Raw genomic sequence first — 72,089 nt, forward strand, 5'->3', positions numbered from 1 at the left:
ATTTGCCGGCTGGGCGGACCGTAATGGTTTTAAACTAAACCCACGCAAAAGTACTTGTGTTGTGTTCCCCCGCAAGCGCTGGATTAAGGTGCTCCCTGAGATTACCCTTCATCGTGCATCCATTCCTGTATAAAAGGAGCTTAAGTTTTTAATTGTCATATTTCATGAAAAGCTTACGTTCGTCACACACATCAAACAACTTAAACATAAATGCCTTAAAACACTAAACATTCTCAAGGTCCTCTCCAACCCATCCTTTGGTGCAGACAAACAACTCCTTCTGCCCCTCCTTACCGCTTTAGTGGGGTCTCAGTTCGATTAGGGATGTGTTGTCTATGGGTCGCCCACGAAAACAGCTCTAAAACTCTCGACCCAGTGCTGCACTTGGGGCTTCCCCTCTCGTGTGGTGCTTCTATTACAAGCCCTATCCAAAGCCTGTATGTGGTATACGAAAGATGGTGCCTAGAGCACCAGCGAACATCTGTTGATCTGTTTTGTGCTTGTAAACTATTAATAATCGACAACCATCCTAATAAACCAGTTTTTATACACACATTCACAACACAGCTGTTTTTGTATCGCCCATCTATTTGTGTGCCTTTCTCACTTAAGGTTACAAGGGAAGCTTCTGAACTGTCAATCACTTTTTTGGACAAGTTCAGAACATCTCCCATTGACTCTATAGACGGTATTTATTCAAAAGTTTAGCGGGCAATTTTCTTCGCTTGGCCACACTGAATGTCGCCATGTCTGTGGCCACTGTGCTAGCGCATGCCGCGTCTGCCGCGTTTCAACCGCGTCAAGAGATGGATTATTAATCGCATTCACATTATGTGGTGGCGCTCTACCTGCCATCGATAACTTCGCATCACCGGAGGATGAAACCGCGGCAGCGAACGGCCGGTGCGGCGCGCAAAAGTCTGACACTGCAGTTGGCTGCCGCCGTGGATGCCGACGCAAGTGCACCCGCACCATATCCACGACTTTGTTGGTAAGTTCCTTCTCATACATGGTTGATTACAAAAGCCGAAAAATTTCTTTGGAGAGCTGTTTCACGCGTATGCCGATTTAGCGATGGTAGCGAATGCGAGGCCGCTTCCCGAGCCGTGCTGTAACCCGAGCGCTGACGCCCTTTGAACAAGCGCCCTTTGAACAAATCCCTCGAGTTTGGCTTCTGTACGGCAACATTTTCTGCATATATCTTCGGGCGATCGCTTTTCCGCGAGCATACGCATGACTTATCGCGACGCAGTCGCGCGCATACGTGGGCTCTAACGTTTTTACCGCTCTACCTACTCGTGCATGCCCCCATGTGCCAACAAATGGGAATGAAAACTTAGTCAGGCAGCAATGCGCCACCATCAGCTTCGCAGTCACCAATCGCGGTCGCACGCTGGATGCCTTGTCGGTTGTTCGTACGAGGGATGAAAAACAGGCGCGCTCTTGTGACACTGACAATCACTGACATCACTGAGATTTTCTTCAGACTCCAATTCGAGAGAAAATCTGCTGTTGCAGTGACCAACCCGTTCCGCTGGTGCCGTGTAGATTCAATGCGCAAGTCTTGACGCGGAAAAATTACTAGGACCCAGATTTCTGAAGTGTAGTGGACGCGCATTTCACGGCGCGCTGAAGGTGCGTTTCTTACGCTCGCTCGGGCGGCGGTTCGTGTTACCGGACCCGCCGGATGTGTGACGCGTGAGCTATCGTGTTCCACGCCTGAGCCGCCGCGCCATCAGGGACCGGGGGGGTATATTTCTCTTCGCTTAATAAAGGCACTTGAGTTGCAGCAACCGGTCGGTGTGGTACGCTTTCATCGTCGCTCGTCAGCCGACGAGGCATGGTGTCAGAAGTGGGATAAAGTTAGCGACACATCGATCAATTATTATTAGCAATCAGTCGAAGGTGCGTAGCCTGCAAAATACGCTATGGCGGATGGAGATCCTTCTATCCAGTTCAGCGGCGCCGGGCTTTAACCGCCACCGAAATTCGATTTTGGGAACCCAAGATCTTGGAAAGATTGGGTCTATCAGTTCGACGAATATTGCTATGCATCTGGGCTCTGCCAAGCGCCGGGAGAAGTACCGGTCAGAACGCTTCTTTACGACATGGGCTCCCAAGACGCCCGCCGCGTTCTCGACACTCTAGAATTGTCCAGCGAAGACTGGAGCTTGCTAGAAGAAGTTCACCGATCACTTCATCCACCCGGTCAACGAGGTCTACGAAAGTGTCCGCTTCGACCGTCGAACCCAGGGCGAAGGCGAGACCGTAGACGAGTTCTACACTGCGCTGCGTACACTTGTCAAAAAGTGGAACTACGCCTCAGCGGAAGTGGAAGAACGACTCGTTCAAGACAGGTTCGTCGTGGGTCTTCGGGACTCTAACCTTGTGGACAAACTGTGCCGAACACAAAAGCTTTCCCTTGAAGAAACAAGACTACAGGCTCGCATCAACGCAGATGCCGTGAAAGCCCGTGCAGCAGTGTTCCAAAAAGAGCCGACTGCTGCTCACGTTGTGGCCGAGGCCAAAGTTCAAAAGCGCTTCCAAAAGCCGCGACATGGCTCTGATTCTCAAGGCAGCTCCGGCAAGCGTGTTACGAAGTCCAACACAAGCGACGCTACCACGAGCTGCAGATACTGCGGTCGACCAACACATCCTCGAGCAGATTGCCCAGCTAGGCAAGCCAAGTGCAAAGGGTGTAATCGGATAGAACACTTCGAAGCAGTCTGCGAAAAGAAAAGCAAGAAGAACATGGGAGCTCTCACACTTCACTCCGTAGCAGCCATCACCAGAGCCAAATTCGTAAAAGTGGCCGTCAACGGACTACGCTAACTTCAAGGTTGACTCGGGTGCGGAGGTGACAGTGGTACCGGACTCGTTTCCAGGCATACCAAAACAGCTGCAGAAGCCAGAAGGTGAGCTTACGGGCCCAGGAAATTACTCCCTCACCATTCTCGAAACATTCCAAGCGAAACTGAGCTGGAAAGGCAGGTCTACAGTTCAAACAGTGTATGTTGTGCCTTCGCAAGACCCGCCGCTTTTTGGATTCCCTGCGATACGGGCTCTCGGAGTTATACGGTTCGTGGACAGTGTAACGGATTCTACCGTCACTTTGAAGGACAGTCGATGGCTTGGGCGATCTGCAAGACGAATACGTGATACGCCTCCAACCAGGCGCCAAACCGTTCTCACTCAGCGTGCCGAGAAGAGTACCGATTCCACTTCACAAACCAGTTCGAGAGGAGCTCACCAAGCTCGAATCCCAGGGAGTCATCCAACGGGTGGACCGTCCCACACCATGGTGTTCCGGTATGGTGGCTGTTCCAAAAGCAGGAGGAGGCTACCGAATATGCGTTGACATCACCCGACCCAACGAAGTCGTGCTTCAGGAGCGTCACATACTACCCTCAGTCGAGAACATCCTGGGACGCCTTGTATCAGCAAAAATATTCTCTAAGCTCGATGCTACCGCTAGATTTCACCAGTGAAGCTTTCAGAAGAAAGTCAAGAACTCGCTACGTTCATAACACCAATGGGAAGATTCTGTTTCCAAACGCTACCTTTTGGAATCTGCTCAGCGCCAGAATATTTTGAACGACAGATGAGCAGAATTCTGGAAGGCCTCGAAGTAGTTGTGAGCATGATTGACGACATTCTTGTCTTCGGAGCACCGCCGCAAAAGCATGACCAACGTCTCAAGCAGGTGTTACAGCGCTTGGAAGAAGTGGGAATCAAGCTGAACCGCAAGAAATGCCTGTTCTCTGCAAACCAAGTCAAGTTTCTTGGAGTCGTGGTTATCGCACAAGGAATAAGTCCCGATTCAGAAAATGTCGAGGCCTGGGCCAAGCTACCAACCCCATCGGATGTCAGCGGTGTCCGAAGACTGCTGGAAATGGCGAACCATGTGGGCCGCTTCATTCCTCATCTTTCCGACATCACAGCACCGATCAAGGGATTGCTTCAAAAGAGAAACTCATAGCTTCGGGGACCGTGCTAGCAAGCTGCTTTCGACAAGCTCAAAAGCTTGCTCAGTTCAGAGGTCTGCATGGCTAAATATGACCCATTGTACCCCACGGTTGTGTCAGCTGACGCAAGCTCATACGGTCTCGGAGCCGTATTGCTTCAAGATCAACCATCGGGAGAACGACGAGCGGTTGCTTACGCCTCACGATCCCTAACGGACACTGAAAGCCGCTACAGTCCAACAGAAAAAGAAGCTTTGGTAGTGACGTGGGCTGCCGAGAGGTTCGACCAGTTTCTGAGGGGCATCGCATTTCAAGTCGAAACGGATCATCGTCCTTTAGTCACGCTCCTGGGATCAGCAGAACTCGACATGATTCCTCCCAGAATCCAGCGCTTGCGAATTCGTCTTATGCGCTATCAGTTCACTGTTCTCTACGTCCCTGGCAAGCTAATTGCCACGCCAGCTGTCAAGGGCTCCTATTCAGGGACACGTTCCTGAGCGAATTCAATGGCAGACAGACTCCATTGAGTTATGCATCGGGGAAGTCGTTAAAGCAGCTGCCAACCTCATGTCCTCCCGCATGGATGCCTTACGCAAGCACCAAGCGGAAAACGGCATCTGTTCTGGGCTTCTCCGCTTCTGTTGGAAAGGATGGCCAAAAAACGTCTCAAAGGTTCCAGTCCATCTAGGGGAGTACTGGAAGGAAAGAGGCAACATCACAGTGTGCGATGGCTTCTTGCTCAAAGATCGCCGCATCATTATTCTAAGCCTGATGCGCCGTGAGGTGCTTCAGCAAATCCACGAAGGCCACCAGGGCATTGGACGGTGCAAGGCAAGGGCAAGGGACGCAGTTTGGTGGCCTAGCCTTAACGGCAAAATTGAGCAGCTCGTAACATCGTGTGAGAAATGCTCTCAGACGAGAGTTCAGCGTTCGGAGCCACTAATCGCAACACCGACTCCAAATCGGCCATGGCAGCGTGTAGGCGCCGACTTGTTAGAACTTGGCGGAACTCACTACATAATCGTGGTGGACTACTACTCTCGTTTTCCGGAAGTAATCAGCTTGTCGTCGACCACCTCCACAGCTGTCATTGCGGCTGTCAAGAGCGCGTTCGCGCGACATGGAATACCTGATGTGTTCGTGTCCGACAACGGCCCGCAATTTTTGTCACGGGTGTTCGCCGAGTTCGCGCAGACCTACGGATTTTATCACATCACGAGCAGCCCGGGCTACCCACAGTCAAACGGCGAGGCAGAACACATAGAGCGGACCATGACGGATCTTATCACAAAATCCAAGGACCCACGCATGGCGCTTCTGGTGTACCGCGATACACCACGAGTGAGCGGATACAGCCCGTCGCAGCTCCTAATTGGCCGACGTCTGCAAACGACAGTGCCGAAGATGCCAGACACCCTGCAACCAGAGTGGCCGCCACACGACGAAGTCGCAGCTAAGGATAAAGCTAACCGAACAAAACAAAGTCAAGACGTCAACCGTCGTCACGCCGCCCACCAACTCCGCCCACTCGCTGACGGGGAGTATGTGTGGGTGCAGGATATGTCATGCGCAGCAAAGGTGCTCAGCCCAGCAAGAAGACCACGCTCATATGTGGTGGAAACACCGACAGGCATCATTTAGCGCAACCGTCGGCATTTGGTGCCGTTCAACGGTGCAGGCATGCCTGATGGCCTTGCATCTGACAGTTATTCAAGCACAGACGAAACACCAGCAGTGACGGTCGAAAGCTCCGCGGATCAAACCCGCCGGATGTGTGACGCGTGAGCTATTGTGTTCCACGCCTGCGCCGCCGCGCAATCGGGGACCGGGGGGGTTTATTTCTCTTCGCCTAATAAAGGCACTTGAGTTCCAGCAACCGGTCGGTGTGGTCGCTTTCATCGTCGCTCGTCAGCCGACGAGACAGGAAGTACCTTAATTTGAGGAATGAAAAAAGAAATTGGGCGTTTTAATTAGAGAACAAAGCGGAGTAACGCTAGTTCCATCTTTGGCTCGTTCCTTTTAACTGCGCTATTTTTACTGTGCACCTTAAAACACCCGGTTATTCCTCCCTCCCCCTCTGTGCTTTTACTACATAGCTGCATTTATTACATGGAATGGCGAGTGGATTTTTAAGCAATGCCTTGGGCACAGATGGTATCTAGCAGGTTATTTCATGCACCATTCTTTTTTTAAGCAACCAACCTTCCCAACCGGCAAGCAGACTATTCATATGCTTGCAGGCTCGGTTTTCACCATCCTTGCGTCTGCACATATGTATGTTTGTTAAACGTTGCCTGCATACCTTCTAGTCCAGACTTCATATTTAAAAAGCGGCAACTGGCCACAGTTGCCGCTTTTCTAATGGAGGCGAAAAGCAGAAATGCCCATGTTCGAGATTTTGCACACGTTAAAACATCCCCAAGTGGTCAAAATTAACCTTAGTCCCTCACTACGGTGTGCCTAATAACCTGTGTAGTGTCAGTGTGTTAAACCTCATAGTCAATCAAAGTGTTCGTACAAACCTTCTACAAAGCAAGCACAAGCCGTTTTCAATTTTATGTGGTCACTGCTGAACTGACTGTTGTAAGACTGTGCATCGCAGCATGTTTAAGTTCACATGTTACTACTCACTCTTGCAGGTCTGAAGCATGAGATCAACCACTGGCTCTCAACAGCGACTCCCCCAGTCCGGCGAAGTCAAGAAAAAGCCATCCAGCCACCACTAGGCACACAAGGCTGCAGAAAAATCTTGGCATAGCGTATGCATGTTTCTGGCCTATTTTTGCTTCTCTTAAGAAGGTAAGGTTTATGCAGCCTGTGTTGCTTTTCAGTTTCAGTTGTACAACTTTTTGTGATGTTGATTATGCATTTTCGTGTTGAAACGTATAAAAATGTGCAGTGCCAAAGGGACACTGCACCTCCAAGGCAAACTTCATTTTAGATTTTTTTATCCTTCAACTCCGTAAATGCTGGCATCATTACAGGAGTACTTGTCGAACGTTTTGATGTGTGGGTGTTTGCGTCTGTTACGAATGCAAGATGGTGTGCCACTGTCCTTTAAAGGGGCTGGACCTACCCCACTTCTGATAGTGATGAAAAGCATGTCATAGTCTTCACATAAGCCATATGATGGCCAATTCTTTAAATACGTGTGAACATCCACTGCCTGAGTACTCTTTACGTCCCAACTTTCAGCCTCTCATCAGTGCTAGTAAACATCCTACGCGAGGCTGACCCCTTTGCTAAGCTGCACAGAAAAAAGGTCAACCCAACAGCTCAGCCATTATCAGCAGCTGACAATCCTTGTGAATCCTTAGGTGCTGTCAAGTGCACAAATAACTCCGCCATATGCTCACCTTTGTAAGAGAGAAACGAGCCAAGACTGCCCCAGCAACACATCAGTGATGGCCTCCCAGATGGCCGATAGGATTCTCCAGGTACAGCGCGAAGGGGTTTTGAACCCCCTCCACCAAACATTTTACTATGCTGCACATAAGCAAGTGCTAGCATTCATTTTGGCAAGGCTCCTTCCATTCTCAAGTATTTCTGGCTGCACCAATAGTTGATGGACTGTGAAGAATGAGCACCCTGGAAAGAACTAAAGGAGGTGTTTTAGGTGTGCATTTGGAGGTTGTCAGGTGACACACTGTTAAGTCGAGTTGATACGTGCAGCATACCACGGTAGCAATGCACCAAGCATGTGTGATCCTGCATTCAAAGCCAGTGCACTGCAGGCGTATTAGTAACTGCACTTGCATTGGGTCAAATTAAACTACGCAGCTGTTGAGAAAAACAATGGGGTGTACTCACGGGAGCAAAACTCTAGATTGATGCAAACAGCAGCTGAAAAGCATTACATGCTGCCGCATGAATAAGTGCCTCCTGCCAAGAAGACACTGTCTGTACGGCCTAGTTTAACAGTACGATGTTCATGTCGTGCTTGTTGCTTTGGCTACATGCGGCTTCGGCCTTGTTGAAGCGTTTTAGCGATTAGCGGTCAGTAATGCATTGAACGTTTTTTTTCTTGACCTCTGATTGGGAGCTTAAGTACGCGACAGGCTTCATTAAAATCAAGTCTTAGCTCTTCGGGATTTACACTCTATGCGCAGATTGTGACTATTCGTGAAGGACGAGGACAATAGAAAGGAGCAGTAAAAAATTCTTTAGGGCCTCATCTTGGGAGAGTGACCATTTGGGCTCCTTTCCTTGGTTGCAGCAAAACCAAGGGAATGCGAGCTGTGGACCGGCGACCAAGGGCAACTCCACCCGGAGCTGCGATTGTGTGCGCTGGACGTTGCGTCGTCGGTTGTCAAGCACTGACGGCCAAAACCATCGAGGACAGGCGGCCATATCCATGCCAACAGAATCAACCTAAACAACAAGGTGAGCAGGGCAGCTACGGTCTCCCACGGCAAACACACTCAGAGACACATGGTCCCCCAGAGTCAATACACTCACGGCAGACATTCCGATTCATGCTCAGAAATTAACAAAATCCATCACATCTTTGAGTCCATTATCGTTGGAAAAAAAAAGTTCTAAAAGCAGACCTAACTGAACTTAAGGGAGTCGACACCACTGTCAACCCCGCCTCTTCCAAAACGTCAGACCAGCATCTCAGGCCATCGTTGACTCCAGCCACAGCAGGTTACCGACCTTGGGGTCCCCAGAAATTGGGTCCGCAGATACAATGGACAATTCTCCATCTGGCTCTACTCAGTTAAAACACTGGGACAAGAAAATTGGCCTTGGCAAACCCCCTTGCTTCGGGGTCGGATAATTATAACGTTATGGAAGGTGTGCTTCAAACTTTTGGAGAACAGATCATGGAAACCCTCGTGCGACATTCAAAGCCATGTTAGCGCAATTTGAGGATAAGATTGGTGCTGAAATCACCGGTCTCAACATTTGCATCAGAGGTTCTTTGAGGACGCTGCGTGAAGGGGAATGGGCCCCATAAAATCGACTGCACGTGCGTCTGGCCTCCGTCAGCGGACAGTTCCAAAGTGCTCACCAATCGTCTAAAGGCACATTCCCACTGGCGACTTGGCACATTGCGTGACGTCGCAAGTGATGAGCCAGGCATTGCTTTTTCTCGCTTTGCGAGGGAGGACAAGATCGCTCTAGGACTGAATCCCCTCGTTGCGCTTCGGCAATGCAAAACTGGATAGCCAATCATGGCTAAGGAGTCAGCTGACGTAGCTGCAAAGGAAAGATTTGTTTACATCCAGCAATGCAAACAATGGTGAGCCGCTGCTGCCGCACAGGGCTGACTGTGCCTCTCGGGTCAGGGGTCAGGCAGGCAAGAAATTTTTCATGCGCTTCAGTTCTTTGGTCAGTGACTTCAGGGTATGCGTGTACTAATCAACAAACAGCGTAGAACTCATCAGTGTGGAAAGCCTTTTCAAATGGCAAACACGGTGTAGAACTTGGAGCATTCGGAGGCGTCAAAACTTCTGCGTCTGTGAAAAAAAGTGAAATTGAAAGTGAAAAAAGTGAGTATTGTTGCATCGAATTAATTACTAAATGCAAAACATGCCTGACCGGCACGTTTCTCCTAAACGTATGGAGCCCTTCTCGCAACACCTCCAAATTGACCAAGCTTTTTTAGAAAACTCTTGAAATTTTCCATTTCGACACATTACTCATTGTCGGTGATTTTAATGCACATCACACTAAGTGGGGATTGCAAGCATGAAACCATTAAAAAGCGAAAACCTTTGGCTTGATGCCTAACAACAAGGCCTCACCCTTACCACTGACCATACGCATCCCACTTGCACCGGAAGTAGTGTGAGCAGTGATGAGCAGCAGTGTGAGCAGCCTTGCCTCACTTTTACAGAACACACGTGAAGGAAGACCACTTTACGCAACACATAAGATAATCTCTGCAGCGACCACCCGGCAACATCAAACGAAGGTCTGGTAGGCCCGCTTATCCTCATTTACTGAGATGCATTTTAAGGGCTCTGAGTGGTGCAGCGGGATTCCTCACACTCGGTGATTGGTCCACATATCTGAGAAATAACTAACATCAAGGCAAAGGCGGATCAACTGGGCCGAGATGCTGAGCAGGTAACTAATTATACATTTGAAGCAGGGAACCAATGCCAGGTTGACTTGCAGCTTCCCCACATGTGGGAGGCCAAGAGTGGTTTGAACAGCACCTCCAGAAGAACAAAGTCAGTTGCAACGTATTTTGTCGCCTGAATTGGCTTGACCAACACATTAAAGAATACTCAGTTATTGCGACAAAACTGGCATGCAGCTTGCGATTACAGCGTGAGAAGCAACTACCCAATACACGAAACGTCGTCTGATGCTTAATGGATCTCGGTAAGAGCCAAGCCATACATCGATGCAACCTAATTTGGAATTCTATTATGAGAACAGGAGCAGTGGCGTCGTGCAGTGAGGAGTAGGGGACAGAACACCTGGGGGCACGCGGGAGCAGGGCCACTGCACCTGCCATGAATGCGGCACGCACCCGGAGAGCAGGTGAGAGAGGAAAAAAACGACGAGGGGAAAACACGGTCCCGAATGGCTGTCGTGGCTTGTGTCGCCGAGATGGGCATACATGATAGCATTTATCAGGTTAAATAAGGGCGATCCGGCTACATTACTTGCAGTAGCAGCAATATGAGGCCTGTCTGCAAGATTGGCGAGTGAGGAAAAGGTGGTATCACTACGAGGGCGTCTCAAATACGACAAAAACCACTAACAGAGGCTATTTTGCTCATATGCACCGTCTCTCGGGGTGAAGTAGAGGTTAAACTGCCGGCTACTTGTTCTTGTAGTCGCTCGTGCGAATCTCCCCGGTGCCGTTCGTTTTTTGTTTCTCTCTCTCGCTCTCTCTCACTTCAGCCTTTAGCGTTTTTGAGAACTGAGAACGAATATTTCAGTAGACGAAATACCCCCGCCCCACGCAGAATCGTTAAATGATGTACAACCAAAGTGGGAAGCTTCTTCACTGGGTCTGTTTACTGAACAGCACCGCTGATTCTGGGCATGGAGTTCAGTGAGAGTAAAGCCCCTCCTACGGGCATGGCCGTGGCGGAGGGGCTTTAATTTAGAGCAGCCCAGCGGCGGCGCGGCGGCGCGCGCCATGTCGTCGCTCCATGTACCGTAATTACCCGATTCTAACGCGCACCCTTTTTCCAGAAAAATAGGCCGAAAAATCACATGCGCGTTAGAATCGGATTCGAAACCGAAACAGCGGAAATTTCGTCCCACCCATCCCCATCACCATGTCAAGATGGCGCTAAAGCTTTTAGCAACGATTTTTCGGACGCAGGAAGCATATGCGCCTAGACTTTTCTCTCGGCGTTCACACAAATAGTCAAATTGTTCCACTTGCGCGCTTGATGACAGCAATGGCAACAGCGGCTCTCACGCGTTCAAAACGAGCGGTCGGCTGAAGCGTGCGGCTCTGGAGAAGCTCGCGGGATGGGCGTGCGAGGCGTGGGCCACGATCCCATCGACCACGGTTGAATGTTCGTTCACAAGTGTGGCATTGCGAAGGCTCTTGGCGGCACCGAGGACGAGATGTTCTGGTCAGCGGAAAGCGACGAGGAGTGAGATGAGCGAGATTACTTTGGGGAATAAATCGCCCATTTCTCCCGCATTCGTTTGTCTGGGTTATAATGTTCCGTGCGCGTTACAAACGGAGGTGCAAGTTTTTTGGTTTTTTTTGTCAGGAAAATTGGGTGCGCGTTAGAATCGGGGGCGCGTAAGAATTGGATAAGTACGGTAGCTCAAAGATTTCCCGCTTCGCGAACTTTGTCGTGAAAGTTCGCTCCACGTATTCCAGCCTTTAGGCATCCCAGCAATCTCGGCGGAAAAGCATGTGTGAGCAAAGCCGGGCAAAGCACGTGTGGCGGTGCGAAGCATTCGCACGCTCGTAGGGCTCGCTGCCCATTCCACAAAGTTGCAAATGCACGATGGATACCGCCGCGCTCCCCGATACAAGGGAGCAAAAAACGCGCACACACATACACACACACACAAAAAGGGGAGGATATGACGTTAAAGGTCATGTGACTTCCTTCATATCGTACTGTGCTCACTCCGACTTTTCAAGCGGGAGCAGATCGAACTGCTCCCAACTGCTCTCAGAGCACCGAAAGTGGTCTCGCACTACCACTGGATGACAGAGCTCCTACTTCTGTTCGACCACTGAAACACGCCTGCTCAGGAGAGAGCACTTTCAGAGTGCTTTTGAGTGCTCTTGCTCTCCCAATTGAATTCGCCATAAGTGTAATCCCTATCAGTTTGGTAGCATGAATAAAGAACTACTGAAGGTTATTCAGGACCTTCATATTGCAAGCTGTGCTGCCAAGGTACTGCCCCCCTACTGAAGCCGGAATAATGCCGTCCTCAACATTACTTCGGGCAACGTACGCGGCTGCCTTTACGGCCCTTTGCACTAAACAAAATGTGCTTTTAGGCAAAACGACATCAGGAACAAATGCTTGTAATCTAGGTTATGACTTTTTGGAAGCCCTCACTCATTAGCTCAATATATGTTGCGATAGAGGCCACATTCCGAAACAGTGGAAAAGAGCCAAAAATATTTTAATCTCTAAACCTGAAAAAAAAGCTTACGATTGAAATTCTCCAGCCATTATCTCTCATTCTATGCATGGCAAAAGTTCTTGAACATGGAGGGAAACTCTCTTTCTGCATACCATGATCAGTTTCAGACGTACACTTTCTACAAAGGTTAAGGCAGCATGAGCTTTAGCTAACAGCCAAACAAGGAGTCGCATTTTAAGCACATTGGACATTAACCTTCCTTGCAGCACGAGTTTACAAGTAGCTATTCCGAGAACGCTGAGATTGCACCCTCATTCCCCCTCTTCTCATGAAACGCACCCCAATTATAACGACGAGCGACGATAGGCCAGGGCGCAAGCTCTGCGCAAATGCTAAGCTAAATGTGAGGACGTGGTTTGCAGGGACGCTGCCAAGTATTTTCGTCTCGACATAATATTACTTGCTGTAGTCAATAACCAGGAAAACTCCATTGCCTCTGGCCCGATTCATACCCCAGTGGTGTATGAAGCAGCAGCCATTGCACTGGCAATGGTGGCCTTCACAAAAATCAGAACAGTAACAAAATTCAGGGAAGCTTGCGCTCACGTGCAAGACTTGATCATTGACGGACACAAAGTTGAGTTTTATTGTCGTTGTGGAGCCGTGGTTGACGTCGGCGGGATGGCATTTCATTACCTTACGTTAAGCGACGCCAGCGTGAGCTCGTCGTTTTGGCCGACGTTTTCTTGTGCCGCCCTGTAAGCATGACTTATCGTCTCTAGCAGATGCTTTGCACGCCGAGCCTGTCGAAGCACACCGGCCTCTTCCTTTCCTCGGCCATGCCAACTATCTGTGGCCTATCCACCATCCGCGACAAACTATGCACACGTATCAAGGCACGCGAGCATGAATGGTGTGCATTTTCGTAGTATTTTAAAAGCTGCGGACACCATACAGAAATGATTTGCTCTACATCATCGCTGTTAATTAAAACCTCCAGGTCTGCAATCCTAAATTTCTCCCGAGGGCAGATCTCCGAAGAGGTGTCCGTACCTCTAACTTTTGGCTTCGACCCCGAAAAACGAACCGGCAAGTTACATCTAATCTGGACCGCTGCCCTCTTTGGCATGGCCAGGAGTGAATCCGCACACAACGCCGCTTGCGGCTTCACCGACCTAGCGCACGTCAATTTGGACGGTGGCTTCATCTCACCGTCGGGCAGGAACAGAGTAGTGTCCTATACGGATATCCCCAACCACTGTCGGCTGACCTGAGCCTGTATCCCTCCCGGGAATCTGTGGTTTGGAGACACCTCCAGACAAATTCGTGTCGGAGCTTAATTGTCTACAGCTACTGTTACCCAGGACAGGTAACAGTAGCTGTCCCCCCCACCTTCCCTGCAGAGATCCACAGGTGCCAGGAAGGAGCAGGCCTACACACATGCTATGTCAGCGTCCTCACACCGCCACACCAAGTTGCAGTGTTAATAGCAGTGGGAGACCGTACTGCACAGCCCCTACTCGTGGAGAGTAGAACAAGGGTAGGAGCAGTAAGCACCCTTGAACTATCATCACATCTGTCTCTGGCCCTCCAACACCTTTCACCGTATGAATTGTTCCAATTTTTACTGCCCCATTTGCTCAATTCTTAGTTCCCACCCCATTTTATTACAAGGTGTATTGAATGTTAAATACTCCAAATCTTTGTGCATCAACCGTAAGTGCATCTATCGCAAGTGCAAGGGGCATGAATAAAAGGAGATGCTTAGAATAAAAAAAAATTTAGCATGTTTTAGCTATGATGGGCATGTAAATTGCTTTTCTTTGATGCTGTGTGCCAGATACTAAGTTCCCTTCTATGTACACAATGGCGAGTTTTTCCCAGCAGAGTCCTGGGTATCGCGTTTACAATAGTGAAAATTCACTATCTGCTACTTATTTTTTTTTGTAGGTCTTAAGGCAAAGCCTGAAAAGCTGTTAGTAGGCAACAGGTTAGTGGGCAACAACAGAAAAAGTTTATTCAGCACACAGTATGTCATTTGTGTAGTCACTGCTTAAAATTATATTTGCATTTTCCTCGTGTTAAAAAAATCAGAGCAACTGGACAGTATCATACACAGAAAAGTGTTGAAACAGTTCAAAGAAATAGGAATTTAAAGGCATTACAGAGAAAGGTAATAGTTTTCTGGTAAATACACAAAGTAATGCCACACTCTTAAACTAAAAAGATAATTGAGATTGATGTGATTTCCCTAACATAGCACGTTAATAACAACTGAACAAGACGACGAGCTGCAGGCTTACAAAATTGCTTCACCGATGCAGTTGTTGGAGTCAGAAAAGAAATCTGTAAATACAGGATGTGTTGAGGACAAATGACCATCAATACCAGACGTGCCCAGTAAGTGCAGTCTTCTGCTGAATGGCAAACACGCAAAAAAAAATGACTTGATACACTTAATTTACAACTAAAATCAAACTTCAAAAAATCTGAGTTTAATCAGATTGCAAGGTAAAACTGACAGGAATAAATTCCTTGGCAAGTTGCAGTATTGCAAAATGGTTTTACCAATGCTGCAAATATAATCCGTCGCAGTGGCGCAGTGGCTAAGGCGTTGCGCTGCAAAGCACGAGGTGCAGTCACTTTCATTTCCGAAGGTTGGGTGGTCGGACCAGCAATAAGCGCCTTACCGAGTCTTGCGGCATCTTAAATAACCTTGTACCAGGTGACACAGTGTTGGCTGACAGAGGATTCACAATAGGTGATGCTGTTGGCATCCACTTAGCCAAGCTAGACATGCCGGCTTTCACTAGGGGGAAATCGCAGTTATCGGCTTGGGACATCGAAAAAACTCGAAAATTGGCTAATGTCCGCATTCATGTAGAACGGGTAATTGGGCTACTTAGAGGACGATACCAAATCCTGTCAAGCACTATTCCAATTGATCTCGTGACTGTGAAGCACAACGAGAGGCTCACCCAGCTAGACAAAATTGTAGCTGGCTGCGCAGCTCTAGCAAATCTGAGCCAGTCAGTTGTGCCATTCGAATAGGCATTTTCCAGCAAGCCGTATGCATCAGTTTGGCTGAGACAACAATGTCTAGCAGTTTCCCTTATTGTGTGGGAAATAGGTAAGTGAGGCACGCCGTAGTGGAAGGCTCCGGAATAATTTCCGCCACCTGGGGCAAGGGGGGGATCTTTAACGTGCGCCGAAATCTCGCAGACATGGGCGTTTTTGCTTTTCGCATCTGTCAGAAAAGTGGCAGGGAATCGAACCTGCAATGTCCTTGGGCCCTGCAGCACAACACCTTAGCCACACAGAAGAGGATGGAATGGGAATGGCCGCAATGAAATGCCAATACTGGGCAACAGTGTAAACATCAGCAGGCATCCAATGCCACTGGATAGAAGGCGAATATGACCATTAAGACAGCCAGGATGCAACGCATGGTTAGTGTGGTGTGTAACGGGTGTGCAAAAAATGTTGTGTGGTGGGCATCTGAGATCGCCGCAAACCATGTGTATTTATTTGAAGTATGATTTAAGGACTACCCAGCGATGGGCATAACAGCAAAATACACAGGCTACTGTACCAGGTAGTGCAATTCCTGATGATTGACTTATTGATGCAATTTTTTGTTTCGCTGTAGTAACTAAATGCACAGATGTTTTGGTTTTTATTGTGTGATTTGCAGTTATGTTCTGCCATGAAGATTTTATCCCTGGTCATCTATATGAATGCACTCTTCTGTTCAAACAGAAGATTATGAGTCTTTTACTCCTGTACACATGAAAAGCTGTTTCCTGGGTTGTTGACCGACGATTTACCTCATTTCTTGGCGGTGAAAGTTTTGATGTGCCGTAATGTGTAAAATAAGCCCTCTGAATTTTCCATAATGTGAAATGCTATTCCACGCAGTGAATGGCAGCACCCATTGTGAGCCTAAAGCAATGGGAGTCTTCGCTCATGATTTTGATTACAATGGTTTAGGTAGGTTATTTTTTGTCAGTTAGACCACTGTCCATTTTATACTGCTGCTGCTGCTCTAGTAAACGTTCTTCAGCTTAGTTCTGTGTCTTCACAAAAAATACAGGGTGTTTGTAATGCTGCCCAATGTCAGTATTTCTTTCCCTTTTTTGTCCAAACTGACATTGATGATTGTCGTCGTAGTATGCAAGTTTTAAAGAGTCGTTAATGTTTCGTGCAAAAAAAATTGGCATCTTAGTTAGTGACATGAGGGGTCTCAACTCACATCAGTGAGCAAGCAAGCCACAGTCAAGAAGTTCAGTCCCACATTGGAAAGTGGCAATGCAAGAAAGGCAGCGGGGAGGGGGGTGTAACAAATTGTCACCTAATGCTGCCATTCAAACGAAACAAGTCCTTTCCCACTCATTGTAAATATGCTTGGTCATTTCTGTATGGAATTTGGTGTCCCCATTCGAGAAACATATCAGTACTGATCTCCAGGATAACTAAAATCTAGGCACTGATATTTGTTTTACGGTGATCATTTATACATCAAAAGGTAAAAAAAAAGCAAAACGTCTGCAGGCCACATGTGGCCCGGGTGTTTCACACCCTTGCTTTAGATTAACTGTGCACAATAGGGCATGGCTATGTGTATCAATCGTAACACAAAGAATATAAGGTTACAAGTGGAAGCACCAACACACAAAAACCGAATGGAATGGGAAAAAACGGTGTTTCCGTGTTCTAGATGCGGAGTGTCTTATGCTCGGGTGTATGTCACTTGTTGACCGGTGGCGACTGTCCGCACACCATCCGTGCATGCGCTCCTCTCCTCCTTTCCAAACAGCGGCGTACTCTCGTCCCCTCTCCTACCGTCTGCGCGCGCTCCTCCTCCGTTCGCTTCAGCTCTCTCGCGCGCATGCGCGGCTCTCTCTCTCGTAGTCTCTTCTCCTACAGCTGTGAATATAAAGGGGAGCGCGCAGAGCGCGCGTTCAGTGCTGCGCTTGCTTCGCATGACTCCGTGCTTCTTCAGATGAAGTAGGATGGAAGCAACAGTCCCGTCAGCGGGTGCGCTGACGCAATTAAACATAACGGAAACGCAAACGAAACCCCCATGACACTCCGCATCCTACTCATGGTTGCCTTCGGGAAGATGGGTGTAATTTTTTTTGTACCCCAGCAAGGCTCCTCGTCTCTTTTGAGCTCCAAGTAGTAGTGCAGAAGGGACAACAAAAGCGAATCGGCAGACTGCATCGGTGCTCCTGTGACCTACTGCAAACTATCACTAATATTTATCTGATGGGTAATTACATTGTGAACTGTTGGTTGGGTGGTGTTTTATTGATGTGTAATAAAATGTTTCTTGATAGACATGTTCTCATCATGCCATTTTTAATAGTGTCCCAAGCTGCTGTTAGCAGTTACCCTAGGTGTAAGTAAGACAAGTTAACTTAACAAGCCTTGCTGCTGATGCCCGGAAACACCAATGTTAAGCTTTGGTGGTGCACAAAGAACATGGGTTGGTAAGCTAGTTGGTATTGCATAATGAAAAGTGGGTCTTACAAAGCAATATGAACGAAGGCAGGACAAAGCACTGAACTGTGACTGATTGTTTATTAAAGGAATAAACATACCAATGCGATTACAACCAATGAAAAGGCTAAAAGCACACCGAAACCAACAAGTCATCTCGCCCCTTCCCTGCTACATAGCGAGGTTTTGATACTCGATTTCTTTTTTTGGGAGTGCAACTGAAGGGTCTCTAATGCACACATTATTAAACATTCAATTTCAAGTACGCCTATCAATTCATGTGTGAACTTTTCCTTTTCTAAGCAATGAACACACTTCCCAAAACGTGGAACACAAGCGTAACTTTTCGCAGTGTGACAAAATGTTGCCCGATAATGAAATGAAGTCCTTGTGCTCACTGTACAGATCACCATTTCATAACAGTTGAATTAGCCAAAATGAAGGCGATAGCCATGAGTTATCGTTTCCTGGCCAGAAATCACGTCTTGCAAAAAATATTCTAGCACATAAAGAGTATGACCAAAATGTTTTTTAATTATTCTAGCACATGAAAAGCATGACCAAAATGTGTTTCTTTTTTTTCATTTTCAACAGTCATTGTAAATTCAAATAGCAGTAGCTGGAAAGGCACCTAAATGCACATAAAAGGGCACCAGTCAACCTCGCTATTTATTTCTGAATGTGTCTGCAGATCAGTTTCAAAGTGTGGTAAACACCATCACTGTATTTAAACCTGCTGCTGCCACGGATGCCGCAAAAAACGGCACTCTTGAGGCTTGCCCGCAGGACGCACACCAGCTCTGTGAGGGCGCCGTATTTCTTTTATAGTAGCTGCATACGCCTGCAATGAAAGAGAAAGGAAAAAACGGGCTAAAGTTCGGGGTGAAGCAGAAAGGCACAATTACTTCCATTATGTGCTCAATTAGTTTTTCTAAACCAAGCAGGAGCTACAAGTTTTGTACGGAGACTGAAATGGCAGTTCTGCTGCCCCTAAAACACATAATAGTAAGATTCGCTGAGCGCTGTTGGCGCAAAACAACAGCTTAAGACGACATTCGTTTCCGGACGGCGTGATCGAACAGCAATTTCTTTAAAAGATATATCGGCCTCAAAAGTACGCAGGATAGAAGTACCCGAGGTTTTGACCTTTAACTGATGCTCGCCGGTTTCCTCACTCCACCCAAGGACAATCGAAACACAGGGCTTCATGCCCTGCGCTGAGACTGACAGAAGTAAATTGATCGCTGCATGCGATCCAATCACCGCACGGGAAAAAACAAAAAGAAAACACATTGCTGCTTATGTTCCAGTTATTATCAAAAAAGCAGCCATAAAAACGGCTTCCCTAAAGATGGCACGGGCGACACATTGGCACTGGGTTTCTCGTGCGCTAAATGTTTCACAATTAGCAAAACAACTCACCTGTGACATTAGAGCGCGGCGGCTGGCCATCAGCTGATCTGCGGCGGCGACTTGATACGCGTCTGGCGATAGGTAGATCGCACTGTACTCAACAGTACTTAGCGTCGAGTTATTACTTTGCGTTCAGTGGGCATCAGTTTGGAAATGATGCAGTTCATTCTGACAAACGACGAATGCGCTAACGATGCAACCTTTGCGCCCCGACCGACTCGCACTCGCTCGTAGGTGTGCGCAGAGGCTGGGGTTGAATTGCAGATAAGGTTGTCACACTCATTAGCGGAAGCATGAATTTTCGCGTAACCAACGCTATTGCAGTGCAACAGACTATCAACCCACTCGCACACGCCTTGTACGAAAACACAAGCTCATATCGCGGACCGCGACCTGCCTGGCCGCCATGAAGGCACGGAGGAGAAGAGGAGGGCCTGATCTGCGGGCCGTGCGCACAACGTCGCCTAGCAACAGACGCTTGGCCACAGATATGGCGGCGCACGCATGGTTGCCTGTATGTATATGAATACGCTCTATAGCGCACTGGCATTTTCGCCCTGTATCTTGTGACTAGTCGTTTACACAATTACAGAAAAACAGGGTACTCCAAATCGCGATTTCGCAACATTTTCAGTATTTCCAGCAAAGACACCATGCTGCAAATATTTTATTGATGCATCAAAAACTTTATCGCGGTGTCTTGTGCTGCGCACAGACCCAACTTTAGCATAGTGCACAAGATTTAAGATTGTGCGGACATTCCTATCAAACAAATTCAAATGATCTTCCAAAACGACACACAATGGTACTGGCCGCAAACTTTAAACGTGATATTATTGCAATATTGACAATGATGCATGGCAATAATGACAATAGCCAGTGCTTAAAAAATTATTGCGATGAGAAAAAGGTTACCCTCTTCTGAAAAATAATTTTAAAAATTTTAAGGAGACATACACAGTTAAAACAGGCTGTTTATCTATCTGTTATCTTGCGGTATATTTCATAGAGGTAAATTTATTTATATCAAGTCATGTGTTTTGACAAAGAGAGCATTCTTTTCTCTGCAATGATGTAAACAAGTTACTAGAAAGAGACTTTTGGCCTTAACCAGTCAAGAGGAGACCCACTTTTTTGAATCTATTGCTTTTGTGCGGGGTGCACGCATCCACAGAATGAGAGCCTAATACAAAATTGAACTGAGCAACACCCATGGCTTCGTTTTCGGTGCTATGCAACGTGCATTCGGTGTCATGCCAATTTCAGCCATCATTCCCTTCAATCTGAACGCAGACAGCCTTGTTTGTAGCAGTGCACTTTACTGAGTGATCGCTTTGAAAAATCGCAATCCTTTTAGTGTAGTGTATACCGCTATGTGCCTCGGCTAAGAGAGACCTAAAGCGTACCACTCCAGTACAGGTGTGACTAAGGATGAGAAGTACAATATCGCAATTACTTAAAAAGAAGTACCCACAAAAAAAAGAAAACATAACTGTTGCAAAGTCAACCTGGAGTGGTCGACCGCGCGTATTGGCGATCGGTTGCGTGCAACAAACCGTTATGCCAACGTACCAGTATGATCCTACTTCGCTCAACAAAAAGCCCGAAAACGGCAAAAACACTAGGGCTTATCGATTTGCAGACTCGAATTCACTGCGGATATTTCACGGGAGTCGGAGGATTCCCCGAAGCCACAGGAAAATCGAATACCCGACTCCTTTCAGAGAATCTGCGGTGTCCGGGACGGGAATTCGAACAGCCCTACAGTTCCTACTCCCGCACGCAATGTCCGTGGTCAAAAGGAAAATCTACGTACCCTCAAAATCAGTCACTGTGAAAAAACATTACGGCTAATGGGCGACGCAAACGTCTTACACGAAACGAAACAGCCCTATCCTGTGTAAATACACACGTAAAGTGCGAAAACTTTACTAGTCACTTAGCCTAAACCACAGGCAGCATATCTGCGTCGAAACAATATTCCAATGTCTTCAAACCAACCACAACAAAGCCACTCGACAAGCGTGTGCAACTCCAACAACTCGGCAGCCAGGAGGAAGGGCATAGAGTTTCTTAGTCGGTATACTAGAGAGGAAACTGCGCCTCGTAAGCCATGTCGTCGTAGGGGTTCATGGGAATACCCCCTTTTGGGCTTGGCCTTCGCATGACGATTGGATTTCTCAGTGGTTTACAGGATTTGCTTTCTTCACTATGCATTAACACGTTTATGAGCTACACGGAAGCCGAAATCGTCGCTGTTCTGTGATAGCCGTGTTCGGAGAAACAGCAGGCAGTGCGTTATCGCACCTGACGTTGCTCATGCCGTAGTCGAAGGACGCATGACTGAGTAGGTAAGATGCCGCCGCGGCATTTGTAGCCGACGAAAATAAGAAACAAAACGTACTTCGTCGAAGACCACATACGATCACGGGGTTACGACAGATACGGGCGCTTCTAGGCGTCCTATCCTATCATCGTGCATGACCGTTTAACGCCACGTTTCTTTTTTTCTTGTTAAACTAGTTGGAGGTCGGTGCACCGATTCTCCATCAAGGCAATTTTTAATAGGCACGCTCAAAAAACTTTCCAAATTTTTCAAGTAACCTTTTATTCGCAATAATGGTAAAATGTTTTATTTATTCGTTTATTTATTACTGTAAGCCTTTCTCAGGGTCATACAGGGTGGGCGTGCAAATATACACCCTCGGGTACACAAGAAGCAATATCGCACATACTGAAAGAAACATAATCACAAGATGCTGGTGAAAATAAAACTTGGAAGATGAAAGCTATTGTACAAAATCATGGCCAGGTCACAAAACGCCATCGTAGCATCAGGAGGTGTTACAGTGATCCCTGTGTTCGGAAGCGCTTACAAACAAAAGAATGAGAAACTTTTACTCTTCATAAAACAATCTTTCTACACTTCGCACAAATGAATCTGCAGAGGAAAAGTTAACGCATTCACGTGGCAGTTTATTTCACTCTTCCACTGCTGATGGGAAGAATGAATATTTAAAAGGGTCACAGCGTGACATGAATGGTCTGATGCACTTATTATGGTGCGTACGAAGGGCCTGATGGTTAGGCGGCTTAATATAGGTGTCCTTATCTATGTTGAAACCGTTGTAATAGAAAAGAAAAAGAAATTATAAGGAACTGACATGGGTACGGGCTGCAAGGGTCGGTAAGCATGCCCGTCTGCGCAGCTAGGTGACACTGTCATACCTGGAATACTTGGAATAGATAAAGCGAAGGGCCTTATGTTGGACGTTTTCTAGTTTGTTGAAAAGATATTTTTGATGGGGCTTCCAAACAATGCTGGCGTACTCGAGGATCAGCCTTATGATAGATTTATATGATGTCACTTTTACATTAGAAGGCGCCAATGCATGTTTTTGACGCAGGAACCCTAGCTGGCGATATGCTTTTGTGTATGTGCTGTAATGTGTGCATCCCACTTCAGTTTACTTGTAAAAGGGACACCCTGGCATTTAAAAGCGTCGTTTCTTGCATTGTTTGTGCCACCAAAATTGTAATTAAAATGCTGAATTGTTTTTCAGCGAGTTATGCTAAGGCAAGTTGTTTTCGACACGTTGATTTCCATTCCCCACTTAAGGCACCAACATGCAATATTACCTAGTGTGTTGTTAAGTCTACGCTCATCATCAGTAGTGGGGATAGTGGTGTAGATAGCGCAGTCACCTGCGAATAGTCTCATTTTAACGTTAGGCTCAAGGCACTTAGTACATATTACATATTACATATATTAGGAACAAGATGGGTCCAAAACGAAACTTTGCGGCACTCCGGAAAAAAACTTCTAATGAATCAGGGGCTACGTTGTTTACGGTTACATACTGGCTACGATTTCATAGTTATATTTTTATCCATTGTATTATGTAACTCTTAATGCCAATAGATACAAGTTTGTCAATCAATTCACTGTGGAGCACCCTATGAAAACCTTTGGCGAAGTTCATAAATATAGCATCGGTTTGCAGTTGTGAGGGTTTAGTAGTTACGAAATAAGCGTGATTTTCAAGAGTTGAGTAACAGTAGACAGGTTTTTACGAAACCCGTGTTGGTTTGGGTGCAATAAGTTGTTATCTTCTAAATATTTCAATATTGCCTTGTTGGTTACATGTTTTAATAACTTATAGCAGCATCTAGTTAGTGAGATAGGCCCGAAGGTTTCTATGAACAGCTTGCTCCCGCCTTTATGAATTGGAGTTACTTTTGCACACATCCATTCTGCAGGTACAGAAGCTGTTAGCAGGGATGCTTTAAAATTTCTTCAAGAAAAGGACGCAGCTGCTCTGCATAGCGACGAAGGAAAACATTTGAAATATTATCAGGACCCATTGATTTCTTAACATCAATCTGCAACAGCAGGTTGACAATACCTTCTGAAGTGATAACGACATCGGGCATTGAAAAAAGATGCACCGGAGCAACAGGGCTGCTTTGTGCGCATGCGGGTGTAAATACCGACTGAAAATATCTTTCGAAAGCATTGGAAACAGCATGTGCGTCATTTACAACAGTACCTTTAATTTCTACTTCGGTTGTTGGGTTTTCAGGCCCTGCCAAGTAACGCCAAACATTTTGTGGTTGATGCATCATGAAGTGCCATTGATTGATTGATTGTAGGGTTTAACGCGCCGACGCAACGCAGGCGATGAGGCGCGCCGTAGTGAAGGGCTCTGGATTAATTTTGACCACATGGGGATCTTTAACGTGCGCAGAAATCTCGCACACACGGGCGTTTTCGCTTTTCGTCTCCATCAGAAAAGCGGCCGCTGCGGCCGGGAATCGAACCCGCGACCTCGTGCTCAGCACCGCAACGCCTTAGCCACTGAGCCACCGCGGCGGGTCATGAAGTGCCATAACGTATGTGAAAATAAAAGCTGGCCTTGCACTTCCCATTTCCGCCTTAAGCTGAGATGCAAGTTCCCTTAAAATGATTGGGTTCCTCTTGCCTGCGCGCATTCTGTGTACCCTTTTTAAGGGTGAACAACACGGCGATTGATCCATGGTGTTTTTCTTCGTTTGCGTTTTAGTTTCGTTTAGATAAAATTTTGTTCACAGTGCGTAAATATTTTTTAGTTGAATCCACATACTATTATTCAGAGTCTAATTATAATTGCAGTCTCTGATAATAGTATATAAATTATTTTTAATGAGAGTCTCTAATGAGTTTCCCCCAAATATTAGCCTTCTTCGCAACTACAACCTTGGCCTGCGGAATACAAGGCACAACCTTTCCGGCAAAAATACGCTTTGCTTTCTCTTTCCTTATTTTTAAAACTCCTGTTTTTATTTTCAGCATACATAGCTTTTCACTATTCTTTGAGCTTTTCTGGCACTTTGTTTAAATTTGCGGTCACTAACACGTTTCAATCCAAGCCAATGATGAAATTAAGGCGAGCGCGATGTATAATGGCGGTCCATGGCGACACAGCCGGCCTTGATGTGAGCCGCATAGACGCTAGCGCCAGATTCCTCTGTAGTGTATATTGTAAGAAACTCTATGAGGAAGGGAAGGCGATGGCGTGATGGCGTGGCGATGTTGCTGGATGTAACAGTGAAGTACCGGTGCCGGAGATTCGGTTGCCACTTTCTTTGTATGTTTTCAAAACGCAGTTCATACAACAACTCGCGAAGTGAAGTAAATGCCTAGAAACAAATTCTGGCTTGAACACAGACACATAAAGCAATGTAAATAGAAAGATCAGGTTGCCATACCCAGCAAAAAGTCGAGTTTGTTAGGGTAACCAGTCTTTCAGCAAGTTGTTGAATAAACCTACGACATCACATCGGGAAATCAATTTTGGTTAAAAACTACCAATACCAGGCACATTTTTCGTTTAAAGGAAAACCATATCGTGCTGTCGGCGAAAAAACCGACACACAGAGGATCGAACCACTTACTTTGCAACAAAAAGTGCGTGCGTTACCACTGCACCAGAGCCACTTTTTTATTGCCTTGCTTTACAATGTAGCGTTTTGTTGCGTTATTTGTGTTTTATTGGTGTTTTGTTGCCTTTTATTGCCTTACAATGTAGTGTTTTGCATAACAAAACAATACATTGATAAAACTGCTAACTGACGCTTGGGTAGAAGAAAGCCAGCTAAAATTATTTCATGGTCGTTAATGTCTCCATCACCCGAAACAATTGCGGAGGCTCAGCCTGAGCCCTCTGTGGAATAAGAGGACCAAGGGCCGAGACGTGCTGGTGATGCGATGGTGTTGTGGTGTTTAATTTACAAAAATGGCGAACGGAGAAAGACGAAGCAGCTTGAGCGGGAGCTGCTGACGAGAGAAAACGAGCACGCATGATGATATTCGCATCAGTGCCGCAATGGTGATTAGAAAGTTTCTACATCTTTCCCGGCCCCATCTTTCCCGCCAACACAGTACCCGTGGTCAGTCCGCGTCTAGTAGGGCCCTTCAGTTTGTTCGTGTTTGTCGGATACTCTGAGGCGATCGGTGGGTGAAGCTGCATCAGTGGGCGTCTTTGGAGCACAAGCCGGTACAGTCAGTGGACACGCCGAAGCCATGCAGAAATTTGAAGTTTATCTTCGACGCCCCTAAACTCGGATATGTACACAACCATTTTATATATTTCTCCGCGTGAAAAGAGCTTTTTTGCTCTTTCATGCTTCTTTCTAGACGTTCGCAATTTTTTAGTTGGACTGTCATTGAGAGATGCATTCTATTTCATAAAAGGGGGCTTATCGCAAACGCTTCGGCTGTGTTGTACGATGGGCGTAACTACAATCCCCTTTGGGATGACTCTTAAAAATGTCAGTATTCCGCTCATCGCCGTCGTCCATCGATTGTATTTTAGTTGACAACACTTGCGTCTCATCTTGCCGTTTTCGCTTTCCAAGTGATACATCCGTGAAGTCAGTTTCGGAATACTCCCGATCCGTAGCTTGTTCCGACGTCAAGGGAGACGATTTGCTTGTGCTCACATCGTTTGTCTCTTGGATGGCACACGATAGCAAGGAGTCTTCTGCCTGACAACCACATTCAGCCAACAAAGCTGTCGCACTATCACGCTCTTTATGCGGTAGGAGCTGTGACGCATGCGCAGTTTGTCACCGAGGCGTCTCTGGAGTTCTTAAATCATCCGGGTGATAGAATTGTTCTGTCATTGTCAAAAATTCTCTTAAGCTTGTTGATAAATTTAATGACTCGAAGATCTGGCTTTGCTTCAGGACGTCACTTTTTCTGCTTTTCAATTGGTAATATATGCGGCAAATAACGTAAAATACTTCGTCTTCGTATTTGATGTTGGTAGCGAATTCCTGGTCTAGGTGTCGATGTCAATAAATGGTTCGATCTCCTCATTCACAAATCTCAATTCCACTTCAGTTATTCGTACCTGGCGCAGAAAGATCGTCACCATTTCGCGCACATCCCTGATCTGTATGGGCATATCTAACGTTGCTTTCACGTCTTGGCACAGTTCTCCAGCGATTAACCACGTTTTTTCTCTTCTTGCGTTAAATTCCTGAAGCCACGTCATACACAGAGAAATACTCCGTTCGTGCATATAAGGTGCTGAATCTTAAATTGCGCGATGAGCAGTGGAGTTCTCCTCACCGTTTATATTATCGCTGCCAGAGGTCATCGGGGAAAATCGTCTCAGCTGAGGAGTCACCATCGTCTGGCCCGCCCATCGCGTTGTTCGGCTTCGGGTAGCAACGTCTGCCTGGCCATCACCACGGTCCGTCATCGCTATCGAGGGGTCCTCCTAATAAGCCAAAGTTCGGATGCCCCCGAATCTCAGCGGGCTTTTTTGCCGGGTTTCGGCACGAAAATGTGGAATAGAAGGACCAAGGGCCGAGACGTATATGTGATGCGATGGTGGTGTTGTGTTTTATTTATAAAATGGCGAACAGAGAAAGACGAAGCAGCTCGAGCGTGAGCTGCTCACGAGAGATTACGGGCATTGATGATGATAATCGCATCGGTGCCGCAAGGATGATTAGAAAGTTTATACACCATCCATACTTCATTAAGCAACGGAATGGACAAAGAAAAATACTCCTTCAAGCGTTTGACCCCAACATCATGATGGCATATGGCCATACGCGTCTTCCAAATGCCGTGCAGGACCAGAACAATGCAAGTTCGTACGGTACACCATCCTCACTTTCGATTGGCAAAAACCGGATTCCGCGTGCGTCTAACGGAAAATCTTTCTTTAATGTACGCTGAAGCACGTCCCAGGAAAATACCCCATCCCAACACTATAAAACACATGTTCGATCGACTCGTGTTTTTTGAACGGATATCACTGAACTCCCCCTGGAACGTACCAACCCTTCTCCTTCTGCCACTTCTTTACGAGTAGAACGCCAGCGTGAAGTTTTAAGAAAAATGTTTTCACCCATGGCGGTACCGCCGTTCTTGTGACACGCCTAAAAACTTGCTGGCCTGCCCCTGCATGCTAGATTGATCTATACAATGGCAAATGTAATGTAGTTTTTGCGAGGTCTTGGTAAAGGTGAAAAGTGAAATGGCATGCGTGCCCGGAATGAAAATTATGTTGTGTAATAACACTGTGCTTGGATGTGTATCAAGGAAGCTGATCAAAACTAAGGAGGATCAGCGTAGTCTGTAAATTGTAAGCGGCGTAGTCTGCCACGTAAAATATAAGCCATGCCACGGACGGTTCTGCCCGCGGACTCAGCCCGTGTTATAAACCACAGCTAAAATGAACACGGCTAGACCCTGTGACAGCGAAAAAAACTCCCCATGTTTCAACGTAAGTGTCGGCACTGCCCCTCCTCAAACCAAAAACGTGGAATAAAGGCCATATAGTTCGATACGAGCAATCCAAGTTCTGACTTAAAAACAAGAAGCGCTAATCAAATTAGCTCTTCTCTAATATGCCAAGTTCTCAGCAGCACCTGATCAAAAAGGCAGTTATTGTTTTTTTTTTCTCGATGTGCCGAATGCCACCGCTATGTTTCGATTATTATATCAGTCCTTCGCTATCGAATGAACTTTGGCTTGCTGCCAGCATTCGTTCAGAAAATGCCTTTCCACCATGAATACAGCAGTCAAGTTTCTCGTGACGCCAACATCTGCCGTCATTGCGCAGCGTGCCTGCCAAGTATTAGGCAACACCTTTACAAAAGGTAGCTTTTTTATTTTCTCGAAACAGCCAATGTCACCGCTATGTTTCTGGTATTACAAGCGCTTCACTCTGGTATGAATGCTGGCTTTCTGACGTCATTCATTCAGAAAACGCCTTTCCTTGATCAATTAAGTAGTCGAGCTCTCCGTAAAGTCAACATCTGCCGCCATTGCGCCACAAGCCTGCCAAAACCTTCCAGGGTCCCTTTCCAGCAGCTTCAATTACACTTTCTTACGTACATCAAGCTTTCCGAGGCGATCACAAAACGCAATCAACCGTTCCGGCAATGAATCTTCATGGTTGGTTGATGGAATTTTCAACAGCGTATGCTGGTTGAATGTCAATAACCTTTCTCGTGGGCTCACTAATTTTTTATGTCAGAAGACAACAAGTGCTGCTTCACTTTAAACTTGCACCACACACTTTGTGGGCATGCAACTCCACAGCGTATTTGCATTTGTCTTGGGAAGATTGCGATTAAAATTATATAGTAAAGGTAAATATTACAGTGGAAATTTCCAATGTAATTTTCGTCACCCCTTTTCATAAAAACAATGACTGCCCTGTGGGTTGTTGTTTCAATATAAATATAAATAAAGGGAGGCAGCCAGTTACCCCTTGGTGAAGTGGGTTCCTCAGCTAGGTCATATTTAGGCTGACACGACAGCCCACCATGTACGCGGTTCGGTATTAAAAATTGATGACAATATCCTTGCACCTATCTGATGTATTACGCTACCGTAAGCATCATAACTCAAAGTCTAGCCAACAAAAGTACAAATAGCGTGTAGCTTTGTCTTTTCACACGGTGTTTATTGGAAGCATTTAAAATGAGGGTTGTGCCAAAACCAGCCACAGAACTGCCTTTTGAATGAAGTATAGTGAGAGATGGTGTATTGCTTCAAGGCATGTTATCAAAAAAGCATTGAGGTTTTCACAGCAAGTACAGGTTCACATTTAACTAAACATCTCAACACCTGAAGCTATACCATGAAGCTCTATTACCTTTTACAGAGTATGCTTGTCATATTTCGATAACAATTACAAAAAAGAACTCAGAGCAATGCACGCTCCAGAACGAAGTTTAAGACAAGAAGTTATGCTCAAAAGACGAGGGTTTTTATTTTTTTTGCTGAGCAGTTATTCAGCATGACGAAAACAAAAACTTTGAATGAAACTGATCTAGCTTGATTTAAGAATGTAATTGACTGGCGTAGTTAGTATACCATCACGTATGGTTCACTGCAAAAAAAGAGCGACAGAGAAGACACAACACAATAGATCGACAGCAACTGAAGTTTATCAACAATACTTTCCTTTATGAACCCTCCAGATGAAACTGAAACAGAGAAAAACAGAAAAAAAAACAAAAAATGAGGTGAAGTCCCACAAGATGAAATTTTTCGCACACTAAGACATACCGGTTAACAGCCTGCGCGCCATCAACCGGAAGAAATTCAATTTCTTTGGTTGAAAGTTGCAAAGATAGCACACTGATGCACTTGTCATGCACCGTCTTAATATTCACTCGTTCCACAATTTCCCTGGTGCATGGTATGTCGACCTGAAAACACTTCACAATTTTCTAATGATGGAGCATAAGAACCATCTTAAAATCTACGCAGTAAGCAGCAAAGTGTATCTTATTGCAATGGCGCAAATTATTTGCAAATTTGTGGAATCGAACATTGAGACTGCGGGCTGTTGTTTGTCTTAGGTAAATCTTTCCACAATTCAGAGGAAGGCGATACACAACACGTTTAACATATCTAACGTACTTATTCCGATGCTGAGCGTTGCGCTCCTTGTTCTTTATTTAGTTCGGTCTGGTATGTTCGCATAACCTTGGCAACTTGTGAGATGGTGGAAATACGACGTCCACACGTGCCCTACTTCCGATTTTTTTTTAATTATGTTAAATCGTGTGGATGTAAGGTACTACAGCAACTTCGCCACTTCGCTTGTTTTCCTCAACCTGCTGCTCCTGTGATTCATGATTGTCGTTATTTTTTGTGAATTGTTTCTTCTACTGAACTCAATTACTCGAACAGATACACACCGAATGGAGAAGCTGAATTTGATTTTGAAAGCTGTTGTTCATTGAATGACCACTCATTTTTTCAAAAAACTTCAACAAGCAACCCTGCGCAATGACTCTCTTGACTACCTTGTAAAGTACCGAAGTTAACGACAGCATCTGCTTTTTTAGCGTGGATCGTACTGGTAACAAAGGTGGCTCTCTCTGATCTGACGTCTTAGATCAAGATGAAATGTTTCTGCCACCGACGTAGTTAACTCGACTTGACACCAGGTGACCGGGGAAGCTGAGTTTGCTAGTGGAAGCTCTTGATCATTGCATGAACACACGATTTTGTACGGGAGTTTAACGGGCAATCCTGTGCAATGGCTCTCTTGAACATCATGTAATATGCCGAGGTGAACGGCAGCATAGGCGTTTTGCAGCGCGACTAATACTGTTACAAAGATGGCTCTCTCTTATGTAACATATTGGATAAAAACCTTGATCTCAGGATTCTCAGGGAGCTCGTCGGTAAAGACCAAGAGAGCCAAAAATTTCCGAAAGGTCGCCAGTGTGTGATAAACGGGATGCAAAAAACCTTCATTCATGCATTGCAACACAACAAGGTAGTCGTGCACGAGCCTAAAGGTTCTCTGAACAATTTAGTCAGACAGCCCGTCGGTCACTAGCCTGTTCAAATGCGCCAGTTACAGCTAACGTGATGGTCAAGAGCCCTTGCATCGCTCCTTGGCTTTTGTATCGCTCCCGTTTTTAGTGAGCTGTATCTATGATGATGGTTGGTGTTTATTGGCGCAAGGCCGACGAGGGCAAAGAGCGCCAGAGAAGTTATTTAATCAAAAGAAGTGATTCCCACAAAAGGTAGGTATAAAACGTGTAAACTGGACATAGTAAGATCAATAAAGATAATGGTGATGGCTGGTGTATAGGGCCAGATTTGATTATGCATGATAGGAGATGAGGTTTAAAAACTGAGGTTTAAAAAGATGAGGTTTAAAAAACACGCGGTTCACAGAAACCATGGCGCCGTCACCCAGAAGGAACGCTGGGTGTAGAGGAATATGTTGTCTGTAGAGTTCTCTGAAGTGTTTGTGTCGTGTTGTGTCAAGTGCCTTGCAGTGTATGAGTATGTGGACTACGGATAGGCCCTCCCCACACCTGCTACACAGGGGTCTTGGAGATCCCGTGAGCAGGTGCGAGTGCGTTACATGCGCATGGCCTATCCGTAACCTAGCTAAGGCAACTTCAATGTGCCTGTTGTGTGAGTCAGTAGTGTATTGTCCCAAGTGTGGTTTTATCACGTGTAGTTTGTTGTCTGTCTGTTCGCTCCAGTCTGCTTGCCAAGTTTTACGGAGTTGTCCAATGTGTGGCTTGAGGTCTGTGTAAGGTAGTGTTGCCATGTCTACTGTGTTTCGGAGGGCAGCATTGGCGGCCATTATATCTGCAACTTCATTACCGCCAATGCCAGGGTGGCCTGGCACCCAACACACAGTCACCCCAAGGTTTTAGGAATAAGCTACCATAATTGTTTTGAAGACGAGATATGACATGGTTTTTTGATGACTTTCCGGATGATAATGCACGGACGACGCTCAGCGAATCTGTATAAATGACGGATGAAGGAATATGATGTTCAACTATGTGACTTACAACCAGAAATATGCCATATGCTTCTGCCGCAAAAATACTTGTATTAACATTCATTGTTCTACATGCTTCGAAATTGGGACCATGCACAGCACAAGACACTGCAGTGAACGTTTTTGATGCATCGCTGAAGAACTCTGCAGCCCTGTATTTATTCTGCAGATGCATGAAATGCTGCAAAATCCCACTTCTTGGTGTCCTGTTCTCATTGTATTGTATGAAAGACAAGTCACATGCTACAGGACGAAGAAGCCATGGTGCTACAAGATCAGTGTGAGATGATTTCAATGTGTCTAAGAAGGAGACCTCATGAATAGTCACCTCGTCCCTCACTCTCTGCGAGAAGGAAACGGAAATTGATGGGCGGTTTAAAAAGAGTTTAGTTGTGGACGTATCATTAAAAACCGGTTTAAAGGGATAGTTATTCATTGATGAGATTTTGGAGGCATATAGGAGGTCAACATAAGTTCGCTGGTACGCTAAGCACCATTTGTCGCACCCTGCATAAAGACTGTGGACAGGACTGGTACGGAATGCCCCACAAGACAGGCGAAGCCCCGAGTGCAGCACTGGGTCGAGCATTTTAAGTGCTGTTTTTGTGGCTGACACATACACAACGCTTCCGTAGTCCAACCGTGACCCCACCAACGCGGCATAAAGTCGAAGCAGGAGTTGTTTGTCTGCACCGTACGATTGGTGAGACAGGACTTTTAGAATATTCATTGTTTTTAGGCATTTTTGTTTGAGTCGTTTTATGTGGGGTATGAATGTAAGTTTCTCGTCAAACACCACACCCAAAAACTTGTGTTCTCTTTTTACTGGAATCGAGTCACGAAAGAGTTTTACGTCGGGATCGGTCAGGATGCCCCGCCTTTTTGAGAATACAATACAGGTACTCTTAGAAGGATTAAGTTTAAATCCATTTTCATCTGCCCAGCGAGAAAGTTTATTTACCCCAAGCTGGACCTGACGTTCACAAATGGATATGTTAAATGATTTTGAAAGATCGTTGAACGTCATCTACATACATCAAGCAGGATATGGTTGGCGGCAGTGCCTTTCGGAGAGAATTCATCTTAACTATAAAGAAGGTGCAGCTCAATACGCCACCTTGAGGCACGCCTTTCTCCTGCACGTGAACGTTTGAAAGTGCCGAACCGACCGTGACACGAAATCTAGACCAACGCGCTTAACGGCGTCTGTGAGCGGATTCGTAAGCATAAAACGCATACAAAGAGCACGGTAAATATGATGTTAGAGGTCAGCAAGATGCGGTCAGTTCGCCGGTTTACCTTCATGAGCCGCACTGTATGTTACCCCGCATAAATGCTGCGGCCGGGTCCTCACTGGCATCGTAGAATAACCGCCCTGCCTAAAAAGCAGCGTACGGCTTCATCCATGTTTCGTCACACCCCACCTTTGTTTCACCACAACACCAATTCAAAACGCGCGTTCATGACGAGCTCAATTTGTAAAAAGAGTTACAACCGTATCCCCAACCTTGAGGGGTAGTAAAAGTAGCTACTGCTCAAACCACGCCGATGTAGCGCCGCCTTAAATGCAAACACTGATGTTGTCAACGACTTGGTCTTTCAGGGAGACCCCTGGCACGTGCAATGCCAGTCTTGGGGAAACGGTACAACTAATATATCGCGCCCATGTTTGGGGACAAAAAATTATTTCCCGAGTAAAATTTTCTTAGATTGTCATCCAAAACACGCCACATCAGCTAAGCCTAACTGTGACACAGACCTCAGCGTTTGCTGTAAACGAAAATTTAAAGACGAGTGCCCACCCCGCCTCCACTCACCTCCACTAACGAAAATGTCGTACCTTTCCCTCAGTACGCCAAACCTTTTTTTTAAAAAAAAACATTAAGGTTTCTATACGATAAAATGAATTCCTTTGCACCTTGCAAGTTGTACACAAAAGCGAACGGCTGCGGCGCTACGCTTTGGCATGGCTGAACGCGTGTTGGTTTTAGGCCACCGCTTCCCCCTAAAAGAACAATTTAGCCTGATTAACAAGAAAAAAATGAACATTGTGCGTTTACAGATTTTTTTAAATCTACGAGATCCTTATTCTTTTTTTAATCCGATTATAAATTTCACGCGATCAGCCCGCATTGTGTGCTAAGTCCGCGCGCCGCAAAGGCGCAAGTGTTACAGCAAAAACAGTTGTTTTTTGAAATGGGGAATTGTCTGCCTCGCACTGCAAGCAGCGACAATAAAAGTATTATAAATTACCCGAGGGTAAATACGATGAGTGACAAGCATAATCGAGGAATATTGCGTCAACCATAGGAGCGTACGAGGCGCGTCCGGCGGATTTTATTGATGGGATCAAAATAAACGCGCATGCTTGAGATGTAGCTCGGTTAGATGACCAGTGTTATGAATGGGCCAAGGACCACGGAGGCAGAGTCGAGCACTGGTTATCACGCCGAAGACTATTTAAGAGGACAAAGAACATGCACAGGACCGTAGACGCTGGGACGTTAAAGACAGGAAGGGCTTGTGTAACACGGACGCGCAGCACGCAGTTACAAGGTACACAAATTAGCCTCGTAGTTGGGAAGGTCCGAGAGCAATGCCCAAAAAGCTGGTTAGCTCACGCTCAGTCGCTAAGCAGGCTCGCCACTTTTGTAAGGAATGTTGGGCCGGACTGCGTAGAGAGTCACGAGCATACACTACTGCGTTCTCGCACACGCACACAACATATATATTAGCTAGATAATGTACGAAGCCAGTGTAAACACAACAGCTCACAGACGGGGCTGTACGCGTAAAGTCAAAAGTGCGGACGATAGTAAACAAAGTCACGAAGAAAGTCATGTACTCACAACCTCCAATCACGCGACCCGACGATTTCTGATGCGACGACGCGGAGACGTACTGCTCTGGCTGGCCACGGAGCATGTTGCTGTAGTCGTTGAGGTGGTCTCTCGCATGCAGGGAGGCGACGGTGGCCGATGGCTAGCGAGGGTATTGAAGGGATTCGGTTAGGCCTGCGCCACGGTGAGGCCTCGCTGCCCGTGCTCCACACCACCGGAACACCACTCACTCCGACGGGCGCAGCAGCGTCTTGTCGCCCCGTTGTCGGCCGTTTTCCTGTTGACAGCCCGAGTGGTGGCTCGGACGAAGAGCCAGCGACGCTCCTCGGGCCTACGTCGCGAGGGTGGCAGTCTTGATGCTCCCGAGAACGAACAGCTTCCGACGTCATTCCTTCTTCTCCTTCTTTTTCTTGTTGGCCCATTCTCTTCGGCATGCGCGTTTTTAACGGCTCCAACAGAAGGAATGGCAGTGCCCAACATCCCGACCGGAACTTCAGCAGTCGGCGCACCAGAGCCGCGACGACGGCTTCCAGACGCGCGCTCGTGCCTTGGCGGAGGGAAGCGACGGTTGTGCTCCAGGTGGCCCGTGGACCATGCATCCCACGGGGTAGTTCCCACGAAACCGCGCCTTGTTCCGCCGCTTCGCCTCCAGCCGTTTGAGTACCAGCTACCACGATCACTCTCGCGCGGTCGTCTTCTTTCTCGTCGTCACTATCGTTCTGGCTAGCTCACTCGCAAGGCCAATCACTGTCGTGGCCATTTCTCACACCCAGCACCTCCTGGTGCCCAAAGCCAACCCATCACAGTCGTCGCATGGTCTCCTAGGGTAAAGGATCACTCCCAACTGACTATGGTGAAAATAAAAATTTCCCCCTTCCTCCTGCCATTTAGCATCAGAGCAAAAAAACTCCCCCCACCTTCCCGAAGGCGATCGTGCGGAAATGCGAATGCATTGGGTGCACCGATGAGTGAGCGGCGGCAAGCAGTCATGGAAGAGGCGCGCGGTCCACTGCATTAATACATATTTTTCCGAGCGCAGCGAGCGGAGAGATGGTACGCGGAGAGGAAAGAGACACCCGCGCAACACGCCCGCCCCACGCGCGAGCTCTCTCCGCCGAGCTCCGCGATACAAGCGCCCTCACACGCCAGAGAGCGCTCCTCCTCTCCACTCACTCTCCGCTACTCCGCCCGAGCTTCGCGATGCGAGCGCCCTCACACGCTGAGCGCGCTCATTCTCTTCCCTTGCCCTCCGCTCCTCCCGCCCGAGCTACCGCGTGCTCCGGTTGCTAGGCGCGCCACAGCTGTTGCTAGGCGAACGCCGGCCAACGCACGACAACCCCCGACTAAGAAATGCATTCGCATTTAAAACGAACATCAATCCTTCGCCTTACGAATGGCAGCCGAAAGTACTGCTTTACCGGACGCAGCGAGACTTGTATCCATTTACAACGAATCGCGACAAGCGAGAGGGGCCAAAGGGTAGGTAGTACCAGTTTGTTTCAAAATCGGGCCAGGGTACGGCAGTGGTGGAGGCCGAAGCTGCTCATCACCATTGAATATAGGAAATAATTTTAGGCATGCACACCTAGATGCTGTTGCCCCAGTTGCGAACCATGAGGGTGCACCTCAGCACCCCGAAATTGAAGGATTCATTTATTGTGTTAATGCTAAGGAGTTTCACTCGCCTTGTCTGTAAACGCGAAGGTCCAAAGAAGTCAGGATAATACTATATGCACCTGACACTCGTTCCTTGCAGTCATCGCCTTGCAGCTTCAGCAGAACTGTGCGGAAAATGTAAATGTACAAGTTCCGACTCGAAGCAACAGCTTCTGATCAGAGTTTAGCAGGAGAGAAAGCACAGAAGCCACCCTTTCAAACACATTTGACACGCTCCTTGAGGGGCCGTTAGGCGATGCAGTCGTGAAGAAATAACCGATGCGTAGCTCACTCCGGTATTGGATAAAATCGGTCCGAAATTCGCAAGAAGGAAAAACTTTAGTTTTTTTAAAAGAATGCTAGTAGCGGAATGTTTTTGTGAGGCCGTCCAATGGTGGCAGGCTTAGTTTTTTTAGGGTGTGCACCTGCATTCCCGCTGAAGAAAACCCAACACAAGCGCGCCCCCCTGCTCCTTTTCTTCTGGTTTTGTGGTCACAGTAAACGTGGTAAAAAGTTTCTGATCACCAATTTCACCTAATTAGGGCATACCAAAATGCAGAAGCGGGCGTGACAAAAAGTGGAGAAGCAGGACGAGTATTTGTGCGGTATAGGAGGGGAGGAAAGTGCCGCTTTTGCACTCCCCTGCACACGCCTATGCATCCTACCCGTTTTTAAAGGAATAAGTGCACTCCACCCATCGAAAGTGTATCACAGACAGCAGGCTTCCCGTTAGACAACATCTCTTGGAGGAAGGGCAAGACAAACTTGCACAACAGTACAGAAATACAATGACGCACATCTGATCTGAAGAGTTCGTATTTAATGGCAAAGTTACCGATGACGCTATGTTATTCTAGGATGGGATCTCCAAGTATGAAAATTTCCTAGGAGGCAGACAGCACAAAGAGTTAGCCCTGTATGCCTTCACCTGCCTCTGCAGCCCAGAGTCGAACGCGGTAGTAGAAAGGGTTTTAAGCCATATCACCTGCACCAAAACAAAGTACCAACAAAGATGTCTGTTGCCACTACAGATGCTATTGTTCTGATTCACAGAACATTGTCCATGAAGTGAAGTTGCTCCGTGCAGTTCTTACCTACAAATGACATGCTTGGAAGTTTTACAAACTAGATATTCGAATTTGTCAAAGTCAACACAGGCCATTGTGCTTTTATATATTCAATACATACATCTTTTACCATGATTTTATATATTGTCAGAGATGAATGCGCTTGGTGTCAAGGAATTCTCAATGTCAGTGCGACTCTAGACTCAGAGTTTACCTGTGTAAGAACTGAATTTTATGATTAGAAGTGTTTCTGAAACTGGCCCCCCAAAACATTTGAACCGAACTTTGTTATTGTGTTTTTGGCCTACTTTCTTATGCGTTTGACTTGATTACTGCTGAGAAGAAAACGTCCGTTTAATGTAGGGTGTACGTGTCCTTAGAATGTCGAAACATTATATCTAAGCAACTGAATTCTGGTAGGTGGGGTTGGTCTCCTTTCTTGTGCGTGAGACATGTAATAAAAAAAATGTGGTTTATAACAGGATACACCTGCTTTAGGTGGGAATATTTTGCGGTCTTTCTTTAGTGGCAGAGAACCACGTAATTTTCAACAACCTTTCAAAAAGTACGAAGCACCAAATGGCACTTTTTTTTTATAGTTGGCTGTGCCGATACCTAAAAGAATGAACCAGCAAGTTTTCTTTAGAGGTTGAATTGTAATTCTAATACGGCGACACAAAGTATTTTCAAAGGTCGCAATGAGGAACTGAATGGGACACCTACACACAAAGCCATTTTAGTCTTTTTAGAGGCGCAGTGCCTCTCATATAAAATTTAGATATCACGCTACTTGTTTAGGAGGTCCACTTTCGTGTAGACGCAGTGAATTTACTTTTATTTTTGCTTTATTACTTCAGTAAGATGCGTTCATTTATCCGAGCGTTCACAATGTTTTTTTTTAAAATGTGGCCATAATTTACGGTGAATGGTACAAATTGTACTTCACTGTACTAATGTTGGTTTAGTATATTCAAAAGACATCGTATTCCTAATATTCCACGGTTTTTCAATACGTGTTCATGCGGTGCTAATTTTTATACTATAATGAAGAAATTATTTAATATGAAAACAAGTATATCTTAATCTGTGTTTTTTCTGGCGCTGCTATGAGCAATCAGCTACTGCTTCGAACCATGCTTCTGTTGCTATCAACGGAAGACTTTTATGCTCTAAATAACTAGAATCAATATCTTCTTGCAGTTCTGTTTTCATGTGCTTGATAACTATTTTGGTCTTGAAACTAATGAGAATGAGAGTGTTAGTTTTGTATTTCAAATTAACCGTATTACCGACACGTCCTTTGAAATTGTTTATGCGTGAAATACAACTAATATTCCCTCATAACGAATCTCTCTCTCCTAAGATGTGACAACAACAAAGTACAACACCTGTCTGACGCATGATGATTGTGCGAAGAAAAGAATAAAATAATAAACGCTCACACATAGCTTGCAGAAAATTTTAATTGCACCCAGGAAGGTGTGCAAATACTATGGGTGCAAAACACCGCCAGCACTCCATTGAATGCGCCGTCCCCCTCTGCGTGCATGCCAACAGTATTCTTCCATTTTAGTGTACCATCAACGAACGTGTTGTTTTCATGTCTAAGGTGCCGCATCACAACATAAAAAATAATTCAAAAAACGGTAGTCACGAGTGGATGCATATTATTTCGTTCTGGCTGCAGGTATCTTGTTATACCGCACTGGCCAGGCACGCATTTAAACATGTGAAACTCCGAGAAGAAAAAGATTTCACCATCTTCCTCTAGGGGAACATGAGTAGTATGCGAAGCGGGCATGGGGACGAATCAAGTTCCTATTAGTTTTCAGTTCGATCAAGTCAAAGCGGGATCAGAATAAGGAGAGTGGAGCGCGCGCGTGCGTCATTTACTCCGAGGAGCTACGGTGGTGCCCCCAGCGCAGTATGCAGTGGCTACCGTCACGTCTCTAACCCAAAGCTACTTTGCATTATCGCGCCCGCAGCCGCAGGAATTACCATTCAATGCGCAATCTCGCACGAGAGAGGAGGTTCGGAGAGGAGAGGAAGAATGACTCGCATACTACTCAGGATTTCCCTACGGGAAGATGACGACGTTGCCACAATAATTATCAGCGGTGCGTGGCCAGGCATGCGAAGGAGTAGACAGGCAGGAGGGAACAGGCAGGAGGGAACTGGTTCGACCATAAGCTGCTTCGCATCTCATAATTGTAGTTGCGCAAACGAACTCGTTATTTTCAAGGGCAAGACTACAAATTTCATGGCCACAAATTCAGTACAGAACCCAACAAATTGCCGGCTTCTAACGTTTAGCATTAGGGAGTGGAGGAAATAGTAACCACTCAACGGAAAGTTTCCATCCAGAAGTCACTCAGAAAACACAACAAATGGTGATCGATAAGTTTGCAGAAGGTGAAGTAGAACAATCAGCCTTGTCCGGAGACCACTATCGTTTGAAAGAAAAAAGTTCTATCTGTTTAGGTGGCTGTTCAATGAAACTGGTGAAAATGGTTCTACCGTTATTTTCGTCCAGTCATAATGATGCACCGCGTTGGTAACAAGATGTCGCTAAGATCGGTTCAAGTGCCATGATAGCAGCAACTTCCGGCAAGCTACTTGATGATGGTATGGCGGGGATAAGGGCCTTGTGTGCAGAAAATAACATTAAAAAAACATTTTTTTTGATGTACATTTGCGCTGTATAAGCATGGAATCTTCCCTTGTGGTTGCATTGCACAATAGCAATGAGTAGCAACACGGTAATCAAAGCTTGTGTCGTTCGCACTTGCTCTTTCGGCTGGAAATACGGCACCCTCTCGAAGAGTACATGCTTCGAGGGCAGCCCGCGTTGTTTGGGAGCGCTTCTTCGAGACTGCAAGGATTTAGCTAAGCATGGTAACAGCTGTAGTTACCACAAAACATTCCGGTGCGCAGAAGGTCGTGAGGGTTTGTGGTGCCAGTGCAGGGTATTTGCAGACAGAACTAAATAACGGCTGCTAAGTAAACATTTCAATATATAAAATAAATAAGTTTTAAATAAATAAAACAAATAAATAAAGGGTAATCGGTATTACTAATATAAATATAGCATCTGTTGCAATTATCAATCATAAGACAATGTGATGGCAAAGGGTTCAATCACTATGAATGACTAAATCAGTGACAGTTGAGTTCAATTTTGATCTATATATCTCCACTATGAAGGAACCTCATGTCTTCGGGAAGGATTCGGGACGATGCCCGGCCCGACGAAGTGACACCGAAACGCAAAAAACCGGAATCTCGGATGACATAATACCCTCCAAACCTGCATTATGAGGCGAGCACCAAAGCACCAACCCATATTGCATATGTCACTGAAGCAAGAGGCAGTTTTTTCAAGTCCTGCTTCGCTTCTATGGTGTACTTTCTGCTCATAAAGTGTGCTACACACGTGACACTTGAAATGATAAAACATCTATTTTTCAGTAGAGTTAACCTAAGCTAGAGGAGTAATTTTTCAATGAAGAGGAAACGAGACCAACACAAACACGTCAAGAAGTCCGCTGTAACTGTTCGTTCAAACAACGATAACCCAAATAATTGCGATTCCTGTAGATATTGCTGCAGTGGCAGACACAGCCTCCGGAAATGTTTGTATCAGTATGAAAAAAATATCTCTATAAAAAAACTCCTCGAAAAAGTATTCTGAAGTGTTTTCCCCAACTACAACTCTTGCCGTTAAATGTCACCACAAAATAAGTGACAATTTCTATGGTTTTACGTGTTTGGCCCAAAAAGCAATTAAAATATATTTCTTTTGTGTCTGTGCTTGCCTTGAAGAAATATAAAATACTTATGTATATTGTATTCTTTTATTTTTCAGGAGATGCAGTGTGCTCTTCGAAAGGACATATTTTGGATATTTTAACAGCTGCGATGAACGATGTCTCAAATATGACAAAGAGAACACCAAACACGGAATAAAACTGTCTACAACGATTGATGTAAATGTAAGATTGGTGTAAAGAAAAACGCCACATTTTTCTGCACAAATAAACTTTGCCAAGATAACGTTGTCAGGCTTTTTTTAATTCATTAGAGCAATCTCCTGAAGAGCAAAATTGTGTGCCAATTTACGCCTTTCTGCCAAATAAAACGACGCTGTTATATACATTAGCTAGGGCATATATTCGGACGCTGAAAATACCCTCTACTGACGTAGGTTCACAAATATTTGCGGTTTGATTACACAAGAAATGACCATTTCGATTAACCAAAATGAAGGGAGACCGACATAAAAGTATTGCGGACACTGTAAAGCAGACAAACAAGCATGTTGATATGCGTGGTCAATTTGGTGTGCGTAAACAAGAATGACTGCACTTTTTTAAAGAAGTAAATCCCCAGCAGTTAGAAATAAACATCTACGGCTTCATATAACACTTTGTTGACTTCGGCTCTTTTCTGCTGTCGGGCACGATGACGGGAGCAATATCCGACGATGACGGGGCATGATGACGGGAGCATATCGGAATATAAATGTTTGCATATTGGCTGATACACTGGCATAACAAAGCTTGGACACATAGAGGGCTTCAAAGAACCGGAGTATCACTTACTAATTAACAACAAGTTGATTAGATGCATGGCCGTTTACTTGTAGCAGAAATATTATTTTTAAATAAAAGAAATATGTCGCCAAAATATTTCTAGTACTCATGCCTTGAGAAGGTACAGTTTTTCTTTGGATAACTTCCAAACAGTACTATAAAAATTTATGTGTATCGAGTGCGCGGAAGACTACATCATACAGCTTCATGCGGAAAACGAAAACATCTCCTAATTAAAGTGGAAAACGTGGTGGACAAGCTCAAATTGCGTTCGCAACCAACATTGCCTAAATTGTCTTAGAGCAACATAAAGCAAGCCATCTTCAGAGCAAAGCATAGACCAATCATGTTTCAATACTCCCGTTAATAGACATGTCGCAAAACTCACGTTATGTCAGATTATAAAATCTGCGCGTCAATTCTTTTGACTTAGCCGACTGATAATGAGAGTGATGATTCCGCATTTAGAGGTATTTCTATTACAACAATAGTGTTGTTTTGCTATTGTGCGCTCCTATCAAAACCGGCCTAACTGTATATATTGCGAAGTTTACGTTTACACCATTTATGTTGTTAGTTTATTCTCTTAAAAACAATATCATAACAATTTTAAAATTTCGAAATATGACTTTTGCTTAAAAAAATATTTTTCGAAGTCCTAAATAGTGAAAGTTGACGATATGAATTAGTACACATGTTGCGTCTAGTTTCTCGTTTCGTCCACCTGTAAAAACACCTTATCATTTGCCGTGTATGGCCAGCACACACTCCGCTCGTGCTACACGCAGAGCTACATGTTTTCCTACCACACACCAGTAGAAACTGAGTTGAGTTACAGCCATGTATAGCTGGCATACACTCCGCTCCTGCTACAAGCAGGACAACATGCTTTCCTACCACACCCCAGTAAGAACTGAGGTGAGATACAGCCGTTTAGAGCCAGCATACATTCCTCCTGCTACAAGCAGTGCCCAAAGTTTTCCTACCACACCCCAGTATGAACTGAGTTGATATGCAGCCGCCTAAAGCAAGAATAAACTCTGCTCCAACAGGTTTTTCTACCCAAGTTTAGTAGGAACTGAGTTGAGTTACCGCCGTGTATAGCCAGCATACACTGTGCTCCTGCTACAAGCAGTGCAACATGTATTCCTACCACACCCCAGTAGGAACTGAGTTGAGTCACAGCCGTGTAAAGCCAGTATACACTGGACTCCTACTACGAGCAGTCCAACCTTTTTTCCTACCACACCCCAGATGGAACTGAGTTGAGTTAAAGCAGTGTAAAGCCGGCTTACAATCCGCGCCTGGTACAAGCACTGCAACGTGCTTTCCTACCACACCCATAAGGAACTGAGTTGAGTTACAGCCGTCAATAGCCAGCATAAACTCCGCTCGTGCTACATGCAGTGTAACATGTTTTCCTACCACACCCCAGTAAAAACTGCGTTCAGTTACGGCTGTTTACAGCCAGCATACAATCCTCTCGTGCTACGAGCAGTGCAACATGTTTTGCAATCACACCCCAGTAGGAACTGAGTTGAGTTACAGCCGTGTTTACCCAGCATACACTTTGCTCCTGCTACAAGCAGTGCAACGTACTTTCCCACAACGCCCCAGTAGGAACTGAGGTGAGTTAAAGCCATGTGTAGCCAGCATACACTAGGCTCCTGCTACAAGCAGTGCGAAATGCTTTCCTACCAAAAACTTGTTGGAACTGATTTGCGTTACAGCCGTGTATAGCCAGCATACTCTGAGCTCGTGCTACATGCAGTTCAACATGTTTTCCTACCACACCCCAGTAAAAACTGAGATGAGATACAGCCATGTATGCCCAGCGTACACTCTGCTCCTGCTACAAGCAGAGCAACATGTTTTCCTACCACACCTCAGCAGGAACTGCGCTGAGTAACAGCCGTGTATAGCCAACATACACTCCGCTCCTGTTACAAACAGTGCAACATGTTTTGCTACCACACCCCAGTAGGAACTGAGTTGAGCTACAACCCTGCATATCCGGCCTACACTCCGCTCTTGCTACAAGCAGAGCTACATGCTTTCATAGCAAACCCCAATAGGAACTGCGGTGAGTTACAGCCATGTTTAAAAACACAAACTCTGCTCCTGCTACAAGCAGTGCAACATGTTTTCCTACCACACCAAAGTAAGAATGGAGTTGATTTACAGCAGCTTAGCGCCAGAGCACACTCTGCTCCAACATTTTTTTCTACCAAAGATTAGTAGGTACTGAATTGAGTTAGAGCCCTGTATAGCCAGCACACACTCTGCTCCTACTATAAGCAGTGCACCATGTTTTCCTACCACACACCAGTATGAACTGAGTTGATTTACGGCCGTGTAAAGCAAGAATAAACTCTGCTCCAACATGTTTTTCTACCCAAGTTTAGTAGCAACTGAGTTGAGTTACCGCCGTGTAAAGCCAGTATACACTGGACTCCTGCTACCAGCAGTGAAACCTATTTTCCTACCTCACCCCAGTTGGAACTGAGTTGAGTTACAGCTTTGGTAAGCCGGCTTACAATCCGCGCCTGGTACAAGCACTGCAACGTGCTTTCCTACCACACCCCTAAGGAACTGAGTTGAGTTACAGCCGTGTATAGCCAGCATACACCCCGCTCGTGCTACATGCAGTGCAACATGTTTTGTTATCACACCCCCAGTAGGAACTGAGTTGAGCTACAGCCGTGTATAGCCTGCGTACACTTCGTTTTCATAGCAAACCCTACTAGAAACTTCGGTGAGTTACAGCCGTCTATAGCCGGCTTACACTCCGCTAATGCTATAAGCAGTGCAAGATGCTTTCCTCCCACACCCCAGAAGGAACTTGGGAGAGTTACAGCCGTTTTTACCCAGCATACACTCTGCTCCTGCTACAAGCAGTGTTACGTGCTTTCCCACCACACCCAGTAGGAACTGAGGTGAGTTACAGCCATGTGTAGCCAGCATACACTAGGCTCCTGCTACAAGCAGTGCAAAATGCTTTCCTACCAAAAACTTGTTTGAACTGATTTGCGTTACAGCCGTGTATAGCCAGCATACACTGCGCTCGTGCTACATGCAGTTCAACATGTTTTCCTACCACACCCCCGTAAAAACTGAGATGAAATACAGCCATGTATGCCCAGCGTACACTCTGCTCCTGCTACAAGCAGTGCAAGACATTTTCCTACCACACCACAGTAGGACCTCACTTGAGTTACATTCGTTTACAGCCAGCGTTCACTCCGCTCCTGCTACATTCAGTGACACGTGCTTTCCTACCTCACCCCGGTAAAACCTGAGGTGAGATACAGCCATGTATGACCAGCATACACTGTGCTCCTGCTACAAGCAGTGCAACATGTTTTTCTACCACACCCCAGTATGAACTGAGTTGCTTTACAGCCGCGTATAGCCAGAATGCACTCTGCTTCGACATGATTTTCTGCCAAACATTACTAGGAACCTAGTTGAGTTACAGCCGTGTTTAGCCCGCATACACTATGCTCCTGCTATAAGCAGTGCAACATTTTTTCCTAAAACACCCCAGTCGGAACTGCGTTGAGTTACAGGTTTGTATAGCCGGCATACACTCCACTCCTGCTAAAAGCAGTGCAAAATGTTTTCCTTCCACACCCCAGTAGGATCTGAGGTGAGTTACAGCAGTGTAAAGCCAGCATTCATTCTGCTCCTGCTACAAGCAGTGCAACATGTTTTCTGCTACAACCGAGTGGGTACTGAGGTGAGTTACAGCCATGTATACCCAGCATACACTCCGCTCCTGCTACAACCAGTGCAACGTGTTTTAATAGCAAACCACAGTAGGAACTGAGGGGAGAGACAGCCGTGTTAAGCCAGCATACACTCTGCTCCTGCTACAAGCAGTGCAACATGCTTTCCTACCACACCCCTGAAGGAACTGAGTTGAGTTACAGCTCAGTATAGCCATATCCGTGTATTACCGGCTTACACTCCACTCCTGCTACAAGCAGGGCAGCATGCTTTCATAGAAAACCCCAATAGGAACTGCGGTTTAGTTACAGCCGTATATTGAAGGCTTACACTCCGCTGCTGCTACAAGCAGTGACACATGCTATCCTACCACACCCCAGTAGAAAAAAGGATGAGTTACAGCCGTGTTTACCCAGCATACACTCCGCTCCTGCTACAAGCAGTGCAACATACTTTCCTACCACACAGCTGAAGGAACTGAGTTGAGTAACAGCCGTCTATAGCCAGCATACACTTCGCTCGTGCTACATTCACTGCAACATGATTTCCTACCACACCCCAGTGGGACCTCAGTTGAGTTACATCTGTTTACAGCCAGAATACACTCCGCTCCAACTACAAGCAGGGCAACATGTTTTCCTACCACACACCAGTAGGAACTGATTTGAGTTACAGCCGTGTAAAGCCAGCATACACACCGGTCCTTCTACATTCAGTGCAACGTGCTTTCCTACCACACCCCATCAGGAACTGAGATGATTTACAGCCGTGTTTACCCAGCATACACTCCGCTCCTGCTACAAGCAGTGCAACGTGTTTTCCTACCACACCCCACTAGGAACTGAGGTGAGTTACAACCTTCTTTAGCAAGCATACACTCCGCTTTTGCACGTGCAGTGCACATGTTTTTCTAGCACACCCCAGTAGGAACTCAGTGTAGTTACAGCCGTGTATTGCCAGCACACACTCTGCTCCGGCTAGAAGCAGTGCAACCTGTTTTCCTACCACACCCAGCAGGAACTGAGGTGAGTAACAGCCGTGTAAAGCCAGCTTACACGCTGCTCCTGCTACAAGCAGTGAAAAATGTATTCCTACCACACCCTAGTAGGAACTGAGTTTAGCTACAGCCGTGTATAGCCGGCATACACTCCGCTCGTGCTACATGCACTGCAACAGGTTTTCTACAACAGCCCGGTAGGAACTGAGTTGAGTTACAGCCATGTATAGCCGGCACACACACCAGTCGTGTTACAAGCAGTGCAACCTGTTTTCCTACCACACCCCAGTAAGAACTGTGGTTAGATGCAGGCGTGTATAGCCACCATGCACTCTGCTCCGGCTACATGCAGTGCAACCTGTTTTCCTACCACACCCCAGTAGAAACGTAGTTGAGCTACAGCCGTGTATAGCCGGCGTCCACTCCGCACCTGCAATAAGCAGGGCAACATGCTTTCATAGCAAATCCCCAATAAGAACTGAGTTTAGTTACAGCCGTGTATAGCCGGCATACACTCCGGTCCTGCTACAAGCAGTGCCACATCTTTTCCTACCACAGACCAGTAGGAACTGGTTTGAGTTACAGCCGTGTAAAGACGGCATACACTCGGCTCGTGCTAAATTCAGTGCAACATGCTTTCCAACAACACCCCATCAGGAACAGAGCTGAGTTACAGCCGTGTTTAGGCAGCATACACTCGGCTCCTGCAACAAGCAGTGCAACATGCTTTCCTACCACAAACCAGTTGGAACTAAGTTGCGTTACAGCCGTGTATAGAGAGCATACACACCACCCGTACTACATGCAGTGCAACATGTTTTCCTACCACACCCCAGTAAAACGTGAGGTGAGATACAGCCAGGTATGACCAGCGTACACTCTGCTCCTGCTACAAGCAATGGAACATGTTTTCCGACCACAGCCCAGTATACACTGAGTTGATTTGCAGCAGCGTATACCCAGCATACACTTTGCTTCAACATGATTTTCTGCCAAACATTAGTAGGAACTGAGTTGAGTTCAGCCGTGTATAGCCTGCATACACTGTGCTCCTGCTACAAGCAGTGCAACATTTTTACCTACAAGACCCCAGCAGGAACTGAGATGAGTTACAGCCGTGTAAAGCCAGCATTCATTTTGGTGTTCGAGCAGTGCAACCTGTTTTTCTACCACACCCGAGTTGGAACTGAGTTGAGTTACAGCTGTGTATAACCGGCATACACTCCGCTCCTGCTACAAGAAGTGCGCCATGTTTTTCTACCACACCTACAGAAGAATTGAATGGAGTTACAGCCGTGTATAGCCAGCATACACTCTGTTTCCTGCTAAAAGCCGTGCAACATGCTTTCCTACCACATCCAAGTAGGATCTGAGGTGAGTTACAGCCGTGCTTACCAGCATGCACTCCGCTCCTGCTACAAGCAGTGCAACGTGTTTTCATAGCAAACCCCAGTAGGAACTGAGGGGAGTTACAACCATGTTTAGCCTGCATACACTCTATTCCTGCTACAAGCAGTGCAACATGCTTTCCTACCACACCCCAGGAGGAACTGAGTTGAGATACTGCCGTGCATAGCCAGCATACACTCCGCTCGTGCTACATGCAGTGCAAGATGTTTTCTTACAACACCCCAGTAGGAACTCAATTGAGTTACAGCCTTGTATACCTGGCATACACTCCGCTCCTGCTACAGGCAGGGCAACATGCTTTCCTACAACAGCCCAGTAACAACTGAGGTTAGATACAGGCGTGTATAGCCAGCATACACTCTGCTTCAACATGTTTTCCTACCAAACCCCCGTAGAAACTGAGTTGAGCTACAGCCGTGTATAGCCAGCGTACACTCCGCTCATGCTACAAGCAGGGCAATATGCTTTCCTAGCAAACCCCAATAGGAACTGCAGTGAGTTACAGCATTTTATAAAAGGCTTATGTTTACAAGAAGTATTCAGAACGTTGGATTGGGAACAGGTGGGTGTAAGGGTTAATGGGGAATACCTCAGTAACCTCAGATTTGCTGATGACGTTGCCTTGCTAAGTAACTCGGGGGACGAATTGCAAAGCATGCTTTCCGCACTGGGTGAACAGAGTAGAACCATGGGACTGAAAATTAATATGCAGAAAACTAAAGTAATGATCGATAACCTCGGGACAGCACAGCGGTTTGACATAGGTGGTGAGGCAGTGGAAGTGGTAAGCGAATATATCTACTTAGGCCAAGTTGTGACCCCAGATCCAAACTATGAGGCAGAGATAATTAGAAGGATCAGAATTCGGTGGGGTGCATATGGCAGACATTTTCAGATAATGAATAGCAGCCTACCATTGTCGCTGAAGAAGAAAGTGTATGACAGCTGCATCTTACCGGTACTCACCTACGGGGCAGAAACTTGGAGGCTCACTAAGGGGGTTCAACTTAAATTGAGAACAACTCAGCGGGCAATGGAGCAGAAAATGATAGGTGTAACATTAAGGGACAGGAAGAGAGCGGAGTGGGTAAGGGAGCAAACTGGTGTTAAAGACATATTATTAAAAATTAAGAAGAAGAAATGGACGTGTGCAGGACATGTAATGCGAAGGCAAGATAACCGCTGGTCGTTAAGGGTAACAGAGTGGATCCCTAGAGAAGGCAAGCGTTGCAGGGGGCGGCAGAAAGTTAGATGGGCAGATGAGATAAAGAAGTTTGCGGGGATAAATTGGTCACAGTTTGCACAGGACCGAGGCAATTGGAGAATAATGGGAGAGGCCTTTGCCCTGCAGTGGGCGTAGATAGGCTGGTGTTGATGATGATGATGATCATGATGTTGATAAAAGGCTTACACTCCGCTGCTGCTACAAGCAGTGAAACATGCTTTCCTAATACACCCCAGTAGGCAATCAGATGAGTTACAGCCGTGTTTACCTAGCATACATTCCACTCTTGCTACAAGCAGTTTAACGTGCTTTCCTAACACACCCCAAAAGGAACTGAGGTGAGTTACAGCCATGTTTAGCCAGCATACACTCTGCTCCTGATACAAGCAGTGCAACATGCTATTATACCACACTCCAGTAAAAACTTGGGCGAGTTACAGCCGTGTTTACCCAGCATACACTTCGCTCGTGCTACATGCGGTGCAACATGTTTTCCTACCACACCCCAGTAGCAACTCAGTTGAGTTACAGCGGTGTATAGCACACTCTGCTCCTGGTACAAGCAGGGCAACGTGTATTCGTACCACACCCAGCAGGAACTGAGCTGGATTACAGCCGTGTTTTGCCAGCATAAACTCTGCTCCTGCTACAAGCAGTGCAAGATGTTTTCCTAACACAACCCAGTAGGAACTGCGGTGAGTTACAGCTGTGTATAGGCGGCTTACTCTCCGCTCTTGCTACAAGCAATGCAAAATGCGTTCCTCTCACACCCCACTAAGAACTTGGGTGGGTTACAGCCATGTTTACCCAGCATACGCTCTGCTCCTGCTAAAAGCAGTGCAACGTGCTTTCCTACCACACCCAAGTAAGAACTGAGGTGAGTAACATTCTTCTTTATCCAGCATACACTCCGCTCTTGCTACATGCAGTGCACAAGTTTTCCTAGCACACCTCAGCAGGAACTGAATTGAGTTACAGCCGTGTATAGCCAGCATACACTCCGTTCCTGCTACAAGTTGTGCCACATGTTTTAAAACCACAGACCATGAGGAACTGATTTGAGTTACAGCCGTGTAAAGCAGCATACACACCGCTCCTGCTACATTTAGTGCGACGTGCTTTCCTACCACACCCCATTAGGAATTTAGAATAGTTACAGCCGTGTTTGCCCAGCATACACTCCGCTCCTGCTACAAGCAGCCCAACGTGCTTTCCTACCACACCCCAGTAGGAAGTGCGGTGAGTTACAGCCTTGTTTAGCCACCATACACTCCGCTCTTGCTACATGCAGTGCACATCTTTTCCGAGCACACCCCAGTAGGAACTCAGTTGAGTCTCAGCCGTGTAAAGCAGCACACACTCTGCTCCTGCTACAGGCAGTGCAACATGTTTCCAACCACACCCAGCAGGAACTGAGGTGAGTTACAGCCGTGTAAAGCCAGGATACACGCTGCTCCTGCTAGAAGCAGTGCAACATGCATTCCTACCACACCCTAGTAGGAACTGAGTTGAGCTACAGCCGTGAATAGCAAGCATACACTCCGCTCGTGCTACATGCAGTGCAACATGTTTTCCTACAACACCTCATTAGAAACTGATTTGAGTTACAGCCATGTATAGCCGGCATACACACCGGTCTTGTTACAAGCAGTGCAACCTGTTTTCCTACCACACCCCAGTTAGAACTGAGGTTAGATACAGGCGTGTATAGCCCGCACAGACTCTGCTCCTGCTACAAGCAGTGCAAGATGTTTTCCTACCACACCCCAGTAGGAACTGCGGTGAGTTACAGCCGTGTAGAGCCGGCTTACACTCCGCTCCTGCTACAAGCAGTGCAAAATGCTTTCCTCTCACACCCCACTAAGAACTTGGGCGGGTTACAGCCGTGTTTACCCAGCATACACTCTGCTCCTGCTACAAGCAGTGCAACGTGCTTTCCTACCACACCCCAGTGGGAACTGAGGTGAGTAACACCCTTGTTTAGCCAGCATACGCTCCGCTCTTGCTACATGCACTGCATATGTTTTCATAGCACACCTCAGCAGGAACTGAATTGAGTTAAAGCCATGTATAGCCAGCATACACTGCGTTAATGCTACAAGCTGTGCCACATGTTTTATTAACACACACGCGGAGGAACTGATTTGAGTTAGAGCCGTGTAAAGCAGCGCACACACCGGTCCCGCTACATTCAGTGCAACCTGCTTTCCTACCACACCCCATCACGAATTCAGAATAGTTACAGCAGTGTTTGCCCAGCATACACTCCGCTCCTGCTAGAAGCAGAGCAACGTGCTTTCCTACGACACCCCAGTAGGAACTGCGGTGAGTTACAGCCTTGTTTAGCCACCATACACTCCGCTCTTGCTACATGCAGTGCACATGTTTTCTAACACACCCCAGTAGGAACTCAGTTGAGTTGCAGCCGTGTATAGCCATCACACACTCTGCTCCTGCTGCAAGCAGTGCAACATGTTTTCCTACCACACCCAGCAGGAACTGAGGTGAGTTACAACCGTGTAAAGCCATGACACACGCTGCTCCTGCTACAAGCAGTGCAACATGTATTCCTACCACACCCTAGTAGGAACTGAGTTGAGCTACAGCCGTGAATAGCCGGCATACACTCCGCTCGTGCTACATGCAGTGCAAGATGTTTTCCTGCAACACCGCGTTAGGAATTGATTTGAGTTACAGCCGAGTATTGCCGGAATACACACCAGTCTTGTTACAAGCAGTGCAACCTGTTTTCCTACCACACCCCAGTAAGAACTGAGGTTACATACAGGCGTGTATAGCCACCATGCACTCGGCTCCTGCTACATGCAGCGCAACCTGTTTTTCTACCACACCCCAGCAGCAACGGAGTTGAGTTACATCCGTGTATAGCCAGCATACACTGTTCTTAAATATATTTTCCTACCAAACCCTAGTAGAAACTGAGTTGAGCTACAGCCGTGTATAGCCGGGTTACACTCCGCTCCTGCTTTAAGCAGGGCAACATTCTTTCATCGCAAAACCCCAATAGGAACTGCGGTCAGTTACAGCCGTAAATAGAAGGCTTACACTCCGCTACTGCTACAAGCAGTGAAACATGCTTTCCTACCACAGCTCACCAGGAACTGAGTGAGTCAAAGCCGTGTACAGCCAACATAGACTCTGCTCCTGCTACAAGTAGTGCCAGATGTTTTTCTACCACACCCCAGTATGAACTCAGTGCAGGTACATCTGTTTACAGCCAGCATAAACTCAGCTCCTGCTACAAGCAGGGCCACATTCTTTCTTAGAAAGACCAATAGGAACTCCGGTGAGTTAAAACAGTGTATTGCCGGCTTGGACTCCGCTCCTGCTAGAAGCAGTGCAAGATGCTTTCCTCCCACACCCCAGCAAGAACTTGGGTGAGTTACAGCCGTGTTTACCCAGCATACACTCCGCTCCGGCTACAAGCAGTGCAACGTGCTTTCCTACCACACCCCAGCAGGACCTGAGGTGAGTTACAGCCTTGTTTAGCCAGCGTACACTCCGCTGTTGCTACATGCAGTGCACATGTTTTCCTACCACACCTCAGCAGGAACTGAGGTGAGTTACAGCCGTGTATAGCCAGAATACACTCAGCTCCTGCTACAAGCAGTGCAACATGCTTTCTTACCACACCCCAGAAGGAACTGAGTTGAGACACAGCCGTATATAGCAAGCATACACTCCGCTCGTGCTACATACAGTGCAACATGTTTTCTTACCACACCCCAGTAGCGACTGAGTTACAGGCATTCAGGGTTTTTATTGATCTCAAAAAAGCTTATGGTAAAGCCTGGTGACAAGGCATCCTTAGCGACCTAAATTCCTTTGGTGAGTCAGGTAACATGCTAAACACCATTTCTAGTTACATGTCCACGAGGACATTTCGTGTTGATTTTAGATCATCTCTGTCTGGGATACATTTGCAGGGAAATGGTGTGCCGCAAGGCAGAGTTTTGAGCTGCACATTGTTTATAGTTACGATGAACTCTCTCTGAAAGGCACTTCTGCCATCCATTTCCTGTTACATCTATGTAGATGATGTACAAATAGCTTTTAAATAATGTAACCTCTAAACTGGCGAACGCCAAGTTCAGCTCGGTGTTAAGAAATTTGCTGGCTGGGCAGACCATAATGGTTTCAAACTAAACCCAGGCAAAAGTACTTGTGTTGTGTTCATCCGCAAGCATTTGATTAAGGAGCTCCCTGAGATTACCCTTCATCGTGCATCTATTGCTGTAAAAAAGGAGCTTTAGTTTTTAGGTGTCATATTTGATGAAAAACTTACATTCTTCCCACACATCAAACAACTTTAACATAAATGCCTTAAAACACTAAACATTCTCAAGGTCCTCTCCAACCCATCCTATGGTGCAGACAAACAACTTCTTCTGCCCCTCTTTACCGCTTTAGTTGGGTCTCAGTTTGATTAGAGATGTGTTGTCTATGGGTCGGCCACGAAAACAGCTATAAAACGCTCGACCCAGTGCTGCGCTTGGGGCTTCCCCTCTCGTGTGGTGCTTTCAGTACAAGCCCTATCTAAAGCCTGTATGTGGTATACGAAAGATGGTGCCTAGAGCACCAGCGAACATCTGTTGATCTGTTATGTGCTTGTAAACTATCACTAAGCGACAACCATCCTATTAAACCAGTTTTATAGACACATTCACAACACAGGTGTTTTTGTACCGCCCATCTATTTGTGTGCCTTTGTCACTTAAGATTACAAGGGAAGCTTCTGAACTTTAAATCACTTTTTTGGACACGTTCAGAACATCTCCCATTGACTCAATAGCGCCCTTGCATTTTCACCCTGTATCTTGTGACCTGTCGTTTACACAATTGCAGAAGAACGGGGTACCCCAAATCGCAATTTCGCAACATTTTCAGTATCTGCAGCAAAGATACCATGCTGCACAAAATTTTATTGTTGAATCAAAAGCTTCTATCGCGGTGTCTTGTGCTGCATACGGACCCAACGTTAGCATAGTGCATAAGATTTAAGACTGTGCTGACATTCCTATCGAACAATTCAAATGATCTTCCAAAATGACACACAATGGTACTGGCCGCAAAATTTAAACGTGACATTAATCCAATATTGACAATATTGCAAGGCACAAATGACAATAGCCAGTGCCTAAAAAATTATTGCGATGAGAAAAAGGTTACCCTCTTCAGAAAAATTAATTAAAAAATTTTAAGGTGACATACCCATCTAAAAAAGGCTGTTCATCTATCTATTATCTTGCGGTATATTTCATAGAGGCAAAATTTATTTACATCAAGTCATGTGTTTTGACAAAGAGAGCATTCTTTGCTGTGCAATGATGTAAACAAGCTACTAGAAAGAGACCTTTGGCCTTGACCAGTCAAGAGGAGACCCACTTTTTTTAATCTATTGCTTTTCTGCGGGGTGCACGCATCCACGGAATGAGAGCCCAATACAAAATTGAACTGAGCAACACCCATGGCTTCGTTTTCGGTGCTACTGATAAAAATGTACAAACATTTATGCGATTATCGAATGACTGGAACATTCAAACATTCACTGCACGTTCGGGGCTTCCGAGTGTCATGCCAATTTCAGCCGTCGTACCCTCAATCTGAACGCAGACAGCCTTGTTTGTAGCAGTGCACTTTACTGTGTGATCGCTTTGAAAAATCACAAGCCTTTTAGTGTAGTGTAGCCTGCTATGTGCCTCGGCTAAAAGAGAGCTAAAGCGTACCACTCCAGTTCAGGTACGACAAAGGATGACAAGTACAATATCGCAATTACTTAAAAAGAAGTACCCACAAAAAAACAAAACATAACTGTTGCGAACTCAACCTGGAGTGGTCGACCGCGCGTATTGGAGATCGGTTGCGTGCAACAAACCGTTATGCCAACGTACCAGTATGATCCTATTTCGCTCAACAAAAAGCCCGAAAACGGGACAAACACCCCAGGCAGCACAGGACTGTTCGGCCTAAAACAGGCCGGTGTACTTTGACCGGTGATTTTCTGTCCGGCCATTTTCCAGCAGCCATGTTTGGCCTATGTCCAGATGTGGGCCTTTTGGCCGTATACGGCCGTACTCCCATGGCTGTCCAACGGCCAGTGTCCGTCGGCCAGTCGACCGGCTTACGGCCATACGGCCAGATTCCAGCCGTAGGGCTCCGGCCATTCCAAAGCCACCCGTGTACGGCCGAAGTACGGCCGCCGGAGGACAGCCAAGATACGGTCGTCGGACTCCAGCCGGACTAAAGCTGCCGGAAATACGGCCGTGCTACGGGCATTGGAGTTCAGCCACAGTACGTTAACTGTACTGAGGCCGGTCACTGCATGTCGCGCAAGCAGATGACTCTTTCGCGCAGTGCAGAAGCAGCACAAACCCAGCATTTTGGGTCCAAAGCAGCCACATAAAAGTGAGCTCGCGCGCAACCACCAGCCGTTAAGCTTTCAGCGCAGCCTTGCTTAATTACCAGCCTCAGTTGACAGCAAAATTCGTTTATTAAGCAGGGCTAACAAATTGTCGTTCCTTTAATTGCTGTGCCTCTTTTACTGCCGAACAAAGAAAATATTCAGTTCTTTGTAGAGCTTGAAAAGATGTATTGTCCAGGTCCTGATATCCTCTGTGGGGTGGCTTACCTGTAATAAACGGGAAAGAGGAGGTAGGGGGGGGGGGGGCGGCGGCGGAGGGCGCTTACTTTAGTGGGTTGTATTTCAGAGATATAAATTGCGCCGCTTTTAGCCAATTTCTTTTAGGGCAATATTCGGGAACAGTTTCATGCTATAGCCAATTTCTTTTAGGGCAATATTCGGGAACAGTTTCATGCTATGACTACATAAACTATTTTATAACAGTGGCTTGACCAATTTTGATGTATATAAAACCGGTGTGAATGCCTTTACGAAGCGTTTTGGTTCTCAACAAAACACTCAGGAGCATTTAATATAACTCCTTCACAAAAAAGTATGTCCATTTTTTGCCCATTTTTTTTTGCAAAGACAATTTCTACTCGATCAACTTTTCTGATGATCTTGCGCAGGGCTGATCCTAAGAAGGAGCGAACAGGTACTTTCATTTTCAATCTATTTTAGTGTGGTTTTCATGAGTTACGTCCAGACCCCTTATAGTACAAAAGAACTTAATTTTCTTCTAATGTCATACTACGTTCCAAAAATTCTACACGCGTTGCGAATGACGCCCTGCTTCAGGCGGCTGCAGTTGTATCCCTCTGTGCTCACGCAAGGGAAGGCGTAAAATTAGAGTTACATAATTTGTTTCAAACCAATAACATAGCAATGGTAGCATTCATATAGGTAACCTTGCATACTGCAACACATAGGACAATAAATATTTTATTGGTCAAGGTTGAATGCGTAGGGTTCTCAACCTATCGGAGGCAGACTTGCGCCTCTGGAAGTTTATTTATTTATTTTTTATTTTTTTATTTTTTTATGTATTCATTTACTTATTTTTATTCATTTATTTATTCATTGTTTTATTTTTTTTAATTATTTATTTATTTGATGCCTGCTTGCCTTTGCATGCATTACAGAAGGGAGATACATAACACTAAGCATTAAATATGAGAAAAAAAACAAAATAATTCTACAAAGCGCGCTGAAAATCGTCAATATAAACAGTTAATGCAATCATACGTGGAAGATAATTACACTGCAGTATTGATGTAAAATAAAATGAATCGCGCAAGGCGTCACCTTTACAGGAAAGTTAATAATTTGCTTTAGGCTAGCGGTCCCACTTTGCGATATGTAGAATGGCGCTAGGACATACTTATCCCCTTCTACTCCAGTTTTCGAATGATAGCTATTACGAAAAAAGTTCAACCTGAGGTTTCGTCTGAGATCTTCCACGTCCTGCTATTTCAGTTTACTTTTACTTTCTCTCATGCTAAGTTGAGCGTGCCAATTACCTAATACGAATCGCACTGACATATTCTGTATGTTTTCGAGCGTATCAACCAGCTCTTTCGTGTAGGGATCCACGAAACACATGCGTACTCCAAGATTGAGCGCACATGAGTGAAATACGGTTGTTCTTTTCAGTTAGATGCAGTTTCACTGAAATTTCGTTTCAGAAAGCCAAAAACATATGCAGCCGTAACTTTTATGGTGTAAACCTGCCTATTTAACCTCTAACAACTCCCTAAATAAACTCCTAGGTATTTATATTCCTCGGCCGTTGTCAGAGCAGCATAATTTACGATATACTTATTCAATTGGAATGAAGGTTTTCTTGTAAAGGTGCCGTTAACACACTGTTTAACACCCAAAAACTTTTCAGTCGCTATAGTCTGGTAAACTATCCAGTACTTTTGAACAAAGCTATAGGGCCAATAGAAATAACTATGCAAAAACCGATTCATTCAGTTCATAGAATGAAATGTACTACGCAGAAGGTGATATGGAACACCATCTGTCACCCGGTTCCATAAATTAGGGTGCACTGTCGGAAGATATGGGGAGTCGACTCCAGAGAGCCAACAAACCCCATCGAATCCACAGGGCACAGGTGACAAAGGGGGTGGCCGTCTAATGTGCGGCTTTCGCCGACCAGAGCGGCAAGAATGAGCAAGAGCCCTGAACGAAAAACAGCACAAAGACTTATATTTAGACATGCAAGTTACAAACACAAGCCCGAGGTAACGGATCGATAATGACCGACAACTTAGATATAATGACAGACAACTTAGATGGAATTCAAATACAAGAAACAGTCTAATTAGACAAAATTATACAAACAGGAGCGCTAACAAATGAATATTACGAAGCGTAGCAGTTAAAAAAAAAAGAAAACGAACAGTTCGATGCTTATAAGAGACAGGGTCCCAGCATATTCACCGACCGGGCCGGACGATGCACCGCTGTCGGAGGCGATTCGGCTACCTGGGAAGCGCGGCTTCGTTGTAGGCCAGGCCGTCCGGGCCGATCACGTTGATTCGAGGCCCGGGAGTACGTTGGAGTCCTCCAGGGTGCAGGTCACCGATGGTGTGATGCACAAACTGACAGGTGCCGTTGTCACATCACGACTGCCAAACGTAGCTGGATTGCTTAGGCGCGGCTTCTCTTTTTATAACCGTGCCGGCGCAGAGATGGAGAGCACAACAGACAACGCGCCCGCCGCCGTCAGCGAGTAACTTCACTCTTCTCCCTTCTAGAATCATCGACGCTCTTTAGCACTGGCAAGGCCACGCGCACCTCCTCGAAAGTACTGGAAGCTTCGACGAAACCGGAGCGGCGGAGGTTTTATTTTTTTTGTTTTCTCGCCGGCGAGTTTTCTCGCCGGCGAGCCGGCAAGTGATCGTGTTGCCGTCTCTTCGTTCGAGAAAGCTCCATATTGTCTCGGGGCGAATGGAACCGAACTGAATGAATCGAACGACTGCAAGAAGAAATAGGCACTGTACAAATGAAATGAAAAATTTATAAGGTACTTTCAGACGTCGTACGCTCGAGTTTGTGACACCATCATTTGCTTTTTTGCAGTCCAAGAATATACAGTCAACCATTTTAAGCTTATCTATTGCAAGAGCCAAATTGTACGTGAACTCAACAATCTGCGTTGAGCAAGAAAATCCTGACAAAATCCATGTTTCCTAGGATGCTGGCGATTATGTTTAAGCAAATGAGTCATATCCCAAGAGTAGCTGAGCTCAACTTCAAACATCGGACCTAAATAACAGCTAGGCTTCGTCAGTGACAAGGCTCTGTTGTTATCGAAAATTTAAAGTAATTTTTTTTCTATATAGGCAGTCGTAAAATCCCATCAAGTAACATAGTGCAGGGCATGAAGTTGATCCTACCAAGGCACGAGCGAGTCTCTTCTACGTTTATCACCAACAACATAGTGCAATATTTCTTGTCGTAGTTTAATTATAAGCAGAATAACTTGCGCTTTAGCTCGCACTTGCCTTTCTTTGGTGGGGAGTCCTTGACATGGTGGCGATTTACCTCCTGCGTGGTGGCCGCTTGCTCGACGCCCTTAAAGGCCAGCTATTTTGGTGAACCATCTCCATCTCGGATCGGACATCTCTGCCGAGTCGATGTCTCCAATGCTCTCCATTTCTTGAGGGGGCGAATAGCCTCGAGCTGATTCGTCGACGAAGCCGGCGGCAGAGGCGTGGTAGCGGCGATGACTGGCGAGGCTTAGCTCACCCGTCGGTGTGGCACAGTCTTCTTGTGGCAATAAATCACATGTCGCTGGCCTAAAAGGTTCCCTGCTAACGTCCAGTGAGTCCTTGCACATTGCCCGTTCACCGAGAACACTCATTACTGTTTGACAAACGATTTTCGTTCATTTAAAACGTAGAAACACGGAGCGGATGAAAAACGCGTCCCCGTCGTTCGGCTCACTAACGGCTTTTTCTCCCCGCCAAAAAAAACCGGTCGGTCTCCTTTGTCTGTGAATGAATTCTCGGCGCCCAGGCGCGTGCCGTTGTTCGGCTGTATGGCGTTTGCCGAATAAATGACGTATAACCAGATACCTTACGTAGGCCGGTCTCCTCTTGAACACCGGTTGCCAAATATTGTGTGGCCATTCGCTTGCCGTAATTCGGCCGAGGACAGCTAACCGAATGAAAAACGTATATTCTGGGGCCGTACGTCGGCCGGTATCCTTCATAACACTGGTTGCCGGTTATTCTACCGCCGGACGCGCGGTTCACCGTTGAAACAGCGAATGCACGGCAGCCGCGCTCCGGCCGGTCTTCTTTCGAACTCCAACTGCCGCAAGAATACGCATATTCTGTGGCCGGTCGCTCGCCGTGCTTCGGCGGATTGCCGCTTCCCGAAGAAAAAACGGATGCCCTAAGGCCGTACTTCGGCCGTTCCCTTTCTCAACATCGGCAGCCGTAAGAGAACTGAATATCTGGCAGCCGGTTAGCTGCCGTTGTGCGTCCGGACACGGGCGGACGGAAAAATACCGAAGCGCTGGTTGCCGAATGTTGGCCGTTCAACGCATGATAAGTGGCTGCCAGAACCTGGATGCTGGCCGGACATGCCAGAAAGCGGCCATAGACGGGCCGGTCTTCCGGCACACTTTCTGTGCCGCCTGGGACTAGGGCTTATCCATTTACAGACTCGAATTCACCGCGGATATTTCGCGTGAGTTCGAAGATTCCCCAAAGCCACAGGAAAATCGAATGCCCGACTCCTTTCAGAGAATCTGTGCGGTCCTGGACGGGAAATCGAACACCCCTACAGTTCCTACTCCCGCACGCAATGTCGGCGGTCAAAAGGGAAATCTACGTACCCTCAAAATCAGTCACTGTGAAAAAAAATTACGGGTAATCGGCGACGCAAACGTCTAACAGAAAACGAAACAGCCCTATCTTGTTTAAATACACAAGTAAAGAGCAAAAAGTTGACTAGTCACTTACCTTAAATCACAGGCAGCATATCTGCGTCGAAACAATATTCCAATGTCTTCAAAACAACCACAACAAAGCCACTCGACAAGCGTGTAGAACTTCAGCAACTCGGCAGTCAGAAGAAAGGGCATAGAGTTTCTTAGTCGGTATGCTAGAGAGGGAACTGCGCCTCATAAGCCATTTCGTCGTAGGGGTTCATAGGAATACCCCCTTTTTGGCTTGGGCTTCACATGACGACTGGATTCCTAAGCTGTTTTCGGGATTTCCTTTCTTCACTATGCATTCACACGTTTACGAGCTACACGGAAGCCGAAATCGTCGCTGTTCTGTGATAGCCGTGCTCGGAAAAACAGCAGGCAGTGCGTTTTCGCACCTGACGTTGCTCATGCCGTAGTCGAAGGACGCATGACTGAGTAGGTAAGATGCCGCCGCGGCATATGTAGCCGACAAAGAGAAGAAACAAAACGTACTTCGTCGAAGACCACATACGACCACGGGGATACGACAGATACGTGTGCTTGTAGGCATCCTATCCTATCATCCTCCACGACCGTTTAACGCCACGTTTGATTTTTTCTTGTTAAACTAGGTGGAGGTCGGTGCACCGATTCTCCATCAAGGCAACGTTTTAATAGGCACGCTCAAAAAACTTTCCAAATTTTTCAAGTACCCTATTATTCGCAATAATGGTAAAATGTTGTGTTTATTAATTTATTTATTACTGTAAGCCTTTCTCAGGGGCATACAGGGTGGGCGTGCAAAGATACATACTCGGGTACACAACAGGCAATATCGCACATACCGAAAGAAACATAATCACAACATGCTGGTGAAACTAAAACTTGGAAGATGAAAGCTATTGTACAAAATCATGGCCATTTCACAAAACGTCATCGTGGCATCAGCACGTGTCGCAGTGATCCGTGTGTTCGGAAGCGCTTACAAACAAAAGAACGAGAAACTTTTACTCTTCATTAAACAATCTTTCTACACTTCGCACAAATGAATCTCCAGAGAAAAAGTTTACGCATTCACATGGCAGTTTATTTCATTCTTTCACTGCTGACGGGAAGAATGAATATTTAAAGTGTCACCGCGTGACATGAATGGTCTGATGCACTTATTATGGTGCGTACGAAGGGCGTTATAGTTAGGCGGCTTAATATAGCTGTCCTTATCTATGTTGAGACCGTTGTAATAGAAAAGAAAAAAAATTTAAGGAACCGACACGGCGACGGGCTGCAAGGGTCGGTAAGCATGCCCGTCTGCGCAGCTAGGTGACACTGTCATACATGGAATACTTGGATTAGATTAAGCGAAGGGCCTTGTGTTGGACGTTTTCTAGTGTTCTGAAAAGATATTTTTGACGGGGCTTCCAAACAATGCTGGCGTACACGAGGATCAGCCTTATGAGAGATTTATATGCTGTCAATTTTACATTAGAAGGCGCCAATGCAAGTTTTCGACGCAGGAACCCTAGCTGGCGATATGCTTTTGTGTATGTTCTGTTAAAGTGTGCATCCCACTTCAGTTTACTTAAAAAAGTGACACCCTGGTATTTAAAAGCGTCGTTTCTTGCATTGTTTGTGCCACCCAAATTGTAATTAAAATGCTGAAGTGTTTTTCAGCGAGTTATGCTAAGGCAAGTTATTTTCGACACGTTGATTTTCATTCTACACTCAAGGCACCAACATGCAATATTAGCTAGTGTGTTGTTAAGTCTAAGCTGATCATCAGTAGCGCGGATAGTGGTGTAGATCGCGCAGTCACCTGCGAATAGTCTCATTAGGCTCAAGGCACTTAGTACATATTACATATTACATATATTAGGAACAAGATGGTTCCTAAAACATAACCTTGCGGCACTCCGAAAAAAGCTTCTAATGAATCAGCGGCTACGTTGTTTTTGGTTACATACTGGTTACGATTTCATAGTTATATTTTTATCCATTGTATTATGTAACTCTTAATACCAATAGATACAAGTTTGTCAATCAATTTACTGGGGGGCACCTTATCAAAAGCTTTCGCGAAGTCTATAAATATGGCATCGGTTTGCAGTTGTGAGTTATTAGTAGTTACCAAATCATGCGTGATTTTTAGGAGTTCAGTAACAGTAGACAGGTTTTTACGAAACCCGTGTTCGTTTGGGGGCAATAAGTTGTCTTCTAAATATTTCATTATTGCCTTGTTGATTACATGTTCCAATAAATTACAGCAGCAACAAGGTAGTGAGATATGCCTGAAGGTTTCTATGAACAGCTTGCTCCCGCCTTTATGAATTGGAGTTACTTTTGCACACAACCATTCTGCAGGTAAAGAAGCTGTTAGCAGGGATGCTTTAAAATTGCTTATAGAAAATGACGCAGCTGCTCGGCATAGCGACGAAGAAAAACATTTGAACTAGTATCAGGACCCACTGATTTCTTAACATCAATCTGCAACAGCAAGTTAAGAATACCTTCTGAAGTGAGAACGACATCGGGCATTGAAAAAAGATGCACCTGAGCAACAGGGCTGCTTGGTGCGCATGCGGGCGTAAATACGGACTGATATTATCGTTCGAAAACATTGGAAACAGACTGTGCTTCATTTACAACAGTACCTTCAATTTCTACTTCAGGTGTTGGGTTTTCAGGCCGTGCCAAGTAACGCCAAACATTTTGTGGTTGATGCATCATGAAGTGCCATAACGTATGTGAAAAAAAAGCTTGCCTTGCACTTCTCATTTCCGCCTTAAGCTGAGATGCAAGTTCCCCTAAAATGATTGGGTTCCTCTTGTTCTCGCGCATTCTGTGTACCCGTTTTTAAGGTGAATAACACGGCGATTGATCCATGGTGTTTTTCTCCGTGTGCGTTTTAGTTTCGTTAAGATAAAATTTTGCTCTCAGTGCGTAATTATTTTTTTAGTTGAATGCACAAACTATTAATCAGAGTCTAATTATAATTGCTGTCTCTGGTAATAATATATAAATTAATATATTCAGAGTCTCTAATGAGTTTCCCACAAATATTAACCTTGTTCGCAACTACAACCTTGGCCTGCGGAATACAAGGCGCAACCTTTCCGGCAAAATACGCTTTACTTCCTCTTTCCTTAGTTTGAAAACACCTGTTTTTATTTTCAGCTTACATAATTCTACACTATTCTTTGAGCTTTTCTGGCACTTTGTTTAAATTTGTGGTCACTAACACGTTTCAATCCAAGCAAATGATGAAATTAAGGCGAGCGTGATGTATAATGGCGGTCCATGGCGACACAGCCGGCCTTGATGTGAGCCGCATAGACGCTAGCGCCAGATTCCTCTGTAGTGTATATTGTAAGAAACTCTATGAGGAAGGGAAGGCGATGGGGTGATGGCGTGGCGATGTTGCTGGATGGAACAGTGAAGTAGCGGTGTCGGAGTTTCGGTTGCCACTTTCTTTTTATGTTTTCAAAACGCAGTTCATACAACAAGTCGCGAAGTGAACTAAATGCCTAGAAACAAATTCTGGCTTGAACGCAGACACATAAAGCAATGTAAATAGAAAGATCAGGTTGCCATACCCAGCAAAAAGTCGAGTTTGTTAGGCTAACCAGTCTATCAGCAAGTTGTTGAATAAACCTACGACATCACATCGGGAAATCAATTTTGGTTAAAAACTACCAATACCAGGCACATTTTCCGTTTAAAGGAAAATTATCGTGCTGTCGGCGAAAAAAACTGACACACAGAGGATCGAACCACTTACTTTGCAACAAAAAGTGAGTGCATTACCACTGCACCAGATCCACTTTTTTATTGCCTTGCTTTACAATGTAGCGTTTTGTTGCCTTATTTGGGTTTTATTGGTGTTTTGTTGCCTTTTATTCCCTTACAATGTAGTGTTTTGCATAACAAAACAATACATTGATAAAACTGCTAACTGACGCTTGGGTAGAAGAAAGCCAGCTAAAATTATTTCATGGTCGTTTATGTCTCCATCACCTGCAACAATTCCGGAGGCTCAGCCTGAGCCCTCTGTGGAATAACAGGACCAAGGGCCGAGACGTGCCGGTGATGCGATGGTGTTGTGGTGTTTTATTTACAAAAATGGCGAACGGAGATAGACGAAGCAGCTTGAGCGGGAGCTGCTGACGAGAGAAAAACGAGCACCCATGATGATATTCGCATCAGTGCCGCAATGGTGATTAGAAAGTTTCTACATCTTTCCCGGCCCCATCTTTCCCGCCAACACAGTAGCCGTGGTCAGTCCACGTCCAGTAGGGCCCATCAGTTTGCTCGTGTTTGTCGGATACTCTGAGGCGATCGGTGGGCGAAGCTGCATCAGGGGGCGTCTTTGGAGCACAAGCCGGTACAGTCAGTGGACACGCCGAAGCCATGCAGAAATTTGAAGTTTTTCTTCGACGCCCCTGAACTCGGATACGTACACAACCATTTTATATATTTCTCCGCGTGAAAAGAGCTTTTTTGCTCTTTTATGCTTCTTTCTAGACGTTCGCAATTTTCTAGTTGGACTGTCATTGAGAGATGCATTCTATTTCATAAAAGGGGGCTTATCGCAAACGCTTTGGCTGTGTTGTACGATGGGTGTAACTACAATCCCCTTTGGGATGACTCTGAAAAATGTCAGTATTCCGCTCATCGCCGTCATCCATTGATTGTATTTTAGTTGACAACACTTGCGTCTCATCTTGCCGTTTTCGCTTTCCAGGTGATACATCCGGGATGTCAGTTTCGGAATACTCCCGATTCGTAGCTTGTTCCGACGTCAAGGGAGACGATTTGCTTGTGCTCACATCGTTTGTCTCTTGGATGGCACACGACAGCAAGGCGTCTTCTGCCTGATAACCACATTCAGCCAACAAAGCTGTCGCACTATCACGCTCTTTATGCGGTAGGAGCTGTGACGCATGCGGAGTTTGTCATCGAGGCTTCCCTGGAGTTGTTCAAATCATCCGGGTGATGGAATTGTTCTGTCCTTGTCAAAAATTATGTGAAGCTTGTTGATAAATTCAATCACTCGAAGATTTGGCTTTGCTTCAGGACGTCACATTTTCTCCTTTTCAATCGGTAATATATGCGGCAAATAACGTGAAATACCTCGTCTTCGTATTTGATGTCGGTAGCGAATTCCTGGTCTAGGTGTCGATGCCAATAAATGTTTCGATCTCCTCATTCAGAAATCTCAATTCAACTTCAGTTTTTCGTACCTGGCGCAGAAAGATCGTCACCACGTCGCGCACATCCCTGATCTGTATTGGCATATCTAACGTTGCTTTCGCGTCTTGGCACAGTTCTCAAGCGATTAACCGCGTTTTTTCTCTTCTTGCGTTAAATTCCTGAAGCCGCGTCATACACACAGAAATACTCCGTTCGTGCATATAAGGTGCTGAATCTTAAATTGCGCGATGAGCAGTGGAGTTCTCCTCACCGTTTATATTATCGCTGCCAGGGGTCATCGCGGAAAATTGTCTCAGCTGAAGAGTCACCATGGTCTGGTCCGCCCATCGCGTTGTTCGGCTTCGGGTAGCACTGTCTGCCTGGCCATCACCACAGTCCGTAATCGCTATCGAGGGGTACTCCTAATAGGCCAAATTTCGAATGCCCCCGAATCTCAGCGGGCTTTTTGCCGGGTTTCGGCACGAAAATGTGGAATAGGCGGACCAAGGGCCGAGACGTCTATGTGATGCGATGGTGGTGTGGTGTTTTATTTATAAAATGGCGAACAGAGAAAGACGAAGCAGCACGAGCTCGAGCTGCTCACGAGAGATTACGGGCATTGATGATGATAATCGCATCGGTACGGCAAGGATGATTAGAAAGTTTCTACACCCTCCATACTTCAATAAGCAACGGAATGGACACAGAAAAATACTCCTTGAAGCGTTTGACCCCAACATGTTGATGGCATATGGCCATACGCGTCTTCCAAATGCCGTGCAGGACCAGAACAGTGCAAGTTCGTACGGTACATCATCCTCACTTTCGATTGGCAAAAACCGGATTCCGCGTGCGTCTAACGGAAAATCTTTCTTTAATGTGCGCTCAACCACGTCCCAGGAAAATACCCTATCCCAACACTATAAAACACATGTTCGATCGACTCGTGTTTTTTGAACGGATATCACTGAACGCCCCCTGGAACGTACCAACCCTTCTCCTTCTGCCACTTTTTTACGAGTAGAACGCCAGCGTGAAGTTTTAAGAAAAATGTTTTCACCCATGACGGTACCGCCATTCTTGTGACACGCCTAAAAACTTGCTGACCTGGCCCTCCGTGCTAGATTGATCTTTACAATGGCAAAGGTTAGGCCGTTTTTGCGAGGTCTTGGTAAAGTTGAAAAGTGAAAAGTGAAATGGCATGCGCGCCCGGAATGAAAATTATGTTGTGTAATAACACTGTGGTTGGATGTGTATCAACGCAGCTGAATAAAACTAAGGAGGATCAGCTTAGTCTGTAAATTGTAAGCGGCGTAGTCTGCCACGTAAAATTTAAGCCATGCCACGGACGGTTCTGCCCGCCGACTCTGCCCGTGTTATAAACCACAGCTAAAATGAACACGGCTTGACCCTGTGACAGCGAAAAAAACTCCCCTTGTTTCAACGTAAGTGTCGGCACTGCCCCTCCTCAAACCAAAAACGTGGAATAAAGGCCATATAGTTTGATACGAGCCCTCCAAGTTATGACTTAAAAAGAAGAATCGCTAATCAATTTAGCTCTTCTCCAATATGCCAAGTTCTCAGCAGCACCTGATCAAAAAGGCAGTTATTGTTTTTTTTTTCTCGATGTGCCGAATGCCACCGCTATGTTTCGATTATTATATCAGTCCTTCGCTATCGAATGAACTTTGGCTTGCTGCCAGCATTCGTTCAGAAAACGCCTTTCTACCATCAACACAGCAGTCGAGTTTGTCGTGACGCCAACATCAGCCGTCATTGCGCAGCGTGCCTGCCAAGTATTAGGCAACACCTTTCCAAAAAGGTAGCTTTTGTAATTTTCTCGAAACGGTAAATGTCACCGCTGTGTGTTGTTATTACAAGCGCTTCGCCCTGGTATGAATTCTGGCTTTCTGACGTCATTCATTCAGAAAACGCCTTTCCTTGATCAATTAAGTTGATTGATTGTGGGGTTTAACGCGCCGACGCAACGCAGGCGATGAGGCGCGCCGTAGTGGAGGGCTCCGGATTAATTTTGACCACCTGGGGATCTTTATCGTGCGCCGAAATCTCGTACACACGGGCGTTTTTGCTTTTCGCCTCCATCAGAAAAGCGGCCGCCGCGGCCGGGAATCGAACCCGCGACCTCGTGCTCAGCAGCGCAACGCCTTAGCCACTGAGCCACCGCGGCGGGTTGATCAATTAAGTAGTCGAGGTTTCCGTCAAGCCAAGATCTGCCGCCATTGCGCCGCAAGCCTGCCAACACCTTCCAGCGTCCCTTTCCAGCAGCTTCAATTACAGTTCCTTACTTACATCAAGCTTTCCGAGGCGACCACAAAACGCAATCAACCGTGCCAGCAATGAATCTTCATGGTTGGTTGATGGAATTTTCAACAGCGTATGCTGGTTGTATGTCTGTAACATTTCTCGTGGGCTCACTCATTTTTTCTGTCAGAAGCCGACAAGTGCTGCTTCACTTTAAACTTGCACCACACACTTGGTGGGCATGCAACTCCACAGCGTATTTGCATTTGCCTTGGGAAGATTGCGATTAAAATCATATAGTAATGGTAAATATTACAGTGGAAATTTCTAAGGTAATTGTCGTCACCCATTTTTATAAAAACAATGACTGCCCCGTGGGTTGTTGTTTCAATATAAATATAAATAAGGGGAGGCAGCAAGTTACCTCTTGGTGAAGTGGGTTCCTCAGCTTGCTCATATTTAAGCTTACACGAGAGCCCACCATGTACGCGGTCCGGTATTAAAAATTGATGACAATATCCTTGTAACTTTATGCTGTATTACGCTACCGTAAGCATCCTAACTCAACGTCTAGCCAACAAAAGTACAAATAGCGTGTAGCTTTGTCTATTCACATGGTGTTTAGTGGAAGCATTTAGAATTAGGGTTGTGCAAAAACCACCTACAGAACTGGCTTTTGTATGAAGTATAGTTAGAGATGGAGTATTGCTTCAAAACATGTTATCAAAAAAGCATTGAGGTTTTCACAGCAAGTACAAGTTCACATTTAACTAAACATCTCAACACCTGAAGCTATTTCATGAAGCTTTATTACCTTTTACAGAGTATGCTTGTCATATTTCGATATCAAAACAAAAAAGAACTCAGAGCAATGCACGCTGAAGAACAAAGTTTAAGACAAGAAGTTATGCTCAAAACTTGAGGCTGTTAATTTTTTTGCTTGGAAAGTTATGCAGCATGCCGAAAACAAAAACTTTGAATGAAACTGATCTAGCTTGATTTAAGAATTTAATTGACTGGCGTAGTTAGTATACCATCACGTACGGTTCACTGCAAAAAAAGAGCGACAGAGAAGACACAACACAATAGTTCGACAGCAACTGAAGTTTATCAAAAATACTATCCCTTATAAACCCTCCAGATGAAACTGAAACACAGAAAAACAGAAAAAAACAAAAAATAACCTGAAGCCACACAAGATTAAATTTTTCGCACACTCAGACATACCGGTTAACAGCCTGCGCGCCATCAACCGGAAGAAATTGAATTTCTTTGAATGAAAGTCGCAAAGATAGCACACTGATGCACTTGTCATGCACCGTCTGAATATTCACTCGTTCCACAATTTCCCTGGTGCATGGTATGACGACCTGAAAACACTTCACAATTTTCCAATGAGGGAGCAAAAGAACCATCTTAAAATCTACGCAGTAAGCAGCAAAGTGTGTCTCATTACCACGGCGCAAATTATTTGCAAATTTGTGGAATCGAACATTGAGACTGCGGGATGTTGTTTGTCATAGGTAAATCGTTCCACAATTCAGAGGAAGGCGGTACACAACACGTTTAACATATCTAACGTAGTCATTCCGATGCTGAGTTTTGCGCTCATTGTTCTTTCTTGAGTTCGGTCTGGTATGTTCGCATAACCTTGGCCACTTGTGAGGTGGTGAGAATACGACGTCCACACTTGCCATACTTCCGATTTTCTTTAAATTATGTTAAATCATGTGGATGTAAGGTACTGCAGCAATTTCGCCTCTTTCCTTGGTTTCCTCAACCTGCGGCTCCTCTGATTCACGATTGTCTTTATTTTTTGTGAATTGTTTCTTCTACTGAACTCAATTACTCGAACAGATACCAACCAAATGGAGAAGCTGAATTTGATTTTGAAAGCTGTTGTTCATTGAATGACCACACAATTTTGCAAGAGACTTCAACAAGCAACCCTGCGCAATGGCTCTCTTGACTACTTTGTAAAGTACCGAAGTTAACGACAGCATCTGCTTTTTGCAGCGTGGCTCGTACTGCTAACAAAGGTGGCTCTCTCTGATCTGACGTCTTAGATCAAGATGAAATATTTCTGCCACCGACGTTTTTAACTCGACTTGACACCAGCGGACCGGGGAAGCTGAATTTGCTAGTGAAAGCTGTTGATCATTGCAGGAACACACGATTTCGTACGAGAGTTTAACAGGCAACCCTGTGCAATGGCTCTCTTGAACACCTTGTAATGTGCCGAGGTTAACGGCAGCATAGGCGTTTTGCAGCGCGACTAATACTGTTGACAAAGATGGCTCTCTCTTATGTAACATCTTAGATAAAAACCTTGATCTCAGGGTTCTCAGCGAGCATGTCGGTAAACACCAAGAGAGCCAAACATTTCCGAAAGGTCGCCAGTGTGTGATAAACGTGATGCATAAAACCTCCATTCGTGCATTGCAACACAACAAGGTAGTCGTGCACGAGCCTAAAGGTTCTCTGGACAATGTAGTCAGGCAGCCCTTCGGTCACTAGCCTGTTCAAATGCGCCAGTTACAGCTAACGTGCTGGTCAAGAGCCCTTGCATCACTCCTTGGCTTGTGTATCGCTCCCGTTTTTAGTGAGCTGTATATAGACCAACGCGCTTTGACGGCGTCTGTGAGCGGATTCGTAAGCATAAAACGCATACAAAGAGCACGGTAAAAATATTGGTAGAAGTCAGCAAGATGGGGTCAGTTCGCCGGTTTACCTTCATGAGCCTCACTGTATGTTACCCCGCATAAATGCTGCGGCCGGGTCCTCACTGGCATCGTGGAATAACCGCCCTACCTAAAAATCAGCGTACGGCTTCTTTCGTGTTTCGTCACACCCCACCTATGTTTCACCACAACAACAATTCAAAACACGCGTTCATGACGAGCTCACTTTGTAAAAAGAGTTACAACCCTATCCCTAACCTTGAGGGATAGTAAAAGTAGCCACTGCGCAAACCACGCCGATGAAGAGCCGCCTTAAATACGAACGCTGAAGTTGTCAACGACTTGGTCTTTCAGGGAGTCCACTGGCACGTGCAATGCCAGTCTTGGAGAAACGATACAACTAGTATATCTCACCCATGTTTGGGAAGAAAAAATTATTTTCTGAGCAAAAGTTTCTTCCATTCTCATTCAAAACGCGCCACGTGAGCTAAGCCTAACTGTGACACAGCCCACGGCGTTTGATGTAAACGGAAAGCTAAAAACGAGTGCCCACCCCGCCTCCACTCACCTCCCCTTACAGAAATGTCACAACTTTCCTTCAGAACGCCAAATCTTTTTTTTAAATAGCATTAGGGTTTCGATACGATAAAATGATTTCCTTTGCGCCTTGCAAGTTGTACACAAAAGCGAACGGCTGCGGCGCTAAGCTTTGACATGGCTGACCGCCTGTTGGTTTTATGCCACAGCTTCCCCCTAAAAGAACAATTTAGCCTGATTAAAAGAAAAAAATGAACATTGTGCGTTTACCGATTTTTTTTAATCTACGAGATTCTTATTCTTT

The sequence above is a fragment of the Haemaphysalis longicornis genome, unplaced genomic scaffold (assembly GCF_048455015.1).
Source record: "Haemaphysalis longicornis isolate Haplotype H1 unplaced genomic scaffold, Haemaphysalis longicornis Haplotype H1 scaffold_15, whole genome shotgun sequence".
Classification (NCBI taxonomy): Eukaryota; Metazoa; Arthropoda; class Arachnida; order Ixodida; family Ixodidae; genus Haemaphysalis; species Haemaphysalis longicornis.